The 72,089-nt window shown below is 35.6% G+C and overlaps 2 protein-coding genes and 1 pseudogene across 2 annotated transcripts; 2 read left to right on the top strand and 1 right to left on the bottom strand.

The window, feature by feature from the left end:
- Positions 1-11,990: 11,990 nt before the first annotated feature.
- LOC101401181 (uncharacterized) lies at positions 11,991-26,561 on the bottom strand (annotated as a pseudogene).
- A 4,959-nt stretch (positions 26,562-31,520) lies between these two features.
- LOC101401438 (olfactory receptor 2AJ1-like) lies at positions 31,521-32,647 on the top strand. Its single transcript, XM_004439349.2, has one exon. It carries the CDS (start codon positions 31,532-31,534, stop codon positions 32,645-32,647), a length of 1,116 nt encoding a protein of 371 aa, XP_004439406.2. The 5' UTR covers positions 31,521-31,531.
- A 37,518-nt stretch (positions 32,648-70,165) lies between these two features.
- Positions 70,166-71,086, top strand: LOC101394940 (olfactory receptor 7A17-like). Its single transcript, XM_087434912.1, is given in 1 exon segment — positions 70,166-71,086. A coding segment is annotated over 1 exon segment (921 nt).
- Positions 71,087-72,089: the final 1,003 nt, after the last annotated feature.

The following is a 72,089-nucleotide window of genomic DNA, read 5'->3' on the forward strand; positions in this document are numbered from 1 at the left end:
CTATTCAGCCACAAAAAAGATGAAATTGTGCCAATTGCAACAATACTGATGGACCTTGAGGGTATTGCTAAGCAAAATAAGTCAAAAAGAGAAAGACAAATGCCATATGAATTCACTCATATGCAGAAGATAAACAAACACAGATAAGAACAGATTGGTGGTTACTAGGGGTGAACGAGGTAGAGGTAGGGTGAAAGGGGTAAAGGGACACATATGTATGATGATGGATGGAAACTAGCCTTTTGGTGGTGAACATGGTGTGATCTATGCAATGGTGCAATCTATAATGATATATACCTAAAATTTACAATGTTATAAACCAATGTGACCCCAATAAAATAATTTTTAAAACAAATAAAAATGAAATAGATTATTCCCTTAAAAATATTGTTAAGGTGATAATACTTCTCAATTTTATCTACAGATACAACCAATACCATCAGAATCTCAGCTGGCTTCTTTGTAGAAATTGAGAAACAGATCATAAATTGATATGGAATTGTGAGTGGCCCAGAATATCCAAAACAATCTCGACAAAGTAGACCAAATTTTGAAGACATACTTTCCAATTTCAAAACTTAGTACAAAGCTACAGTAATTAAGACAGTGTGGTACTGGCATAAGTAAAGATATATAGCTCAATTGACTTGGATCGAGCGCCCAGAAATAAACACTTGCATCCGTGGAAATTGATTTTAGGCAAAGGTGCCAGACAATTGCATGGGGAAAAAATAATCTTCTCAAATAATAGCACAAGGATAATTAGGTGGCACATACAAAATAACAAAATTAGATTCTTACCTCACACCATATACAAAAATTAACTCAGAACAAATGAAATACGTAAATGTAAGAGTTATAACTGTAAAAAATATTCAAATAAAACATAGTAGTAAATATTTATAACCTTGGCTCTGCAATGGTTTCTTTGATATGACACTTTGCAGAAGCATCAAAAGAAATAATAGATAAATTAGACTTCATCAATAATAAAGACCTCTATGATTCATAGGACACCAGGGAAAATGAAAGAAAATATATACAAACCAGGTATCTGATAGGATATTTGTATCAAGAATATAATGAACTCATAATTAAATAATAAAGAAAATTTAAAAAGGTCCAAAGGAGTGATTTCAGCAAGATTTTGCAAGGAGGACCCCTGTTTATATCCCCCATAGCAATAATAATTTGGCAGCCATTTGCAGACAAGAGTGGCTTTGTGGGAGCTTTGAGACCCAAATATGAACTTGCAGAACCCCAGGGGACCCATGTCCAAGGTGAGCCATTTTGGGAAGACAGACCTGTGTCCAGGTGGCAGGCACACTGACTGTGGTCTGGACTATAGACCCAGAAACTCTCAGGCCCTTTCTGGACTCAGCTACAGCCCTCTTTGGCCCTGGTCATGCGACCAGCACCATCCACCAAGGGACCTAGGAGGAGTCATGCCTGCCTGTGCCTTGAGTAAAAAGCCATTTGACCTCAGTCCTTGATTTAAACCCGGTAGCTGCTCATAAACTAATTCCAATCCCTGCTAACTATGATCTGACTGCCCAGGGACTCACTGGGATATACAACTGTCCATGCACTTGGAAATAGGCCCATTTACCTCTGTCAGACTATAAAAGCTGAAACAGCCCTGTAACTCAGCTCCAACCTCTCTCAACCGTGGTCCAGGGGCAGTCCTGCATGCCCAGAATCCTGAGAGGAGACATTTCCATCTATGACCTTAGAGGCTTGCCTGCAGACATTGCTCCTAGCTTTGGACCCTGAAGCAGCCTTGTGAGCCAATCCCATCCCTGCTCAGCTTTGACATGGGACCAGGCCTACCTGGCCAAGTAATTGCCCAAAAACACAGTGGAAGTCCTCCAAGGATCTGGCAACACATGTCTGCATATTAATAAGAGGCCTGCCACCTGATGACCCAACTGCTGACCTAGAAATCAGCATCTTGTTTCAGCTTAGTCTCATCTTCCCAGAGAACTGACAGGATTCATACCCACCTGAGCCCTGGGTAACAGGTGCACCCACTGGGGACCCAGAAGCATTCACATAACCTGAATCCAAGACCACTCAACTGAGACATTAGAGGCAATCCCTTCAGCCTGGGGACTGGAGCAGAGATCTTTATTGGCTGAAATTAGTTTATAAAGACTGGAAGAGGGGTTTGCTCCTTAAAATGCACAGAAACAAAGAAAAGTTTGCACAAATTACAAAGAATCAGGACATTATAAAACAAAATGACAAAAACATTATAAAATAATTTTAACATTATTAAAAATACTATAAAAATCGTAAAAAAGCATATGTAAAACAAAAACATTATAAAATAACATGATAAAAACAAAAAAAAGAGATAAAAACTAAATAAAATAAGAACTAATGCATAAACAAAATGAGAAGTTTAATAAAGAAATAGAAAACATAAAAAGAGAACCAAGCAGAACTCCTGAGGCTGAAGAATACAATGATTGAACTGAAAAATTCCATAAAGATCTTCCACAGCAGAATCAATTGTGAAAAAAAAAGAATTTGTGAACTCAAAGACAGGTAATTTGGAATTAGTCAGAACAAAAAAAGTAATAAAAAAATAAAGAAAGCATATGAGGCCTATGCAACATCATCAAAGAAATGAATATACATGTTATGGGAGTACCAGAGGAGGAGAAAGAGAAGGGGCAGAAACTTTATTTATAGAAATAATGGCTGATAATTTGTCAAATTTAGGAGTGATATGGACATCCAGATCCATGAAGCTCAAAAGACCCTGAGTAAGATCAATCCAAAGAAGATAACCTCAAGACACAATGTAATCAAATTGTCAAAAGTCAAAGACAAAGAGAAAAAAGTGAAATCAACAAAAGAAAAGTGACTAGTAACATAGAAAGTAAACCCCATTAGGTTATCAGTGGGTTTCTCAACAGAAATCTTGCAGACCAGAAAGCAGTTAGATGATATATCCAAAAAGCTGAAAGAATAAAAAAAAACTTCCAGCAAGAATACCATAGCCAGCAAAGTTGTCCTTCAGAAATGAAGGAGACATAAACAGGGGGCCGGCCCACTGGCGCTGCAGTTAAGTTTGTGCATTCTGCTTTGGTGGCCTGTGGTTCTCTGGTTTGGATCCTGGACGTGGACCTACTCACTGCTTATCAAGCCATGCTGAGGCAGCTTCCCACATAAAAGAACTAGAAGGAGCTACAACTACGATGTACAAATATGTACTGGGGATTTGGGAAGAAAAAAGAAAAAGAGGAAGATTGGCAACAGATGTTAGCTCAGGGCCAATATTCCTCAAAAAAAAAAAGAATAGTGGAAAATAAAGGGAGAAAAGTAGGTTAGGGACAGAATTAAAAAAAAAAAAGATATTCCCAAACAAACGCTGAGTGAGTTCATCACTACTAGACTGCCTTAGAAATACTGCCAAAGGAATTTTTTCAGTTGAAATGAAAGGACATTAAGTAACAAAATAAAGATATATGAAAGTATAAAACTCACTGATAAGGGTAAATATATAATAAAGCTCAGAATAATCTAATACTGTAATGGTGGTATGCAATTCACCTTTATCTTTAGTATAAAAATTAAAAGAGAAAATTATTAAAAGTGATTAAAGCTGCAATAATTTATTAATTGACACAATAAAATATGTAAAGTGTAACCTTGATGACATAAAACATAGGGAGAGAAGTTAAGGGTATAATTTTGTATGAAATTGAAGTTAAGTGTTCAGCTTAATATAAAACTGTTATAAATATAAAATGTTTTATTCAAGCTGCATGGTAACCATAAAGAAGAAGAAAAAAAGAAGAAGAATAAACTCCAGTAAATACAAAAAAAAAAAATGAAGGGAAAATAATCAAAGCATACCACTACAAAAAAAATCAACAAATCACAAAAGAAGACAATAAGAAAGGAAGAAAGAAACAATAGAACTGCAAAGCAGTCAAAAAATAATTAACAAAATGGCAATAGTAAGTCTTTACTTATCAATAATTACTTTAAAGGTAAGTGAATTAAATTTTTCAATAAAAAAACACAGATGAAGAAATGGATTTAAAAAACTGACAATTTCTCCTTACAAAAAGGCTCACTTTAGATTTCAGGACACATATGGGTTGAAAATTAAGGATTGGCAAAAGATATGCTATGCAAGTGTAACCAAAAGATAGCAAGAGTGGCTTTGGTAATACAATAAAAAAATAGACTTCTTGTTAAAATTGATCACAAGAGACAAAGAAAAACACTATGTAATTACAATGAGTTTAGTTCATCAAGAGAAAACGACGACTATATACATATTATCAAGAGACATAGGAGTATCTAAGTATATGAAAAAAATATTACCAGAAGCGAAGGGACAAATAGACCATGATACAAAAATAATAGTGGACTTTAACACCCCCTTCTCAACAATGGATAGATCATACAGACAGGAAATCAATAAGGAAACAACAGATTTCAAAAACAGTATAAACAAAGTTAACACAGACATATACAAAACACACCATCCAACAGCAGCAGAGTGCACATTCTGCTCAAGTACACACATATCATTCTCAAGAATAGATCATATGTTAGCCCACAAAACAATCTTAATAATTTAAGAAGATTGAAATCATATCAGCATACTTTTCAACTACAATGGTATAAAACTATAATCAGTAAGAGGAAGAAAATTGGAATTTTCAGAAGTATGTGGAAATTAAACAAGAAATCCTTAAGAACCAATGTGTCAAGGAAGGCATCAAAATGGAAATCAAAAAGTATTTTTAGACAAATAAAAATAAAAACTCCACATACCAAACTTATGGATGCGCAAAGACAGTTCTAAGGGAAGTTTATAGCAATAAATGCCTACATTAATAAAAAAGAAAGATCTCTTTTTCTTTTTCAATATAAAGATCTATTTGTTCAAATAGAGAAGAAATTTCACACTTTAAGGAAGTAGAAAAAAATAACAAAATAAGCCCAACATTCACAAAGGAAGGAAATAAAAATTATAGTAGAAATAAATGAAATAGAGCCTAGGAAAGTAATAGAAAAGGTCAATAAAACCGAGGTTTTTTTGAAAATATAAACAAAATTGGCAAACCTTTAGCTAGACTAAGTAAGAAAAAAATATAGGTGACAAATAAATACAATTATAAATTAAAGAAGAGACATTGCAACTGATACCAGAGAATACAAAGGATTGTAAAAGACTACTACCAGTAATTACATGTTAACAAATTGAATTCTTCTAGGTTTAGAAGAAATGGTTAAATTCCTAGAAACATATGATCTACTAAGTCTGAATCACGATAAAATAGAAAATCTGAACAAAATAATAACAAGTAAGAGGATTTGACCCTGTAATCACAAATCTCTCAACAAGGAAGAACCTGGGACCAGATGGTTTCCTAGGTGAATACCAAACATTTAAAGAAAAAAATTTTCAGTCTTTTTCAAACTCTTCCAAAAATTTGAAGAGCAAGGAATACTTTCAAACTAATTTATGAGGGCAGCATTATCTCATACCAAGCCAGGTGAGGAGACTACAAGAAAAGAAACTTACAGGCCAATATCTCTGATGAACATAGATGGAAAAAATACTAGAAAACAGAATTTAACAGCAAATTAAATGGATCATACAGTAAAATCAAGTAGGATTTATTCCTAAGCTGCAAGAATATTTCAACATAAGCAAATCAGTAAATGTGATAAACCACATTAACATGATGAAGGATAAGGGAATCTGATCATCTCAGCAGATGCAGACAAAACGTTTTGACAAATTTCAACATCCTTTCTTGATAAAATCTCTCAACAAATTAAGTAAAGAAATATACCTCAACATAACAAAGGCCATATATGTCAGGCCAATAACCAGCAGAACACTCAAAGGCGAAAAGCTGAAAGTTTTTTCACTAAGATCAGGAACAAGACAATGATGCCTCCTTTCATCACTTCTACTCAACATAGTATTAGAAGTCCTAGCCAGAACAATTAGGTCAAGAAAAAAGCACATCTAAATTACAAAGGATATAATGACGTACCCCTGAAATTTATACAATGTTATAAACCAATGTTACTACAATAAAAATAAGTAAATAAATATAAAAAAGCAGTATATAAAAACAAAAACAAACAAAAATAAATAAATAAATCAGAAAGGAAGAAGTAAATTTGCTTTTGTTTGCAGATGGCATGCTTTTCTATCTAGAAAACCCTAAAGACTCCACACAAAAAATCTGCTATAACTGATAAATAAAATAGGCAAAGTTGCAGGCTACAATATCAATATAGAAAAACGAGTTGCATTTTTATACACTAACAGTGAGCTCTCTGAACAAGAAATTTGAAAAAGCAATCCCATTTAGAAAACCAACATAACAATAAAATACTTAGGAGTAAATTCACCTAGGATGTGAATGTTCTATACTTCAAAAAAGTGTAAGATATTGTTTGAAAAAGACACAAAGAAATGAAAAGATATGCCACGTTCATGTATCAGAAAAATTAATGTTGTTAAAATGTCCACAGTACTCAAAATGATCTACAAGTTCAGTACAATCCCCATCAAAATTCTAATGGCGTTTTTCTCAGAAATAGAAAAATAACAGTCCTAAAATTCTTATGGAACTACAAAGGAACCAAATAGCCAAAACAATCCTAAGAAAGAAGAACAAAACTGGAGAAATTATGATTCCTGATTTCAAGTTATATTATAAAGTTATAGTAATCAAAACAGAATGCTGCTATGATAAAAACAGACACATAGTCCAAAGGAAGAGAATAGAGAGCCCAGAAATAAACCCAAGCATAGAACCTCAACTCGTCTTTGATAAGGGTGCCAAAAATACACAATGGAGTATGGATATTCTCTTCAATAAATGGTATTAAGAAAACTCATTATCTGTAGGTAAAATAATGAATTTGGATACTTATCTTCACAATACATGAAAATTAACTCAAAATGAATTAAAGTCTTAAATGAAAGACCTGAGACCATAAAATTCCTAGAAGAAAACATGAAAATATCTCCTTGACATTGGTCTTGGCATTTATTTTATGGGGATGACACAAAAAGCAAAGGCAACACAAGCAAAAATCAACAAGTGAGACAACTTCAATATTAAAATCTTATGCAGATTAAAGGAAACAATCAACAAAATGGACAGGAAACTTATGGAATCTGAGAAAATATTTGTAAACCATACATCTTTGATAAGGGGTTAATATCCAAAATACATAAGGAACTCATACAACTCAATAGCAAGAAAACAAATAACCCAATTAAGAAATAGGCAAAGGAACTGAATAAGCATCTTTTCAAATAGACACACGAATATCCAACATGCATATGAACAGGTGCTCAATATCATTAATCATCAGGGAAATATAAATCAAAGCCACAATGGGCTTTTACCTCACCCCTGTTAAGATGGCTATTTTCAAAAGATAAGACCTAACAAGTATTGAGGAGGATGTGGAGAAAAGGATACTCTAGTATATTGTAGGTGGAAAAATAAATTGGTACAGTCATCATGAAAAATAGTATGGAGTTTCCTCAAAAAATTAAAAATAGAATTGCCTTATGGTCCAGCTATTCCACTTCTGGTTATACATCCAAAGGAAACAAAATCAGGATCTCAAAGAATTGTACGCACCCCACCATATTTATTGCAATTTTATTCACTTTAGCCAAAACATAGAAACAACATAAGGGTCCATCAGTGGATGATTGGATCAAGAAAATGAGGTGTATAAATGTACAATATTACTCAGCCCTAATAAATGATGAAATCCTGTCATTTGCAACAACAGGGATAAACCTGGAGGACATTCTAAGTGGAATAATCAAAACACAGAGAGACAAATACAGTATAATCTTAATTATATGTGGATTCAAAAAAATTTAAACACATAGAACCAGACTATATAAATTATAAAATTAAAATTATATAAAATTTATAATATATGAAATCATTGAAATGTAGAGAAAGTGTACCAAAAAAATGATGCAAAAGAATGTTAACAGAAATGCAAACTATGGTGAAAGAACTTTTCTTAAAATATTATTAATCATCTTAAAAGTAAGCAAATGTAAACATTATTAACAAATATATATGATTAGATTTTTATGAACATTTAAATCTAGGAAAATATTCTCTTGTTTACAAGAGAAGCACTTAATCTCAAAACACAAACATATAATGATTTAATTTTAAAAGAGAGATATACATATTAAAAATATTCTAATAAAATAACTGTTGTATCCTATTAGTATGAGAAAAGCAGGTATAAAATAATTAAAAATGAATCAATGAAGTGTTCAAGAAGATACGATAATCAAGAATTTACGTACATCCAATGTAACCTTAGAATTTTTACTTGAAAAAGTCAAATAATTAAGAAGTATAATTAGCAAATTCATAATGACAATGGAAAATTTGACAGGTAAAGCTGACAAAAATTAATAAAGATATTTTAGAAATGCACAGCAAAATAACAATGTTAGCAAAAACATATAAATATATAAAGTAAACACAGTAAATTTAAATATTTTAAATTTCAAATTTAAACTATTCAAAATTTGAAAATGTATTAAAGATCCCTAATAAAGAAATATCAACAATTTTCAAATAATTGTTAGCATGCAATTATTTCTGATGACAATTTATTTAAAATCCACAGTGAAAAAACTTTAAGAAAAAACTGACTGGTTGTAAACTTTAAAATATAATGCTTCATTGAGGAGAAAACATTGACTTTTGAAGCATTGAAGGCTAAATACAAATTAAACCTAAAGTACGTAGAAGAAATGGTATAATTCAGTTAAAAATAAAGTTAATAAAATAAAGTTAGATGGGTTTAAGACTGTTATAATATGGTTTCTGGAAAATGCTAACAGTAGCAACAACTCGCAAAACTGATCTAGAAATAAAGACAAGCATATACATGAGGTATATAGAGAAATGTCTAAATGCAACGGCTGTACAATTTCAGAAAGAATATTTATTTAAACATTTTAAGATAATGTGACAATTTTTGCCTAAGAAATTTAAACTAAGAAGTTAACTTATTTAAAATAAAAATTATAAATTTACTCTAAAAAAAAGGGAAAATGTGAACTAACCAGTCACTTAAAAATATTGTGATAAAATATACATAATATAAAATCTACAATTTAAACCATTTTTAAGTGTACAGTACTGTGACATTAAGTACTTTCACACTGTTGTGTAACCATTACCAATATCCATCTCTAAAACCTTTGATCATCCCAAATTATAATTCTATACCATTAAGTAATAACCCTTCATTTCTTTCCTGCCAGCCCCTGGAAATCACTGTTTTACTGTCAGTCTCTACGAATTTGAATATTCTAGGTACCTCATATAAGTCCCTTGTGAGGAGCTTATTTTAATTAACATAATGCCTCCAAGTTTCTTCAGTGGTGTAGCATGTATCAAATTTCATTACTTTTAAGGCTGAATAATGTTTCATTGCACATATACACTGCATTTTGTTTATCCATTCATCCATTGATGGACACTTGAGCTGTCTCCACATTTTGGCTACGGTGAATAATGTTGCTGTTAATGTGGAAGTGCAAATATCTGTTTTAGTCTCTGCTTTTAATTCTTTTGTTGAATATACCCAGACGTGGAATTTCTGGATCATATGGTAATTGTATGTTTAATTTTTCAAGGAATGTCACCAGCAATGCACAAAGTATCCAATTTCTGCACATTCTCATTAAGACGTTATTTTCTGTTTTGTTTTTTTTTAAATAATAGTCATTGTAATAGGTGTGAAGTGGTATTTCACTGAGGTTTGATTTGCATTTCCCTATTGCTTAGTGATATGGAAATCTTTTCACATGTTTGTTGGCCCTCATTTATCTTCTTTGGAAAAATGTCTATTAAAGTTCTTTGTCCATAATTTAATTGGGTTATTTTGGTTTTGTTTTTATTGTTGTTCTTGTTGAGTTATAGCATTTTTTAAATATATTCTGGATATTCATACCTTATCAGATATCTGTTTTGCAAACAGTTTCTCACATTCTGTGAGTTGTCTTTTTATTCATTTGATAGTGTCATTTGAATCACAAAAGTTTTTAACTTGGTGAAGTCCAATTTATCTCCTTTTCCTTTTGTTGCCTATACTTTTGGTGTCTTGTCTAGAAAAATCATTGCCAAATCTCGTTTCATGAAGATTTACCCCTATGTTTTCTTCTAAGAATTTTATGGTTTTAGCTCTTACGTTTAGGTCTTTGATTCATATTGAGTCAATTTTTGTATATAGTATAAGCCAAGGTTGCAATTCATTCTTTTGCCTGTGGACATGTAGTTTTCTTCGCACGATTAGTTGAAAAGACAGTCTTTTCCCCATTGAATTGTTGGCAATCATCAAAAATTATTTAACCATCCATGTGAGGGTAATTTCTGGGTTCTCCATTCTATTCCGTTGCTTTATAGGTCTGATTTATGTTGTACCACATTGTTTTGATTACTGTAGCTTTGTTGTAAGTTTTGAAATCAGGAAGTGTAAGACTTCCAACTCTGTTCTTTTCCAAGATTGCTTTGCCAATTTGGAGATAATTGAGATTCCACATGAGGTTTGGAATTCAATTTTCTATTTCTGCAAAAAACATCATTGGGATTTTGATACAGTTTGCATTGATATATATAAGATATATATATCACTTTGGATAGTACCAGTAGCTGAATAATATTGTCTTCCAATCTAGGAAAATGAAATGTCTTCCCACTGTTTGTGTCTTTAATTTCTTTCAACATTTCTTTTTTACTTTTCAGTGTAAAAGTCTTTCACCAACTTCCTTAAGTTTATTTCTAAGTAATTTTTCTTTTTCGTGCTATTCTAAATGGAGTTGTTTTCTTAATTCATTTCCCAAATTTTTCTGTCTGTGTGTGTGTGTGTGTGTGTGTGTGTGTGTGTGAGAGAGAGAGGAAGATCAGCCCTGAGCTAACATCCATGCTAATCCTCCTCTGTTTGCTGAGGAAGACCGGCCATAACCTAACATCTATTGCCAATCCTCCTCCTTTTTTTTCCCTTTTTCTCCTCAAAGCCCCAGTAGATAGTTGTATGTCATAGGTGCACATCCTTCTAGTTGCTGTATATGGGACACTGCCTCAGCATGGTCGGACAAGTGGTGCATTGGTGCGCGCCCGGGATCCGAACCCAGGCCGCCAGTAGCCAAGCGCGCGCACTTAACTGCTAAGCCATGGGGCTGGCCCCCCAATTTTTTGTTTTTAATGTATGAAAGGCAACAGCTTGTTGTGTGTTGATTTTGTAACCTGCAATTATTGCATTTCCCTAGTGGTTAGTGATGTAGAGCATCTCTTTATATGCTTTTTCACCCTCATTTATCTTCTTTGGAAAAATTTATTATTTCCAAAAGATCGTGGTGTTTTTCTGAGGATTCTTTAGGGATTTCTAAACATAAGATTATGTCATCAGTAGAAAGAGATAATTTTTCTTCTTCCTTTTTTTTAAAATCATGCATCAATTTGTTAGAAAACTGTTCCTTTTTTGCACATTAACACTAAACCTTCTTTTGTTATCAAATATCCATGTAACATTATGTACAAAATACCTTTCATACCAATAGACTTGTATCCTGTACTAAAATACTAATACCCCTAACTTTGTGGGGGGTGCTTAGAGATGCTGGGGATTACAATTATTACACAAATTTAATAAGATGGAAAAAAATAAACATTTATCAGAGTTGGCAAATCAAGTTGGAGACAAACTATGTATTCACCACTTAATTCATTTAATTCCAAGCCCTAATCAGAATCATCTTGGTACCATTTAAAACTCTACAAAAGTTAGAATATGGCAATTCAGAAATAACCTTATCATGAAGAAATACTATCAAAGTTACTACAGTGTTAAAATTATAACAAGCATCACAACAATTACAATTTATTATAAAAGGGAGTTCATAACAATCCTTAAACACATTAAAAGAAAACCTCTTACAGAATCTTACTTATGACTGGTACGATGTTCACTACAGTGGAAGCAGCCTAGATGACAGTGTTTGGGGCACTTGATACCCAGTGATGATTTTGACAATCCCCTCACCGAATTGGAGCAATTGGCTGGGCTGGAGGGGTACCTATAGGGGTACCTCCACAGTGACAGAGCTGCAGAATGTTTGTGGAGTTGTTCTGAAACTGTAGGACAGCCACATAGCAGTTCTTATTCTCTTTGTGTTCATTGTGTTGCCTTTTATGGCTGCAGAATGAATCCTCCAGCACGAAGAAGTTATTGCATATATCACTGTGAAAAGTTGCTTGGCCATCTGCTGGCTACTCTGTCTTCCTGTGTCTTTCCTCTCCAAGGTCACAGGCCTTGACTATGTCCACACGGAAGCTTGCTCAAGTTTCTGGGCTGCTTGGTGTCAAAGCTGAAGTAATTACACTGTAAGGGAGTAGCTCTGCAGTGGATGGGCTTGGGAATGCCCATGGTGGCCTTGCTGGGGCAGGAGTAGCTCCACTTGGAGCACTTTTTGTATTTCTCCTACTGGCACACTCTACTGTGCTTCTGGAGAGTGGCTTTGCTGGCACTCAAGAAGTCACAATGCACACTTGAAGTTGTTTCTGCTGTTCTTGATGCAGCTGTGCATTGTGAGGTTTCCTTTCATTGTGCAGTGGACATTGCAGAAATCATACTCAAAAGGCTTCTCCTCCAGTGCAAGTAAAAAAGCCTTTTTAAGTATGAGTTTAATTTGGACTTGGCTTTGGAGAGCCAACACTGAGAGTATGCATCCGCAGTGTGAGATCAGAGGTGGATAGTGTGCTGGCTGGAGTTGGGGCTGGCATAGGGGCATTCATTATATTGTAGTTGAAGGGTCACTCATTGGAATGCACCTGCAGGTGCTTTCTAAGGCTGCTGATGTTGGCAGTGAAGTAGTCATCCATCTTACGCTTGCAGGGCTTCACACCTGTTTGTCATGTGGTTCCTCAGCTTATCCTTCCAGCTAACACATTTACCACAGACTTTACATTTGTGGGATTTGTCTCCCATGTGAATTTTTAAATAATGCTGCATGTCCACACGCAGTCTTCAACTGGCAAACTGCATAGCAACACGTAAGACTTTTATGAGTGGGCAGGACTGCAGGATTTTTGGCCTGCGACTTGGCAGGGATAAAAAGGACAGTGGCTGTCTGGTTTCCATTATTTTCCACAGGCAAACAACTTTGACAGTCCAGTTCAAAAATCAACTCTGGAGCTGTAACTGTGGTTGTCTGTGATGGTTCTGGTGTGGTAAGAATCTGGGTAGAAAGTACAGCTTTCTCTGATACAAACTATACCATGCTGGGCTACCCTGGTGGTGCTAGTTAGCTGGCAGCCACTTTGCTTGTTAGCTAGGATTATCCAGGTTGCTACGCTGTTGCTTGCAGATGCCATAGATGTGAATGTCAGGATTCAGCTCAACTTGCACTGGCGTGTCACGAGGAATTTACCCTGAGCAGGGAAGCTCTCTTCCTTACTAATGTTCACGGCTACAGACTGAGAGGTCCCCAGATAGGGTGCCAGGGTAGGTGGTGCAGAACTTACAGTACATAATGTAAGGACTTTTCCTTTTATTTTTCCAGACATGCTTAGTCTTTCTCTTCCTCCTTTCCAATTTAGATGCATTTATTTCATTTTTTTGCCCTAATTGCCCTGGCTAGGCCTTCCAGTGCTATGTTGAATAGAAATAGTGAAATCAGGCTTCTTTGTCTTGTTCCTGATCTTAGTGGAAAACTTTTTGATTATTCAACATTGATTATCATGTTAGTTCTATTATTGTTATTATTGTCATTATCATTATTATTTTGATGTAGTTTCCTTCTATTCCTAGTTTGTCAAATGCCATTATCTTGGAAGAATATCGAATTTTGTTACAAGCTTTATATGCATCAATTGAGATGATCATTCTTTTATTCTTTTAATATGGTTAATAGTAATGATTGATTTTACTATTTTTGAATGTACTTGCATTACTTCAACAAATTCCACTTGGACATGCTGTATAATGTATCCTTTTAACAAGAGACTGAACTTGGTTTTCTAGTATTTTGTTGAGGATTTTTCATCGATGTTGATAAGATTTATTGTTTTTTAGTTTTTTTTTAAATTTTTTGTTTATTGCAGTAACATTGGTTTATAACATTGTATAAATTTCAGGTGTACATCATTATACTTCTATTTCTCCATAGATTACATCATGTTCACCACCAAAATACTAATTACAACCCATCACCACACACATGTGCCGAATTAAACCTTTCGCCCTCCTCCCTCCCCCCTTCCCCTCTGGTAACCACCAATCCAATCTCTGTCTCTATGTGTTTGTTTATAGTTGTTATTATCTACTACTTAATGGAGGAAATCATATGGTATTTGACCTTCTCCCTCTGACTTATTTCATTTTGCATAATACCCTCAATGTCCATCCATGTTGTCACAAATGCCTGGATTTCATCGTTTCTTATGGCTGAGTAGTATTCCATTGTGTATATATACCACATCTTCTTTATCCATTCGTCCCTTGATGGGCACTTAGGTTGCTTCCAAGTCTTGGCTATTGTGAAAACGCTGCAATGAACACAGGGGTGAATGTATCTTTACGCATTGGTGTTTTCAAGTTCTTTGGCTAAATAACCACCAGTGGAATAGCTGGATCATATGGTAGTTCTATCCTTGATTTTTTGAGAAATCTCCATACTGTTTTCCATAGTGGCTGCACCAGTTTGCACTCCCACCAGCAATGTATGAGAGTTCCCTTCTCTCCACATCCTCTCCAACACATGTTGTTTCCTGTCTTGTTAATGATAGCCATTCTGACGGGCATGAGGTGATATCTCATTATAGTTTGATTTGCATTTCCCTGATAGTTAATGATTTTGAACATCTTTTCATGTGCCTGTTGGCCATCTGTATAGCATCTTTGGAGAAGCATCTGTTCAGTTCTTTTGCCCATTTTTTAATTGGGTTGGTAGTTTTTTAGTTGTTGAGATGCATGAGTTCTTTATATATTTTGGAGATTAAACCCTTATCAGATGTATGGTTTGCAAATATCTTCTCCCAATTGTTAGGTTGTCTTTTCATTTTGTTGATGGTTTCCTTTGCTGTGCAGAAGCTTTTTAGTTTGATGTAGTCCCATTTGTTTATTTTTTCTACTGTTTATCTTGCCCGGTCAGACACGGTGCTTCAAAAGATGTTGCTAAGACAGATGTCGAAGAGCGTACTGCCTATGTTTTCTTCTAGATGTTTCATAGTTTCAAGTCTTACATTCAAGTCTTTTATCCATTTGGAGTTAATTTTTGTGTATGGTGTAAGGTAAGGGTCTACTTTCATTTTTTTGCATGTATCTGTCCAGTGTTCCCAACACCATTTGTTGAAGAGACTTTCTTTTCCCCATTGTATGTTCCTGGCTCCTTTGTCAAAGATTAGCTGTCCATAGATGTGTGGGTTTATTTCTGGGCTTTTGATTCTATTCCATTGATCTGTGTGTCTGTTTTTGTGCCAGTACCATGCTGTTTTGCTTACTATAGCTTTGTAGTATATTTTGAAGTCAGAGAGTGTGATACCTCCAGCTTTGTTCTTTTTTCTCAGGATTCCTTTAGCTATTCGGGGTCTTTTGTTGTTCCATATAAATTTTAGGATTCTTTGTTCTATTTCTGTGAAAAGTGTTGTTGGAACTTTGATAGGGATTGCATTGAATCTGTAGGTGGCTTTAGGAACTATGGACGTCAGAACTATGTTAATTCTTCCAATCCAAGAGCACAGAATATCTTTCCATTTCTTTGTGTCTTCTTCAATTTCTTTCAGCAATGTTTTATAGTTTTCGGTATACAGATCTTTCACCTCTTTGGTTAAGTTTGTTCCTAGGTATTTTATTCTTTTTGTTGTAATTGTAAATGGGGTTGTATTCTTAATTTCTCTTTCTGCTACTTCGTTGTTAGTGTACAGAAATGCAACTGATTTTTGTACGTTGGTTTTGTATCCTGCAACTTTACCATATTCATTTATTACTTCTAAAAGTTTTCTGGTGGATTCTTTAGGGTTTTCTATATGTAATATCATGTCATCTGCAAATAGTGACAGTTTAACTTCTTCCTTTCAAATTCGAATCCCTTTTATTTCTTTCTCTTGCCTGATGGCTCTGGCTAGGACTTCAAGTACTATGTTAAATAGGAGTGGTGACAGTGGGCATCCTTGTCTGGTCCCTGTTCTTAGAGGGAGAGCTTTCAGTTTTTCACCATTGAGGATGATATTAGCTGTGGGTTTGTCATGTATGGCCTTTATTATGTTGAGGTACTTTCCTTCTATACCCATTTTATTCAGAGTTTTTATCATAAATGGAGGCTATATCTTGTCAAATGCTTTCTCTGCATCTATTGAGATGATCATGTGATTTTTATTTTTCATTTTATTAACGTGGTGTATCACGTTGATTGATTTGTGAATGTTAAACGATCCCTGCATACCTGGAATAAATCCCACTTGATCATGGTGTATAATCTTTTTAATGCATTGTTGTATGCGATTTGCTAGTATTTTGTTGAGGATTTTTGCATCGATGTTCATCAGTGATGTTGGCCTGTAATTTTCTTTTTTTGTGTTGTCCTTGTCTGGTTTTGGTATCAGGGTAATGTTGGCTTCATAGAATGAGTTAGGGAGCCTCCCCCCCTCCTCAATTTTTTGGAAGAGTTTGAGAAGGATAGGTACTAAGTCTTCTTTGAATATTTGGTAGAATTCACCAGGGAAGCTGTCTGGTCCTGGACTTTTATTTTTGGGGAGGTTTGTGATTACTGTTTCGATCTCCTTACTGGTGATTGGTCTATCAAATTCTCTACTTCTTCTTGATCCAGTTTTGGAAGGTTGTATGATTCTAAGAATTTATCCATTTCTTCCAGATTGTCGAATTGGTTGGCATATAGCTTTTCATAGTATTCTCTTATAATCTTTTGTATTTCTGAGGTGTCTGTTGTAATTTCTCCTCTTTCATTTCTGATTTTACTTATTTGTGCCTTCTCCCTTTTTTTCTTGGTGAGTCTAGCTAAAGGTTTGTCAATTTTGTTTACCTTTTCAAAGAACCAGCTCTTGGTTTTATTAATTTTTTCTATGGTTTTTTTGGTCTCTATTTCATTTATTTCTGCTCTGATTTTTATTATTTCCATTCTTCTACTGATTTGGGGCTTTGTTTGTTCTTCTTTTTCAGTTCCTTCAGGTGCATTGTTAGATTGTTTATTTCAGATCTTTCTTGTTTGTTGAGATAGGCCTGTATTGCTATAAACTTCCCTCTTAGAACTGCTTTTGCTGTATCCCATAAATTCTGGCATGTTGTATTTTCATTTTCATTTGTCTCCAGGTATTTTTTGATTTCTTCTTTGGTTTCTTCATTAACCCAGTCGTTGTTCAGTAGCATTTTGTTTAATCTCCACGTATTTGTGGCTTTTCTGATTTTCTTCCTATAGTTGATTTCTAGTTTCATAGAGTTGTGGTCAGAAAAGATGCTTGGTATTATTTCAATCTTCTTAAATTTATGGAGACTTGTTTTGTGGCCTAATATGTGATCAATCCTCTAGAATCTTGCATGTGCATATGAAAAGAATGTGTATCCTTCGGTTTTTGGGCATATCCTTTTCGGAATGCTCTGTATATATCTACTAGGACCATCTATTCTCGTGTGTCGTTTAAGGCCAATGTTTCCTTATTGATCTTCTGTTTGGATCATCTATCCATTGGTGTAAGTGGAGTGTTAAAGTCCCCTACTATTATAGTATTACCGTCTATTTCTGTTTTTATATCTGTTAACAATTGCTTTACATATTTAGGTGCACCTACATTGGGTGCGTAGATATTTAGAAGTGTTATATCCTCTTGTTGGATTGTTCCCTTGATCATTATGTAATGCTCTTCTTTGTCTCTTTTTACAGTTTTTGTTTTAAAGTCTATTTTGTCTGATATATGTATTGTTACCCCAGCTTTCTTTTCATTGCCATTTGCGTGGAATATCTTTTTCCATCCCTTCACTTTCAGTTTGTGAGTGTCTTTCGGTCTGAAGTGTGTCTCTTGTCTGCAGTATATATATGGGTCTTGTTTTTTTATCCAATCAGCCACCCTATGCCTTTTAATCGGCGATTTAGTCCATTGACGTTTAAAGTAGCTATTGATACATATGTACTTACTACCATTTTTAAACATTTTTTTTTCTCAGTGTTTTAGTAGTCTTTCTCTGTTCCTTCTTCTTCTCTTGCTCTCTTCCTTTGTGGAAGATGGCTTTCTTTAGTATTATGTTTGTGTTCCTTTCTCTTAGTTTTTTGTGTATTTTTTTATAGGTTTCTGGTTTGTGATTACCATGGGGTCCATACACAGAACTGATGGTCTCTTTAGTTTAACCTTTGTCTGAAAGATCTACTGTTTAACTCCCCTCCTTCCACATTTTATGTTTTTGATATCATATCTAACCTCTTTTTTGTGCATTTGTATCCATTACCCTCTTATCATGGAAATAGATAATTTTTCCTATTTGTGGTCTTCTCTTTTCCTTAAATAAGTCCCTTTAGCATTTCTTGTAGTACTGGTTTCTTGGTGACAAACTCCTTTAACTTTTGCTTGTCTGGGAAACTTTTTATCTCTCCTTGCATTTTGAATGATAACCTTGCTGGGTAGAGTACTCTTGGCTGTAAGTTTTTTCCTTTTAGCACTTTAAATATATCGTACCACTCTCTTCTAGCCTATAAGGTTTCTGCTGAGAAGTCACCTGATAGCCCTATGGGATTTCCTTTGTATGTAATTTGTCTTTCTCTTGTGGCTTTTAGAATTCTCTCTTTATCTTTAATTCTGGACGTTTTAATTATGATGTGTCTTGGTGTGGGCCTCTTTGGGTTTATCTTGTTTGTTGCTCTCTGTGATTCCTGTATCTGGATGTCTGTTTCCTTCCTTAGGTTAGGGAAGTTTTCATCTATTATTTCTTCAAATAGATTCTCTGCCCCTTTGTCTCACTCTTCTCCTTCTGGGACACCTATAACATGGATGTTAGTGTGCTTGATGTTGTCCCAGATGTCCCTTAGACTGTCCTCACTCTTTTTTAATTCTTTTTTCTTTTACTTATTGAGATTGGGTCATTTCTTCTAGTCTTTCATCCAGCTCACAGATCTGTTCTTCTTTATCCTCTACTCTACTTTTGAGATCTCTAGTGAATTTTTAATTTTCAGTATTGTATTCTTCATTTCTGATTTGTTCTTTTTTTATATCTTCCATTTCTTTGTTTACATTCTCACTGAGTTCATCCATTCTTCTCCCAAGATCAGTGAGCATCCTTAACTCTTTGTTTGAACTCTCTGTCGGGTATGTTCCTCATTTCTGTTTCACATAGTTCCTTTTCTGGGGTTGTGTCCTGTTCCCTTACTTGGAATGTATTCCTTTGCCTCCTCATTTTGCCTCTTTCCATGCTTGTGTCTATGTATTAGGTAGGTCAGCTACGTCTCCTGCTCTTGGATAGGTCACCTTATATAAGTGATGCCTTATGAGGTCCGTAGTGTGCTTCCCTCAGTTCTGAATGTTCCAGGAGTGACCCCTATGTGAGTACATGTGTCCTTCTGTTGTGACCTGTTTGTTCTCCCTGTAGATACCCAGAGAGGCCGAGTTATGCTCCTGGACAGCTGTTGTAATGTTCAGCTGCCTGTAGTTGTTGTGGGCCCTTCAGTCTCTTTATCAGATTTGGGGAACCCCAGCACAGCTGGCTACAAGTTCTAAAGCACATTTGTGTTGCAATATTTCTTTTAAGTGAGTAGGCCCCCAGAGTGGCAGGTTGTTAGGCTCAGGGGCTTACAATTGCTATAAGCCTCTGGCCTCTATGTCCCTAGTCAGCTCTCTGTGGATTGCAGCTGGGTGGTGCTGGCCTCTTGCATGGGAGCTCCCAATTGTTTCAGTCTTTGGAAGGTGGGGCAAACCCCCTATGTGGGTCTTTGTGAAGCGCAAGTCTTCTGAAGTTGACAAGCCCCACCACCCAGAGGTCCACACACACAGTCAACACAGTCCTGCTCCATGTGCGAGCCCCCACCTCCTGAAGCTGACCCAGTCTCTCCACAGCGGGACCCCCACACACTCCACCCCCCAAACACTCTCCACCTACTCCTTGTGCACACCCTGCCCCATTGAAGTGGGTCCAGTCACCAGGCTGCAGAGAATCCAGTCACCAATCTATGCAGGCCCACAAGTTGCTTAAGGGCTTGTTTTTGGGTAGGGCCAGTCCCTAGGGTGGGCTGCCTGCCCTGGCTGAGCTGGATTAAATCAGTGCTCTAGTGGGGGGGGCAGACCCTCGGCTAGCAGGCTCCAGGGAGAACTCCAATGGCATCTGTCAGAGTCTGTGTCAGCACACCCACACCAGGCCACAACAATGGCCGCCGCCAATGTCCCATCCCTGGAGAGGTCTCACCTCTCCCTGAGATGCACTTAGAGCCTATAAGGTGAGTCTCTTTTCACCAAAGCACTGTGCACCTTTCTTTTTGGTGATTTTAAGTTGCTTTCTGCAACGAGTGAATTTGTGTGTGGGCCCTTTAAGAGCCAGTTTTAATTTCTTTGTGAACCAGCTTTTCTGGGGGTGCTCCCCAATGTTTTAGTAGCAGGCAAAGTCAGTTATTATGCCACTTGTCTCAATTGTGCTGGGTACAAAAAAATGCCTACTGCATGTGTGCTCCCAGCTCAGGGCCCCACTCATCCACGGAGGGCTGCAGACCTTTGGGCTTCTCCCAGGTGGCCGTGAAGCACTGTGGCTTGTGAAGGTGGCATTTTTTCTCTCCAGAAGGGAATTTCTGCCTCTTCCACCTCCATTAGGATTGTCATTTGATGCAGCAGTTTCTCTTATCCAGTTTTCAGTTCTCTCTCAGTGGTAATTTTTCCACAAGTAGTTGTAAGTTGGCTGTCTCCATGGGAGGATGTGAGTTCAGAGTCTGCCTATGCCGCCATCATGACTTCTCTCTCCCCCTTAATGTATTTTTAAATCTTAATACATTTCCAAGGACATTTGTCTGTATTTTGCTTTTCCTTTTAAATGCTTCTCTTATTTTAATGAATCACAGCTTTCTGAAAGGATGCAGAGAAGTATGTTGAAGTTCTGAGAATCTCTAAAATCTTTGAAAATTAAGCATCTTCAGCATCCAAAGAGTCAGACTTATACAGCTCTGGCAAATTAATGAGAGTATTTTTTAGCAAAACATGGCAATGGGCCACACCCCTTAATAAGTCACTCTAGACACTGATATGAGGAAGTTTGACACTGCCAGAGTAGAAAATTCTTCTTACACCCAAAGAGGTGCCTATCATGATGCTGCTCAGAGGGGATGCTGATCTAGCCTTTTCAGGATCATCGCTTTTATTTCATTAGTGTGAATAGGTCACAGGCAACACAGTCGTGCTAATAGTGTGAATTCATTATTTCATTAGTATGAATAGGTCACACTAATGTCTTTATATTTAGCAACTTGTTTATGAATTTTGAATTCCACAAAATCTACAGTTATACTACTTTCTCAATATAGTTTTACAGATAAAATACACTCTATTATCTATCCTACAATCTGAAGAACTAAAATGTATGCCAGCTGACACAATCATCAAGTTAAAACTCTTTTAATAACCTGTCAATTCAGTCAAATAAATCATTTGGCTGTTACTATTTTATGTTTTACAAAAGAGATTGATTAAACATCCCAGTACCCTGGGAGAAAAGATTCTGTTTTAACGTTCAGAGAGGGCAACAAGGATTAGAAAAATATGGAAAAGTAGAAAGGAATATTATAGGTGGTTTTCTAAATATTCTGTGACTATAAGAAAAAGGAAGGGGTATATTTGTGTCTTCTAGTAGCATGCAAAAAGAGATGAGTTTGTTATTTAAAGTAAAAATATCACAATTTTAGCCCCATTTTAGGTGAAAGACTGGAAACAGATGAAAAGACCATTAGAAAATCTCTAGCATTCTGAAGCCATAATGAGGAAAGAAAAAGACAATATTTATTTTTCAGAGTATTAAATTTTCCTTTTCCTGTACTAGTCAATGTTGAGCTTTCATTCTTCCGTTTAATGCCATTGTAGATATTTTATTTGCAAAATGAATTAATTCCTCATTTTAAATTTCCTTCACACTTTGTATCCTTAGTCAATTTCGTTAGAAACTATCCCTTGGAATCTTTTTTGCGTATGTTTACAAACATTAAAATTAGTGTCAAATAGTCTCACTTGTATAATATGAAAATATAGATAGGAAGTTTAATTAAACAAATAGCTATTCATTAATAAATCTTAGAAAAATATAATTACCTACCACTCATTTAATTTAATTGACACATTTAGTTGATCTTTCCATTTAATAATCTAAACACTATTAGCATGTTAACTAGTCAATTAAATTCATGATGACTAATTGTTTTTATACATTTATTTTACCTAAAAGTAAAATGCATAGATGTATCACTTATCTCCATTAAAAAGTTAAGAGCTACTGATTTCATATTTGATAAAATATTTAACTACAAGTAGAAATATCATAATAAGAAATGTATTTTGTAAACTGGAAATTCATGTAAAAGTTGTAAATTTTCTCTAAAATCATGTAAACATCTCTCACATAATGTAAGTAAAAATTTGGCTCAAAATGCTATATTTTTATGATATATATGTTTAAGTTATCAAAATAAAAAACAATTAATGTCCATTATCAAAAATCCCAGTAAGTTGAAGTGCAACTGGAATGGAAGCAACACAAATGTCCAGAGACGGAACGAATTAATAAGTAAAATGTAGTACGTGTATACAGAGGAATATTATTCAGCCTTAAAATGGAAAAAAATTCTGACACACATTACAGCATGAATGAACACTGAGGACATTATGTTAAGTGAAATGTCGGTGACACACACAAAAATCTGTAAGATTCCATTTATCTGAGTTTCTTAGAGTAGTCAAATCATAGACATAGAAAGTAGAATGGTGGTTTCGAGAGTCTGAGGGGAAGGAAGAATGGAGACTTATGGTCTAATGGACACAGAGCTTCAGTTTGAGAAGATAAAACTCCTTTCATCAGAGGTGAAAAGGAGTTGTGGGGATTAATATTTGTGATGATTACACAACAATGTGGAAATACTTAATGCCACTGTGCTGACAGTACACTTAAAAATGGATAAGATGAGGGCCTGCCCGGTGGCATAGTTATTGAGTGCACACTCCGCTTTAGTGGCCTGGGGTTCGCAGGTTCAAATCCCAGGCACGGACCTATGCACCGCTTATCAAGCCATGCTGTGGCAGGCACACCACATATAAAGTAGAGGAAGATGGGCACGGGCATTAGCCCAGAGCCAATCTTCCTCAGCAAAAAGAGGAGGATTGGCAGCAGATGGTAGCTCAGGGCTAATTTTCCTCACCCCCCCAAAAAAATGGATAAGATGGTAGCAAAAATTAATTTAAGAAACTCGCCCAACACTTACAGTTACTAAATTACCTATTGATCTTTAAACAGATTTAAAACTCTATCAATCTTCAACAATAAGGGAGATGGAAATGATGGAAAATAAGCTCTCATGTCAAAGAAATTAGTCAGAAGCACTGTGAGGTCCTTCAGAAGAGCGATACTGAGGGCCATAATATGAGATTTCATACAGTTACTAAGGGTATAGACTACATGTTAGAGATATGAGGGTAGGAAGATCACAACGTTTTGGGAAATGCAAAGTACATTTGACAGGGAGGAAGTATAATTCCACGAGGTCTGATTTTAAAGCAACCAACTAAAAACCTCCAGTAGAATGCTGCCAGTACAATATTGATGTTCAAGCAATGGAGTTCAGGATTGCGTGAACCTTTTTCACTGCTTTTCTCCATCTTGACTGGCATTCAAACATGGGATGGATATGAAAAGTGGTGGCAAATGGAATGACCATGGAGGAGGTGGACTCCTTTTCCTATGTAACTTCATTGAATTATACCATATACTTAAGACTGAATTAGCATCCCTATTTCTGCAGCCGTGATTGTATTTATTCAACAACCTAGAACAGTTTCAGCTCCAGCAGATCAGAGATGAAAATGCCTTTAAATGTTTAGATTGTCTTAGAACTGAAGAAGAAATTAATTTATTTCTGTGGTCGGGTAAAGAATTAAGGAGTTTTATTTTCTCTTCTTTACCCAGTAAAGTTTGTATTTCTGTGACTTTGAGGGGAAACAGTCTCATAACACAAAGTGCCTTTTTACAGTTAATGAAAGTTTGCATTTAGTATTGTAGTGTTGCATTAGGGGAAATATTCTAAGAAAGTCATTATTGTTTTCAGCGTACAACTCAATAAAGTTAAACTAAAAGCACTAACAATTCCAAATTAAGTTATTTTTCCATTTGCAGACTCAGTCCTTCCATTTCCTTGACCTGAGAATGTAAGTCCTCTTGTTTGAAAAGTAAAAATGCCTTCCAGACTAAGAAATGATAAAAGTAATTATCTGATTTTGGTAGGTTTAAATAAATTTTGATATATTATATTTGTGTAATCCTCATTATCAAAGACATAGTTTTATAGAGTTAAACACTGATTTAATTCAACTTCTAAGAATATTGACTGTGCATTATATAAGGCAAGTGTGAATATAAATGACAAATTATGTGAATAATTTCCTCCTGTCCACTTATGTTACTGTCATGTAGTACAAAGACACACCATGTTCTTGCAATTTATCAAGTATTTTTATTTGCTATGCCAATTAATGAATAATAAAGCTGAGAGGTACTTATTTTGAAAACCTTGAAAATGAGGAAAAAGTTGAATGAAGTTGAAATTACTTTTATGCCCAAGTTAAAACTTTTTTGCAAAAGGCAGATAAAGTATTTGAAATAGGTTTCATTTTCACACATGTATGTATCAAGAAATATGTAATTCAGATAAAGTATTGTAAATATTGAAAATTTTCTCATTTTTTCCTCCATTTGAAGTGTCACTTCTGTTTAAAATCATGGAAAACTGGAACACCATCTCGTATTTCATTCTCCTAGAACTCTTTAATCTCAGAGGAGCCCACCTATTCCTCTTTGTGATGGTTCTAAAATTGCTTTGAACTCTTTAGTGGGCAATGCCCTCATGATTCTCCTGGTTCACCCGGAACCCCAGATCCACACGTACTTCTTACTGAGCCAACTCTCTCTCGTAGACCTGATCCTGGTTTCCACTATTGTGCCAAAATGGCTGCTGATGCTTGACTGGCAAGTAGTCCATCTCCCCCACTGGCTGTGGGTTGCAGATCTTCTTTTTCACTCTGGGATGAGGCAAGTTCTTCCTTTCACAAGTACCAGTTGCTCCAAATCATCAGCAGTTGTGAATCTTTTCAATCTTTCTCATTTTATTTATTGTATTTGGTATAGTAACTCATTTTGGTTTTAATGTGCATTTCCCTGATGTTAACGATGCTGAAGACTTTTGCATTAGTTTATTGTCTATCTGTATGTCTTCCTACGTGAATGATTCTTTTAGACTTTCACACAGATCTGAACACAATTGTCTGATTTTAAAAAGCTTGCACTCAGGGAAAGATCAATTTTAAAGATAGGACTAGACACCCTGCAATTCCCTCATTTTAAATATCCATGTGAAACAGCTATCCTTTCCCTCGCTAAAGAACAATGTATTCCCAAATGGAGTCCCTATGTTGGGTAAAATAGATAACAGTTTGTGAGAAAAATGGTGTTTAGTTTAGAATGTGAGTTCTGACAGCAGAACTTTACGACTTGAAGCCTTGGTTAAGCCTGATAACCTTAGGAATATTGCCTAATCTCTCTGGGTCCCATACAGTTCTTTGACTATTAAATAAATGAGTAACTGTAAGATGCTAATAAATGCAAGACATTTAAAATTTTGCCTGATACTTAAAATTGCTCAATGAGGCTTAGCTGTCAAAAAAAAAAAAAAAAAAAAAAACCAAGTAAATTATCTGAATGTCTTTTGCTCCATTAACTTACATATCCATATTTTTTGGTGATCATTTAATCAACTCATGAATCCATCAAAAATGAAAACAAGCAGAATCACTAAGATGAAGTGATTCTATCTTTTTTATCTGCCTCTCTGTAATATGCAGTCAGTGGAATAATTACGTTCATCCATTGACTGCAAACACCCGGGAGACTCAGCATTGCAGCAAGTGAGGTCCACCCAGTGACCTTCCCTGGAGCTTCTATCTAGTGTAAGAGACGTGTCATAAACAGAACCCTTAAAGACAGTGTACTCTCAGGCCCTGAAGAGTGGAAATAAAGTATGCTACTTAAGAGGGAATGATGGAAAAGGAGTCAGAGAAGGAAGATTTTTTTTTTCTTCAACAAAAGCTTAATCTCACTTTGTTCAGCCAATGTTGATACAGACTATCTCCCTTCCCTTTGTGACACTAGGACTCTTATACTGAACCCTGAAGAATGTCTGATCTGTCTCAGTGCCCCCACCTACCTCCACACAAGAGACTGCTGTATGTTCCCTTCACTTCTTTCTCTGGATTTTCTCTGGAGACATGGCTCCCCATGTTATCCTATTAAAGAGTGGGTCTTTTCTCTCCGAGAAGCCACACTCTGCCTGACTTCAAGGTGGTAGGTGTCCTCTTTATTTCTCCTTGCTCCACCAAAACCATTTGTCCCCCTTCTCCCTGTACATCTTCAGGTAATTTGAAGTGAATAACTGGATTGAGGCATCACCCCATACCTATCAGTCACTCTGGAGAAAGTGACATTGAAGTAGATGCCTTAATGGTATGAGCAATGGCCAGACACAATTGAAGAGAAGGTTACTTGTAGCTTCTGAGGTGCCAGAAAGCCAAATGTCTTAAATATAAAAGGACTAAGCAAGAATGTCCTGTCCTGTGTGTGTAAAGGGAAGAGGACCTTGGGTGGATGTCGGGTCCACATCAGAAAGAGATGCATAAGTTATGTTCAGAATGCAGAGAGCAAACCTAAACACAGACAGCGAAGCCACAGATCAAAGGTGTAGTCCTGACAGAGCTGTCTAGTTATGAGCAAGAAAGAGAAGCAAAGAAAAGAGATATAAAAAAGAAGGAATTCTCCACAGAGGGAGGATTTTAATTGAAATCTTAGATATCGGGAGACTTTGAAGCCCTTAGAAAGAATAGAGAGGAATGTTTATGTGGAAGAAAGAATATAGGTTAAAGCAAACATGAAAGGAAGACAAGTAAACACAAATGCTTCAGTTTCACTGAAAATGGAAACTAAACACAGAGAGATTCATGGGTATTTTAATGTTATTGTAATGGAATGCATATGGAATGTAACCCATGAGAGATTTTGCATACTCAAAATGATGTTCCAGGATGTGTGATCTAGAACAGGACAAAAAGTGCATTTATGTGGGGAGAAATTCGAGGCAGAGAATTACTTGAATTATAATTACAATATTATAATACTTTAAGTTTTGATCTCATAAGATCAAATCCTAAGCATTTTGAATAAAACACACTGGAATTGTATTAGGTCCATGACCCTAAAATTCACAATTCAATAGGAATATTAAGGATAGAAAACAACTATCACATGAAATTTTCTTTTTCCCGTTCCATATCAATTTTTTGAACAATTTTGGTGAGTTATTTCTCATTAATAATTCCACATTGTCATGATCAATAATAACACATTACCCTGTGGCTCACAGCTTTCCACTCCAGAATCCCTGGAGTTTGTTCCCTGTACAATTCTTTCAGGAAGACTCCAGAACCACACATCATCATATGCAGATGTGAACTAGCAGGATAAGGAATAAGAAGGTTGTGCATCTCCAGTCCCAACACTCTTCTGTTTCCTTTGTTCAAAATTTAGTCAATTGGCCACACTCCTCTGGCTACAAGGAGAGCTGAGAAGTGTGTGATTGTATGTGAGCGGTGCTGAGCTAACACAGATCTGTTCAATAGAAAGAGAAGGGTAGAATGGATGCTTTAGAGCTGCCATGGCCACACAAGGTATGCAGCCCAAGAGAGAGAATACCCAATGAGAGGCACTAACATAGAATAGGTAGGAGATGATTTGTGGATGGAAAAGGGCAGAAATAAAGACATTTCTGATTCCTGGCTGGGGCAATTGTATATGATGGTGCCATTTACTATTTTGTGGGTCTTACTTGGGTAGTTCAGTGTTGGGAATAATGAATTTGATGTCATTCTGAGGCGCAAATTACAGGATTCTCTTAAGTTGAAGCGGTAGTAGTAAAGTCTAGACATAAGATCACCCTGCAATAATTTTTTGGATATGATGTAGTGCCATGAAAAGTCAGAAGGGCAAAACATGGTTAATGAAAACATCAAAAAGCTAGCATAAAATGGAATTGTGAGCAGCTCAGCTGATTGCTTTCAGAATAAGGAGCATTGCTTTGCACTCTCACACACATCTGTGTACATATGTATACGTATGGGTGATAAGCCCACTCACACATTCTCATTCAACATGCTGAGTTGCTTACTCCCCCAAAGAGCCTCACGAACCTATATTATTTTACCAAGAAGTGAGTACAATTATATTTCTGATTCACCACATTAAATGCACTTTATTCAGTTATATTCTGTCATATCTTGAATCTTTTTTAATCTCGCTTTCTTTCTCTCTCCCATTACCTCTCTCTATCTCTCTCTCTAGTACAGAAGAGCTTAAATGCATATTTAAAGCATGAGGAAATAATAATAATAGTACAGTAATAATTGATATACTAATAGAGTAAAAATAGAAACAATAATAATAATCAAAAAACAATAATAGTCATTGTTTCTGAGTGCTTACTATGTGCCAGGCTCTGTTCTATGTTTGTGTGTGTGTGTGCATGAATGTACGTGTATGTATATGGGTTTATGTGTATGTATGTTTAATGTGTCTTATTTAATATTCAAAAAACCCCTATGAATCAGATCCTGTTACCATCCTGATTTTATAGAAATTTATGTCAGATTAAAATTTCTTGTCTGATTATTGTTTTGTATACAGATAGGACAAAAAATGAAATATATTCAGGATACTATATTTGCATTAAATTTTCTTGTTTATGTCTTTTCAAATCATTAGGAAAGTTTTAATGTGTATTGCTACCTTCTTAATATAATTGAGTCAATAGCACACTCATTTCTAGGCTAGTTAAAGCCTATGATGCATCAGTTGTACCCATATTCCATATCAACACCTTTCAATAAGTAATGATATTATTTCGTCTATATTTAGGGCAATTCAGTGTTTGACCTCTGCCTCTCCCATGAAATTCCATTGGATTTGAGTGACTTATCAATAAAAACCAATTATTTTAATCAGTTGGTAACCAGACCAGTAAGTCTGATATTTAAAATTTTTATGACAGAACTTACAATTATTATATCAAGTGGGCCATTTATATTCCAGGTATTTTATAAAACTTCAAAAGATAAAAATGGTGCTGTCATTTATGTAAAATATAAGCACACACATCAGACTTAGTATTCTCCAGGGTTTTCATACAAATACTTTTCAAACTAAATATTTTTCAGGAAGAATTGACTTGAGGTTTTTTCTCTTCTATTTGTTTTATAGTCAAAACTTAATGTAAAGACATAACATAGGAGCATATCAATAGTTGTTTAATCTATTAAATTATAGTCTTACCAATATTAGCAAATAGTTGGCCTCTAGTTAAATCTAAATTTAAAAAAATATTCTGTAGTCTTTATTTGTGTAATAAGAGATCTGGAACAGATGTGATTTTTCATTCTAGTTAAGTCAAAATTAATGGATATATTACATTTTGAAAATTTTGATAAATGCAAAATGATAAAAATAAATTTAGTGTAGTGCAATCATTGAGTACATGATACAGTAGGACTATTTTTTTAGGGGAGAAAAGATTGGAACATGACTATAGCTAGAAAACAATTTCAAAATGGGGGTGAAATCAATGGACCATTTGAATAACAACCCACTAAAGAGAATTTGATTCACTAGTTAGAATAAACCTATTAAGTCCTAAGTAGTTTCATAAACAAAACCAAACAATTTGGCTACTGGTACAAACTAGTTGGATTCCTGGTGAAATTAATTTAGGGTCTCATATAACTTATTTGTGAATGAAGCCTTTTTTGATATAGGTGTAAATCTAGCACACACATTTTGACCAGAAGTAGATACTGCTTGAATGGAGTGAGATATGCCTAGAAAACATAATTATGGACTGTTATTTTCTTTATATTAAATTTTCTTGGTATGAAATGGCCTACATGTTTTATTACAATGTTACTCTGTTTCATTCTCCATAACCACAGTCTAAGTTTTCTTAAAATAAAGTGACTATTTTCAGCTAAAAAAAAGTTTATGTAGAAAATAATTAAAGATCAAAGGTTAATTTTTGCACCGAAGTGACTGAACTCATTGATTCCTTCTGTCAAGTGATAAATACTTTGCATATATATAAAGACACAAAATCTTAAAATACACAGTAAAAATTTCCTTGAAAAAATCTTAGATTCAAAAAATTTTTGGCTTTTATTGATATTGACCGATAGATCATACATTCTGAATTTGCACAAATTCTTATATACAGTTAAGTAACCACTATCCATGTAAAAACAATATTGTTAATGCCTATGATTCCCCAATAAAGAATTAATAAAATTTAATTCAATTTCTATAAGTTAATAAAACTGACAGAAATAAAATATATTCTTATAATGACTTTTGATTTTGACTGAATTAAATTTTTATTTTTTTAGATTTAAAATATAAATGATGTTTCAAATTACCAACATAGATTAAGCTAATTTTTGTTACAGCATTTCATTATTATTATTTTTGGAAAGACTTAGAAACAATACATTTCATTTTCTTTGAGCTTTATCTAAATAAAAATTGCACAAGAAAAATGAGTTTTACAACCCATTTATTTATTCATGTATTTCACAAATATCATTGCCAGGTTCTATTCTAGGCAATCGGCTTATTGCAGTGAACAAAATAAAGATCTACCATAGTCAAGATTAAATTCTGGTGGTGAGATGACAATTAAAAAATTTACAGTTTGTAAGTTTATTATTTAATATGTTGAAAGGTGAAAAGTGATTTGCAAAAAGTAAAATGAGCACAGCAAGGAGGATCAGGAAAGTGGTATTGCTAGTGGGAACATTGTGATTATAAACACGGTATTTAGGTGTAGATCTCTTGGAGAAGGTGACATTTGGAAACAGACTTGACTTGAGTAAAGAATATGGAATTAAGAGTTTGTGACTCTACAAAGAGCTGGTATACACTCAATATTAGGAATATCATCACCTGATTCAAACAAATAAATGCTCATCTTGTAAAACATGCCCACTTCAAAAGCTTGTTGAGAGTCCTTTGACTTTGATGGCAAACTATGCATCACTAACTCTCTTTTATTATGCAGATATATGGAAATGAGTTTGAGACTTATAGTACTTTTTCTTCCTTTTCTAATTGGCTCTTATTTATTTATATTTTTTATTTTTTAGGTAACATAAGAAAATTCATGATGGGACATGAGAATCAGACTTACAGCAGTGACTTCATTCTGTTGGGACTGTTCTCTTCTTCCCAAACAAGTCTGCTTTTCTTTTCTTTTATATTAATTATTTTTATTATGACCATAACAGAAAATACTGTCATGATTCTCCTCATCCACAGGGACCCACGACTTCATACTCCAATGTATTTCCTGCTCAGCCATCTCTCTTTTATGGATATCTTGCATATTTCCAATATTGTTCCCAAAATGGTCACTAACTTTCTATCAGGCAACAGAACTATTTCTTTTGCTGGTTGTGGCTTCCAGGTATTTCTATCCCTCACACTCTTGGGTGGTGAGTGCCTTCTCCTGGCAGTAATGTCCTATGATCGCTATATAGCCATCAGTCACCCATTGCACTATCCCATTCTTATGAATGACTATGTCAGCATTCTCATGGCTACAGGGTCCTGGCTTATTGGGACTGTCAACTCCATAGTTTACACGGCTTACACATTCCATCTTCCTTTCTGTGGCTCAAGAGCTATTGATCACTTTTTCTGTGAAATCCCTGCAATGTTGAAATTGTCCTGTATGGACACAACACACTACGAACTAGGAGTTTACGTAAGTGGCATCATTTTCCTGCTCATCCCTTTCTCCCTAATTTTTGCTTCTTATGTCCAAGTTCTCCTTACTGTCCTCCAAATGAAATCATCTGAAGCACAGAAAAAGTCATTTTTCACCTGCTTTTGCCACATGGTTGTGGTCATAATGTACTATGGGCCATTTATTTTCACATACATGAGACCTAAGTCATACCACACTCCAGGCCAGGATAAGTTCCTGGCCATATTCTATACTGTCCTCACTCCCACACTCAACTCAATTATTTACAGCTTTAGAAATAAAGATGTTTTGGTGGCAATGAAAAATATGCTCCAAAATATCTTTCCACATAAAAATATTGGAAAAAAATACTTGGAGTGTGTGTCGTACATATTTCTGTATTCAATACCTAAAAGAATTGCATTATTGGTTTCTCCTGAGAAGAAAATCGTAGTCTCTATCTCTCTAAGTATGGAAAGAAGTGGATATTTGCAAATTCTTAATAAAGTTGTCACGTGGTTGTTTTTGTAAATACATACCTCATATAATGTATTGTTCCCTCTGGATCCTAATTATAATCACCCAAGGCCCTTATAAAAAGTAAATGATGACCCATGTCTTCTAGCTTCTTCCCACTAAAATTTTAAAAAATTGTAAGTATCATTTTTTTAATACAATTACACACATGTTATATTACAAATGTGTTTCCATAAAATTATCTGTATTTTTGTGAAATGTAGTAAAATTATACTTAAGGACAACAAAGAGCCAGGCAGGTATCTAGGATGTCAATGTAATTAGCCATGATAATATGATTATAATTATTTTTTATAATGGAGAGACTACTGTATTTATCAGTATGTCTACCATGAAGACTATTGAATGTAGATCAAAAAGTCACTTGCTGAGTTGTGTTAAGTAAGTAGTGGTGTAATGTTAGAGAGGAGGTCATCTATGGGAGTCAGCATAAGAAAGACGGTTTTCAAGAAAAATGGTTCTAGTTAACTTTTCACTTTGTTGCATTCTTGTTTGTATTGTTTTGTTTTATTTTTTAGTGAAATGGAAATGTGAGATCAGAGCTGAATTTCTCTTTGATAGAATGATTGTTGTACCTTAGTAACCTTCTTTCTCTATATTTAGTGAACTGTAGTTACTCATTTTTTCTTTAAGTAAAGATTGAATATTTACAATGTTGGGTTGAATGTTCCTATGTTTTTAACTTGCCTGGGGTATTCTCACATATTTGCATAACTCTAAAATTGAGTCACCTCCAAGGTCTCCACCTAGTTTTCACATCTTCCATAGTGTTGCCTCCTTATATCTGCTTACTCTACATCCTTTTCCTTTTCTCTGTAGCCAGCCATGGCAAAATTAGATGCCCTTCTCCTTGAACACAATGCACTCATGAGTATCTCTAACCATATCATAATGATCTCATTGTCTACCTTTCTTATGGTGGACTTCTTGAGAAAGGCACTACATTTACATCTTTGTATTTCATATTTTATAATATTTCCATCAGTGACTAAATATGAGGCAAGTATGAATCATCAATATGCTTTAATTTTCCATTTAAAATTTGATGTTTGGATTCCAAAATGCGTATCCTATCTAACATTGACATTCAACTATTTTTTCAATGCTGAAATTTTCTCTCTAAGGAAGTGGTTATAAGGTAGGTTACAGGAAATTTAGAAAAAAATATTCCAAACTAAAGAATAACACATATTATCATTGGGAAAAATGAAAATAAAACATATTTACTCATTTGATACAAACATACTGATACATTTTATATCCCAGTAAGTACAAGCTAGAATAAACACTTTTATGTTTTCCCTGATCTCTAACCTACATCACCTTCACCCCATTTTTTAGGAACTCTAAGCAAGGGGGACATGACATCATCAAAATTGTGACATAGTTATTCCTGACTTTAGGACACTTCACAAGACCAACTAGCAACTATCCACAGACAAGACAATATTGTGAAGAATCCGGAATATGATGGTGGAAGCACCACTCTGAAACACAGAGACTGGAAAAGACTGCATTAGAAGGGTGAGATGAAAGTCTACACTCTGATCACTTTGGCCCTCCCCCAGGCTGATATGGCACCACACTGAGAGGACCTCCTGGGCATATGGTTTTCTCAGTGGGAAAAAGAGAGCCCAAAGTAGACATGTATCTCCCCCAGTATTGTGGGTCTCTTATCAGCAGGGCCACTCAATCTTACCTCATGAAGATTGTGGAGGCAATCTGCAGGGCTTGACCACTGTAGATCAGCTTGTGATGGAGGTGGGAAGTGAGACTTACAGCAATTAGCACTTTGATCTTGGCAAACTGAGTTCTTACTCACAGTGGTGCATAAGTATAAATCCTAACCAGTGGCTTTGCACTTTTGCAGAGATAGATGGTGGCTCTGTCTGATCGGGCAACTCTATGGGCATTTCAACCTGATTTGGGTCCCCAAAAGTGAGCCTTGCTGACCTTGAAGCCTGTTCTGCCACCCTGTCCATTTAGGGAAACATTCATAGCCCTACCTACTGCTGAATGTATCTCGTTGACCCTACACGACAAAGAAGCCTGGCGGGAGTACCTGGAAATCTGTGTAGCCCAGTAGCACTCAAGCTGAGAGCCTAGCCTATGGCACTGCCTGAATAAAGAGCTAGAATTGTGGCTCTGTCTATCCAGGGAACTTGGTGTGCAGTTCTGCCTGATTTCAGACCACAAACAAGTCTTTCTGGCTTTGGAGCCTATTCTACCACTCTACCCAGGATCAGAAGTTAATTCACAGCCTTGTCTTATGTATGGTGCAGCCCTCAGCCCCCCTCCAACTAAGAAACCTGGCCAGAGCACCCAGGAAGCTGCATGGCCCAATAGCACTTGAGTAGAGAGCTTGGCTATTAACTATGCTCATCTGCTGAGCCAATCTGGTGACCCTGTCTGGCCAGGGTGCTGGGTGGACAATTCTGCCTGAATAGGAACCTCAAAAAATGAGTCTTGCTTGCCTTGGAGCCTGGTTAGTACCCCTCAGCCAAGCAAGGAAGCTAATTTAGAGTATTGCTTACTGCTGAATATATACCCAGTCATGCCCAACAGGAAGCCTGACTAGGGAATCCAGGAAACCATGGTGCTCTTCCTACAGCCACATTCAGACAGGAAACCAAGCCAGTGGTCCTATCCAATTGTTCCTTGCCAGCAGCATCCTCTCAACTCAAACTGAGGCGGTGGCCTCAACTCAAAATAGACCCTGATAGCAAGCTCCACCATACCAAAAATGCTACCAGATGGCCCATCTAGAACTTCAGACTGAGCTGACTTGTGAAGGACTATCTTTGCCAAAACTAACTAGGAAAGTGTAGAAGAGGAAATTTCTACTCCAGTGCACAGATATCAATGTTAGGAATCAAAGATCACAAAGTAACAGTAAATGTGACACCACCAAAGTAAACTAATAAAGCTCCAATAACTGGCCCTAAAAAATTTAGAAATCTGTAAAGTGTCTGACAAAGAATTCAAAATAATGCTCTTAAAGAAGTTCAGTGAACTACAAGGACACACAGACAGCTAAACAATATTAAGAAAACAATGCATGAACAAATGAGAAGTCCAACAAAGGAATAGAAACCATAAAAAAACAGAAATTCTAGAGCTGAAGAATACAATGACTAAACTGAAGAATTCAATAGAGAGCTTCAATATCAGACTCAACCATGCAGAATAAAATGTCAATGACCTAGAAGACAGGGCATTTAAAATTATTCCGTCAGAAGAGCAAAAAGAAAAACAATGAAAAGTAGTGAAAAAAGCCTACTGGACATACAGGATACTACAAAGAAAAACAATATGCACATTATGGGAATCCCAGAAGGAGAAGAGAAAGAGAAAGGGACAGGAAGTATATTTAAAGCAATAAGGGCTGACAAGTTCCCAAACCTGGGGAAAGAAATGTAAATCCAGATTCAGAAGGCCCAATGAGCCAAAATAGGTTGAACCCAAAATGGGCTACACCTAGACACATTTTAATTAAAGTGTCAAATTCAAAGATGAAGAGAATATTTTGAAAGCAGCAAGGAAGTGTCATGTCTTATATAACAGAACCCACATAAGACTATTGGTGGATTTCTCGACACAACCTTTTCAGACCAGGAGAGAATGGGATGATATATTCAAAATATTGAAAGAAAAAAACTCAATCAAGAATATTATACTCTGCATAACTATCCTGCAGTAATGAAGACAAGAAAAAGATCTTCCTGACAAACAAAAGCTCAGGAAATTTATTGTCACTAATTGTCACTATTGCCTTACAAGAAATTCTATAGGGAATTCTTCTAGCAGAAATAAAAGTATTTCAATTAACATTGCAAAAGCATATGAAAGTAGATGTTAAACTCACTATTAAGGATAAATATATGGCAAAGTCAGATTTTCTAATATTGTAATGGTGGCATGTTATACACTAACAACTCTATTTCAAAGCTAAAAATCAAACTTATTAAAACATAACAATGATTACAATCATTTATTATTGGATGCACAACATAAAGATATATGTACATTTTAACATCAATAATCTAAAATGTTAGGAGACAAAAGAAAGTGTAAAGTCTTTGAATACTGTTATCAAAGTTGAGTTGTTATCAGCTTAAAATAGAGTGTTACAAATATATTTTATGTAAGCCTCATAGTAACCACAGAGGAAAACACTTGTAGTAGTTACACAAAAGATTCTGATAAAGAAACAAAGCACACTACTACAAAAAGTTATCAAATTACACAAGAAGACAGTAAAATAGGAAGCAAGAAACAGTGGATCTAAGAACAGCCAAACAACAATAAAATGGCAATATTATGTACTGACCTATTAATAATTACAGTAAACATAAATGGATTAAATTTTTCAATCAAAAGACATTAAACGGTTGAACAACAACAAAATCAAGATCCAATGTGCGATGCCTTCAAGAGACTCTCTTTAGCTTTAAAGATGCATTTGGATTGAGAATGAATGACAACATAAAAGGTATGTCATACAACTGGCATCCAAAAAAAAAAGCAGAGGTGTCATTGCTTATATCAGACAAAATAGATTTTAAGCTAAAAATGGTAAAAAAAAAAAAAAGAGAGAGAGACAAATGAGGTCATTATATAATAATAAAGGGATCAATCCCTCAAGAAAATATAACAATCATATATATTTATCCTTCCAACATTGGAGCACCTAAATATATAAAGCAAATACAAAAAAAAGGGGGGGAAATAATCAGCAATACAATTATAGTTGGGGAATTTTATACCCCACTCTCAACAATAGATAGATTACCTAGACAGAGAATCAATAAGGAAACAGCAAATTTGAGCAACACTTTAGACCAAATGGACCTAATGGTCATATACAGAACATTCTATCCAACAAAAACAGAAAACAAATTCTTCTAAAGTACACATGGAACATTTTATAGGATAAGTCACATACTACACCACTAAACAAACCTAAACAAATTCAAGATAGAATTTATATCAAGTATCTTTTGAGACCACTATGGTATGAAACTAGAAATCAATACAGGAGGAAAGATGGAAAATCCATGAATACATGGAAATTAAACAACACACTGCTGATCAAATAAGATATTAAAAGGGAAGCAAAAAAGTATCTTGAGACAAATAAAAATGGAAACACAACATACTATAACTTATGAAATGCATTCTAAGCAATTTTGGGAGGGAAGTTATGCCTATAAACACACACATCAAGAAAATAGAAAGATCTCAAATAACCTAACTGTTCACCTAAATGAACTAAAAGAAGAAGAAAAAACTAAGCCCAAAATTAGCAGAAGGAAATAAATAATAAAGATTAGAGCAGAAATAAATGCAATAACGAAGAGTAAAAGAAAAGATTACCAAACTGAGAGTTGATTCTTTGAAAAGATAAAAAAATTGACAAACCTCTAGATAGGCTAACCAAGAAAACAGAGGACCAAAATCAATAAAATTATAAATGAAAGAGCAGACATTACAATTGATACCTCAAAACTACAAAGTATCATAAGATACCACTATGAACTATATGTCAACAAATTGGACACCCTAGTAGAAATGGATACATTCTTAAAAACATACAACTTACTAGGGCTTTTCGTTGTTGAGAGATTTTTGATTTTTGATTCAATCTCCTTACTTGTTATTCGTCTGTTCAGATGTTTTATGTTTTTTATTTCTTCATTTGCCTGAATTCTCTGGTCAGGTTTCCTTGTCAAGCATGACTAAGTACTATACCCAGCAGTAGGAAGATTTATGAATTAGTTTTACTGCCGGGGCAGGGTGGGTGGCAAAATGAGCTCCACAGATGGCATGGATCTTTTTTTGGGAACTTAATCTGGCAAAACTGTGCACTAAGTTTCCTGACCAGAGAGGGCCACAAGTTTTGCTCTACAGATAAGCAGAGTGGCTGGTTGGGTTCTCTGCTCATGTGCCACTGTAAGCAGGGCTGTAGAATGGGCTACCTAGCTCCCTGGATGTTCTGGTTAGGTTTTCTAGTCAGGCAGGCTGAAGACTGTATCCCTCAGTGAGTTGGGCTACCAGTTAGCTTATTTGCCAGGGTGGGACCACAGAACATGCCCCAAGCCTAGCAAGGCTTGTTGTTTTGGACCAAATCAGGCAGAACTTCACATCAAGCTTCCTGGCCAGACAGGGCCACTGGCTGCCTCTGGAGACGGGAAGAGCCACTTTTTAGGCTCTCTGCTCAAGTGCTGCTGGACTATGCAGCTGGTAAGTCTTCCTGATTGGTAAGTGCTGGGGGTTACCCTCAGCAATAGGCAGGGGTATGAGTTAGCTTTTCTACTTTTGCAGAGCAGCAAAAGAGGCACCAAAGTTAGCAAGGCTCGTTGTTCTGGGTCTCAAATCAGGCAGAACTGTGCAAGGAGTTCACTGACTAGACAGGGCAAATATTCTGGCTCTTATTCTGGGCAGAGCTGCTGGCCACACTCTCCATTTGTGTGCTGCTGGGCTATGCAGCTTCTCAGGTGCTCCAGTAAAATTTCCTGGTTGGCAGGGCTAGGGGGATACACTCAGCAGTAGGTGGGACAATGAAGCAGCTTCCCCGCATGAAAGTGGATATAGAACAGTCTCCAGTGTCATCCAGGCTCATTGTTTGGGGTCCCCTATCAGGGAGAACTGCATTCTGAGTCCCCTGGCTAAATGTGGCCTCCATCCTTGCTCTGCCATTTTACAAATCTACTGGCCAGTGTCTCCACTCAAGTGCTGCTGAGATTTGTGGCTTTCCAGGTGATAAAGTCAGGCTTTCTGATTGGCAGGGCTGGGGGTGGTACTCAGCAGGAGGCTGGGCTATGGATTAGTTTTTCTGTCAATGTGGGGTAGCAGAACAGGTTCCAAGGTTGGCAATGCTCATTGCTTGGTGTTGAAAATCAGGCAGAACTGCCCACAGTTTTCCTGGTCACAGAGAACCACTGTCTTGTCTTTGCAGATGGGCAAAGCCACTGGTTGAAATTTTTACATTTTTTTTTCTACAGTGAGTAGAAACCCAGTCAGCCACAATCTGAGTGCTGGTTGCTGTAAGCCCTGCTCCCCCTCATCATCACCATCTAATCTCCAACAGTCAAGCCCCACATAATACCCCCACAATCCCTGTGAGGAGGTACTCAGGTGGGCCTCCTAGGAAGTGACCCACAATGCTGGCAGAGCTGGATGTCCACCTTGGGCTCTTGTTTTTCCCGCTGAGAAAAGTTTAAGCTGAGGGGGCCCTCTTGGTGTGCCTCTGTGCCACCCTAAGGGAGGGGAGATGCAGTCAGAAAGGAGCAACTTCTCTTATCCTTCTATTGTGGTCCTTTTTGGTCTCTGTGGTCTAAGGGGATGCTTCTGCCTCACACCCATATTCTAGGATGCTCACAATGGTGTCTTGTCTATGAATAATTGATAGTTGGTCTTCATGAAGAGGGGAATGAAGTCAAGAATGACCTATGTCACCATCTTGATGTCTGTCCTCCAGTACAGTCGTTTTAATGGAAATTACATGTGTGAGCAGAATTGCTGGTTTGCAGGGTATGAAATGTTTATGGTTATAAAATAATTCCAATTGTTTTTTGTAATTATTGTGAGAATTTACATGCACAAAAAATATATGATAGCCTGGTGACCAGTATTTTCTCCAAAATTTATGTGAATAGGTCTAAATTAATATTTAATTTTGACATTGTGTTCCTTATGTGTGTGAACTATTAATGTTTTATATAAAATGTTCTTGACATAAGTTTGCAAATCAAAATTACACTCAGTACCAATCAGGAAAATAAAATAAATTCATATTATAATGAATGAACAGTACATCAAATAAAATTTTAAAATCTTAAAGGATTTAAATATTTTTCCACACTGATTTCTACCAGATTGATAACTGTAAACCTTACTCCCTGAAGCATATAACCCTTTTATCCATTTGTTAAAACTTCAATTTTTAGTTTCCATCTATTTATTTTTAATTTTGGCCTAATGATTTCAAATTTCATTGGTATCTTATTAAAGTAATTAAAAATTTCATAATGTTCTCTAGTATTTTACCAGTTTTCATCTGAGTTTTTAACAGTTTTTAATGTACATTAAATAAATACAATGTCTACACAAATAGTCAACATATTTTTTATGGAACCAGTTATTTGAAAAATATTCATTTATGGAGAAAAGGAAGATTTAAGTACAATGAGTTTACAGATCATCAGATCATAAGATAAATGGTCACAAATTGAACACACCTGTATGAAAGTAATAACATATTACCAGCACTTGAGAATGCATCTTAGCCCTCTCTCATTCTCTACCCATTCTTCCCCCCAGTAGGAACCACTATTTTTAGTTTAAACAGGATGACTATATGTGCATTTTGTTGAAATTGGATACATGGAATCATACTGTATGAACTTTTCTGTATCTGTGTTTTTTCACTTAGCATTACGTTTGTGAGATTTTCTGTGGAGTTATTTATAGCAGTAATTATTTTTGTTGTGATATGGTATTCCCCTTTGTGAAAACATATGATTTATTTAAGCATACTAATGACAATGGTTATTGATTAATATTGATTTTGGGCTATTTTGATAGTGTGAACATTCTGGGATTTTTCCTTCAGTGCACATATGAATGAGTTTCTAATTAGTAGGTATCTAAGAGTAAAATTGCAATTATATGATTTGTGTATGTGGTAAAAAAAAAAAAAAAGTAATCCAAGACAACATAAGACAGAGATAAAAAAAAGTTACAATAAAATAAGAAAATATTAAGAATTATGTGAATTAATATGAAATTTAAAACAAATGACTACATCAAAGTGATTGAATTCCTAAATAAAAGCAAGACCCTGTCAGAAAAATTATATGCCATTGACAAAAAATGATTTAAGTCATAACTAATGGAGGAATGTACTTTGCCCATCAATTAGACTAAAAAAAGGAAAAAAGGTAAATTCTCCTCAAATTATTACATGAAGTTAATACAATCTTCCAATATAGTTCCATCACTGTGTTTCTGTGTATGCATGTGTGTGTGTATATGGGTGTACAAACTGATAAGTTGACTACAGAATATATAAAATATTGCAAAAACCAAGAATAGCTTAAATAAAATTTTAAAATTTTCTTCCAATTTTAATAAAATAAAAATATTTACTCTATGGGATATCAAAACATTATAAAATTACAATAATTGATGGATTTTTATATTGGTGCTAGGCTAGACCAAAGGAACAAAATAGGGAATCCAGAAATAGACCCACATATATATTGATAATTAATTTATGACAAAGTTGCTCCTGTAAGGCAGTGAGGAAATGTTACTCGTTTTAATGAAAGCTACAGGAACAATTATACATCAACATACAAAAAGAAAGACTTTTCTTTCACAGCATATCCAAATTTACAAAAGAAACCAATAGTCATAGATCTAAATGTTTAAGGTAAAACAATAAAGCATCATGAAGATGACTTAGGCAAGCATCTTCATGATCTGAGAGTAGGGAAAGTATTCTTAATTATGACAAAGCAAACTAAATACAAAGAAGATTGATACATTAGACTACAATAAAATAAAGGGCCTATATTGATCAATGATTCACTTAAAATATACAAAGCACTCAAAATGTAAAAAGCCACACCCAAACTGAAAAAAGCCTCATATCTAGAATATGAAAGGATTCCTATTTACCAATGAGAATTGTCTAAAAACTCAATAAAATTGAGTGATAACCTTGAAAATATCTTTATGATACAGCCAATAGTGATGCATAAATGTCCTCAATTGCATTAATTATCAGTAGAGTTCAAATTATATCCATCATCAGTTACCAGTTCAAACTCAGCAGAGCTAATGTTAAAAAGATGAAAAATTTTAAAAAATGTAATTCCATGGAATATTCTACATAAAATAAAAATTTTAAAACTGATACCTGCACAAAAAAATATAGATGAATCTCACAAATATAATTTTTGAAAAAGAAATCAAATACAAAATAATACATGCTGAATGATTCCACTCACATGTATTTTGATCTATAGTAGGGAAAACTAAATGATAATGTTAGAAGTCAGCAGAGGGAGTTAAAGTCATAAAGAGGGCAGAGCGGGAGACTCCTGCTTCTGTACTCCCACAAAGATCAACAATTAGGCAGCTATTCATGAACAAGAACAGCTCTGGGAGAGCTCTGCTGTCCGCTTCAGAAACTTCAGCAACACTGTGGAACAAAAAACTTGAGAATAACCACACAAAAGGAGAGGGAAGACAGTTTCATTTGCCTTCATTATTTGTTCACCCAAGTCAGTATTGCTCAGTGCCCATAGGAAACTCCTCAGTAGAAACAGTTCCCCTCACAGGGAAAGGGAGAACAGGGTGAGCAATCAGGTTCCCCAGCTTTTTAGGGGCACTGCAAAGAGGTCCCACTTTGGTTTCCTGCCACCCAGGAACAAGCAAGGCTGAGACATATAGACGTGGTTAGAAACAAGGAAGAAGGGCAAACAGTACCAGTAACCACCACCCAGTGAGAATGATCACAGTTCCCAGTGACTTGCTCTACAGAAAAACCCGGCAAGTTTCACCACTGAAGGAACCAACAGCCAACGTAGCTGCCATGGGCCCTCTGCAAATTATACCTCTTTCACCCCACATGTATTTGCATTCACTGAGACCAGTCATCTGAGTCCTTCCCAGCTCCCTCTCCCACCTCCCTGCCCCTGCTGGAACCCAGGAACCTCACCTGCAGCCAGCCCAGGCTTCTATGGCTACATGAGTACAATATACTACCATAGACTCTGGTAGCTGACCACTGCTGCCTAGCACAATCTTGGACTAGCCCCCATAGCTGTTCATTTGCACACTATCTGCCTGAGAGCTGTCACAGGTCTCTACTGCCATGAGCATGTCTGGGAGGAGAATGTGCAGCCACTGGAGAGCACGCCAACAGTCAGGGCTCCTGCAGCTGCTTGTGGTCCCTGATCAGGCCTAATATTCTGTAACTGACCTGCACCACTGTGCTTACTTTCAGCTAGCCCTGTGAGCTATGCACCTGCACACCCGTGACCTAACCTACTCCACTGGCCTCCATTGAGGTGTGCGTATGGCAAGACCCAGCAACAACGTTAAGAATACTGACAGCCAGGACACCAACAGCTACCAGTATTCCTGCAGTTGGTCCCTCTCATTGCTGACCACCTTGGTCAATACTACTATATGTGGGTTTGCAAATGGCCCCTGCCACCACACAGGCACATGCAGCTGTTCCCCAAAACAGAGTATGTACATCCCACTGGCTCTGGCCACTACTACTGCTTATACTGATGCCTAGCCCCTAGACTTGCAGGTACTGCTGAGGACCCATAAATCCCTTAAGCCTCTGCAGAGGCCCCACAACCCTCACTAATAACCAAAAACTTATATATACTGTGGACCACAATGGCCTAAGCACATGAGCCCTTATGCCCCCCAGAACAGGTGCTGCAGCATGCTCATGCACTTGGCACCCTTAACTTTTGGACTTGGGGTCACAGCATGCTTCAGCATGCCCCCACCTGAAAGATGAAAGTCTTCCCTAACCAAAGTCTATCCACAAAGCCTGGAAAGGTGACTGCTTCCTCAAAATCATGGACACCTATGCAAGGCTATATGGATTAGAAAGAATCAGGGAAACAGGACACCACCAAAGAATTACAATAAACTTCCAAAAAAAAGGATTAAAAATAATTGTTGGGTATTAAGTGGTTTCATACAAATTTTAGGATTGTCTTTTCTACTGTGAAAAATGCTGCTGGAATTTTGACAGGGATTTCATTGAACCCTTAGATGGCTTTGTGTGATATGGCATTTTAACAGTATAAGTTTCTGTGATTCATGAACATGGGATGTCTTTCAATTTGTTTATGTCTTCTTCAATTTCTTCTATGAAGGTAGTATCATTTTAAATATACATAACTTTCACTTCCTTGGTTAAATATACTCATAAGATTTTTCACAATATTTTTTTGAGAATGGGAAAGTTTTCTTCATTTCATTTTTAGATATTTTGTTTAGTGTATAGAAACACAAGTGATTTTCATGTGTTGATTTTCTATCCTGCAAGTTTACTGAATGTGTTGATTAGTTACAACAGTTTTTGGCTGTCTTTAGGATTTACTATGTATAAGATTGTATCACCTACAAATAGATAATTGTATATCTTCCTTTGCAATGTGGATGCCTTTATACCTTAGTCTTGCATATTGCTCTTAGCTAGGACTTTCAGTATTATGTGGAATAAGAGTGGTGAGAGTGGACATTCTTATCTTGTACCTGATCATAGAGAAAACTTCACAGTTTTTTTTTTTGCCATTGAGTGCGATGTTAGCTGTGAGCTTGTTGTATATGGCCTTTATTGTGTATAGGTACTTTTCTTTTATACCCAAATTATTGAGAGTTTTTCATGAAAGGATGTGGTATATTGTTAAATGACTTCCTTCCATCTATTTAGATAATTACATAATTTTTTTCTTTCATTCTATTAATGTAGTGTATTGCATTTATTGATTTTCCTGTATTGACTCTTCCTTGTGTCCCAGAGATAAATCCCAGTTGATCATGGTATATGATCCTTTTAATGTGTTGTGAATTCAGTTTGCAAATACTTTGTTGAGGCTTTTTATATTTATATTCATCAAAAATATGGTCTGTAGTTGTCTTTTCTTGTGTCCTTATCTGGCTTTGGTATCAAGGTAAACCTGGCCTTTTTAAATGAGCTTGGGTGTGTTCTCCCCCCTTCAAGTTTTTGGAAGAGTTTGAGAATGATTGATATTGATGTTAATTCTTTAAAAATTTGGTAAAATTCACCAATGAAGCCATCTATCCTGAACTTTTCTGTGTTGGGAGGTTTTTGTTTACTGATTCAATCACGTTGCTAGTTATTGACCTGTTCACATTTTCTATTTCTTCCTAATTCATTCTTAGCAGGTCTTATATTTCTAGGAAGTCATCCATTTCCTTAAGTATATCTGATTTTTTGGTATAATAATTGTTCATAGTAGTCTCATATAATCCTAAGTATTTTTGTATTTTCAGTTGTAATGATTAATTTCTGATTTTATTTATGTAAGACTTTTTCTTAGTCTAGCTAAAAGTTTGTCAATTTTATCTTTTAAAAAAACCACCTTTAGTGCCATTGGCTTTTTTCTTTATTTCTTGGTCTCTATTTCATTCATTTATGCTATGATCTATGTTATTTTCTTCCTTCTGCTAACATTAGCCTTAATTATTTTTCTAGTTCCTTGAGGTGGAAAGTTAGGTTGTTTATTTCAGGTCTTTCTATTTTCTTAGTATATCGATTTATCACTGTACTTTCCTCTCAGATTTGCTTTTGCAGCATCTCAGGTTTTGGGACATCATGTTTAAATTTTTATTTCTTTCAAGATATTTTTATTTCTCTTTGATATTCTTTTCCCCATTGATTTTTCAGGAGTGTGTTGTTTTGTTTCCACATGCCTGTAAATTTTCCAGCATTTCTCTGGTGGTTGATTTCTATTTTCATACATTGTGGTTGGAAAAGATACTTGATATCATTACAATATTGTTAAATTTGCTGAGACTTGTTTTGTGCCCTATCATATGACCTATCTGGAGAATGTTTCTGGCACACTTGAGAAGAATGTATATCCCACTTCTGTTGAATGGAATGTTCTATAAGTGTCTATTAGGTCCATTTGGTCTAACATATATTTCAAATCCGAAGTTTCCCTGTTTATTTTCTATCCGTGTATTCTATACTCTACTGAAAGTAGAGGTAATGAAGTCTCCTACTACTACAATGTTGTCTATTTTCCCCTTCAGATTTGTTTCTATTTGCTTAATATATTGAGGTTATCCAATGTTGGATGCACATTTATTTACAATTGTTATATCTTGTTGATGAACTGACATCTTTTTTTATTATATAATAACCAATGTTTCTTGTTACCACTTGGGTTTAATGACTACTTTGTCTAATATAAATATAGATGCCATTGTTTCTTTTCATGTCCACTTGTATAGAATTTCATTTTCCATTCTTTCACCTTGAGCTTACGTGTGTCCTTACATCTGAAGTGAGCCTCTTATAGGTAGCATATAGTTAGGCCTTGTTTTTTTACTCATCCAGGCACTCTGCATCTTTTGATTGGTAATTTCAATCCATATATTTAGAGTAATTATTGATATGTAAGGGCTTCCTAATGTTTATAATAATCGTTCTCTGGTTGTATTTTACCTCCATTGTTTCTCATTCCCTGTCTCTGACTACCTTTGTAAACTGATGATTTTCCATGGTGGCATGCTCTTTTTCGGTTTTCTTTATCTTTTGTGAATCTACTCAAGGTTTTTTCTCTGTGGTTACCTGAGGCTTACATAAAACATTTCAGGGGTAAAACAGTTCATGTTAAGCTAATAGTAACTGACATTAAACTGCATGCAAAAGCTCCAGTCTTTTACTCTCTCCTTTTATACATTTTATTTCACAATTTACCTTTTTTTATTGTGTATTTATTAACAAATTATAGTTATTATAGTCATTTTAATGCTCTTTTTCTTTGACCTTTAGACTGTACTTAAGTGGTGAACACACCATACTTTTACAGAATTAAAGTTTGCTAAATCCCACTGTATATTTACCTTTACCAGTGTGTTTTCATGTCCCTAATTAGTGTTTTTTAACATCAATTTTAAGACTTCTTTTAACAATTCTTTCAAGGCAGGTCTACTGTGATGAACTCTCTCAGCTTTTGTTTGTCTGGAAAAGTCTTTATTTTCCCTTCATGTGTGAAGTATAACTTTGCTACATAGCATATTCTTGGCTGGAATTCTTTTTTTTTTCACACTTTGAATATGTCATTCCACTTTTTCTTGGCCTGTAGTGAATATGCTGAGAAATCTGCTAATAGCCTAATGGGAGTTCCTTTGTAGTAATCCAAATGTCCATCAACATTAGAATGGATAAATAAATTGTGATATATTAATATAAAATGGAATATTAAATATTACACTAATAATCAAAGAAATGCAAAGTAATAACACTATGCAATACTACTATATTTACCAGAATTGCAAAACTTAAAAAATAATAAAAGAAAAAAACACAATAATAAATGAGGAAGATAAAATTGGTCACTATGACTTCTTACAGAATTCTCATAGAGTGCAAATTTTACTATCTTTGGAAGCAGTTTGGCATTATCTATTAAATTGGAAAATAAATTTTCCTGTAACCCAGAAATTCCACCTCTGAGTGTAAAATCAATCAGAGCTCTTGCACAAACTGACTAGTGGATGAAACAACACTCTGCATTGTGGCATTCAATATAATAGACTCCAAATGGGTAAATACATTGTGATAAGGTCATACAATGAAATATTATAACAAAAGAAGCCAGACACAGCAGAATAAGCAAACAAGATTAACCTATACTGTTGATCCAAAAATAAATCTCTTTGGTAAAAGGATTATTTTGAGCTGATTACTATGAAAAAGAGCAGACACAAGAGAAGCTCTAATATCAATGCAGAAGTTATCCTTTTTCAAGGAAAATTTACATTTTTAAAGAAAATCTCCATTTGTAAGGGTGTCTCCCTCTCTGTACCAGGAAGGAAAGGATGACTAAATCACAAGAAACACTTGTCAATAGAATAGGCATAGACTGATATCTGCATTACCATACTTTCCTGGTCACTTCTCCAGAACTTGCTTCCCTCGCACTCTTCTTTCTTTTGTCTTTAGCTGAAGTAGTTATTTAAGCCTAAATTCTAAGCCACCTCTGAGAATTACTCATATTTCCCTGGATGTCCCCCATGTATACATGAGGTATACATGTGATTAAACCTCTGTTTGTTTTTCTCTTTTTACTCTGTCTTAAGTGGCTTACTTACAATTATATTCTCATTCTTTCTAATGTATTTGTGATTTGCGTCTGCTCAGTTCCAAGCCATTAGCCTCATGTCCAGTTCTTTTTGTTAGAGTTCCCAGTTGAGAACTTAAAAAGGCAGAGGGAAAATTGCTTTTGAGTTAAAGGGAGAATTAGTTCAAATCCTAAATATTTTTATGCGATAATGCGTTTATTAGTCATACATTATTCATAACTACTCAACTGATTAAAACATAGACATAAAGAAAAGATATATCTCAATTAAACTAAATCAGAATATTTGGAGTCATGTCTCCAGCATATATAGTTTTCAAAATTCCCTACAGTAATTTGACATGAACATTTGCAAGTTCAGAATTATGTATTTCTTTCAATTTTTGTCTATTAAAATTCAATATTATTTGAAAAAATAAATTGAATGCATAATTTAGAAATTTAAGAAAGTGAATGTATACAAAGAATAATATAAACAAGGCATTGCACCAAATTTTTCTCATGCTCATGAGTATTTTTTATGGAATTAAAATAAATATGTAACTATCTTTCTAGAAACACTTAAACTCAGTAATTCAGAGGCAGCAGATTAAGAATACTTATGAAAAATAGTGCAACTATGTGTATGATACAACAGTTCATTGGGGGCTGATAAGATGTGTACTTGATAATATATAATTTGATTGACTTGCTATACATCCTATAAATATACTAGTGCTATAAGTTGATAATTATTATTACTAGTTGGTATATATAAAATTCTTATTATACAATAAGAATTATAAATATATACAGTATATAATGAAAGGGAGCAGAATATACCACCCCAAAATGTGCTTCTTTGGAATATTGATTATTTTGGGGTAATTATTTTTGAGAGACTGCAGACATTGGGCAAGTTCTGAAAACTGAGTAGAAGTTATACTTTTGTAAGGGACATTTACATTTATAAAGAAAATTTCCATCTGTAAGATCATCTCCCTACGAGGGCTAAATCTCTAGAAACTTATCAATGGAAAAGTTTATGACTTCAGTCTGCATAAGAACAATATCTTTGTTTACACTGCTTTGCCCGATATCCTCCATAACTGGCTCCCCACCCCCCAACATCTTATTTTGTTTTTAGCTGGAGATGATATTTAAGATGATGACTTGGGCCAAAGTTACTCAGTTTCCCTGGGTATATCCCATGTATACAGGAGGTATATATGATATTAAACTTTTATTTGTTTTTCTGCTATTAATATGTCTTTTATTACAGAGTGTCACAACCAAGATCCTTAGACGGGTAGAGGGAAAATTATTTTTCCTCTCCTACAATAATATATGATATAAATATAATATATATGATAATTTATATTATATTATTTATATATAAGTATTATTAATTTATAATGTAGGGGAAGAAAAATTTTCCCTTCTTCCCTTCTAGGTTATTTGGCTGTTCTAATAATTAAATTGACACAAGACAGATTAACCTGAGAAAAACAAGTGTAATTATGTACATATAGGTGCTCCATAAAGACAATGAGATTCAAAGGCAGTCAGCAACTGAGGCTTAAATTACATCCTGAGCTAAAGATGGGATAGGGGCCTGGGGCTTCAAAAGGGGAGAGGGCAATTTACAGGAAGACAGGAAGAGCAGATGTTTAGTAATCAGATGTTTGCCCTGCCATGTAGGTAAGTCATTCAGAGAAAAAAATTATCTCTGGAAATAGCTCTCTTTCTGGGACAAGCACCCTATCTAACTCTTTTTAGGTGGTTAAGGGAGAGGTAAAAGATTTTTCTGAGTTGTCTGAGTTACCTTTAGCTCAAAATAATTCATGTACCAAAGAGGCAATTTTTGGGTGGCTTGCTCTGCTCCCTTTTAATAATTACTTGATTGTAATGAGATATGTATATCCATTAGAATATACTTCTTTGTCCCATGCTAGATCAAATCTCTTCCTCTATTATTCTATTGAGTTGCAATTCTAAAATTAATCTGTAGAAATTATTTATATATTCTTTATATAATTTCCTTTTCTTAAACACATGTTGCAAATACCCTCTCACACTGTCTGGCTATGGTTTACTTAACAGCATCATTTTTTTTAACTTTATTTCTTTAACTTTATTTCTTTATTCATCCATTTAATCTAGATTATCTAATTTGTAGGCGTACAATTGTTCAAAGTATTTTGTTTATTTTTGTATGCTCCACAGTAATGTTCACACTTTCATTTCTTATTTTAGTAATTTGAATCTTCTGTCTTTATTTAATTTCAGTCTAGCTTAAGTTTTGCCAATTTTGTTATTGTTTCCAAGAAGCTTTTTGTTTTATTGATTTTCTGTATTGTTTTACTAACCTATAAGCTGGTTATCACTAATTTCTATTATTTCCACAGCTGCTTTGGTTTTAGCTTGCTCTTTTTTTTTTTTTTTTTTAGTTCTTTCAGTTGTAATACTAAGCTATGGATTTATGTTTCTTTTTTAATGTAGGCATTTACAGCTAAAAGCTTACCCTCTGAGCACTACTTTTGCCAAATACCTAAGTTCTGCCATGTCTTATTCTCATTTTCATTCTTCTCAAAGTATTTTGTAATATCCTTTGTTATTTCTTCTTTGACTCATTCATTGTTTAAGAATGTGTTTTTTAGCTTGCACACTTTTGTTATTTTTTTGGTTTTTCTTCTGATATTGATTTCTTGTTTCATTTCTTTTTGGTTAGAAAAGATACTTTGTAGTATTTTAAACTCTTAATAATTATTGAGAATTGTTTTGTGGCCTAACATAAGGTCTATCCTACGGAATTATTATTATGTCCTTGTGAAAAATGTATATTCTACTTTTGTTGGGTGGAATGTTCATGGATGTCTGACAGGCCTAAATGCTTTACAGTGCTTCTCAAGTCCTCTATTTCCTTACTAATCATCTGTCTAGTTGTTTTACTCATTATTGAAAGAGGGTATTGAAGTCTTCAAATGTTATTGTAGAAATATCTATTTCTCCCTTCAATTTTCTCAATGTTTACTTCATATATTGGGAATTATTTTAAAAAGAATGTATATATTTATAATTGTTATATCTTCTTAGATTTATTTTTATCAATATATAATGTTACTCTTGTCTCTTGTAACAATTTTTGACTTAAAGCCTACTTTGTCTGTTATTGACATAGCCACCTCAGCCAACTTTTGCTTACTATTTAATGAGAAATATTTTTCTCTCCTTTCCCTTTCACTATTTGTGTGTTGGTAGCCAAAGTGAGTCTTTTGCAGTAGGCATATATATGGATGTTGTATTTTTATTTATCCTGCCAATCTTTGCCTTTTAATTGTAGAATTTAATCCATTTACATTTTAAATACTTTTTGATAAGGAAGGACTTATTTTTTCCATTTTTTTTGTTTATTTACTGTACATTGTATCTTTTCTGTTGCTCAATTCCTTCTTGAAGTCCTTCCTTTGTGTTTAATAGTTTTTTTGTATACTGTTTTGATTCCCTTGTCACTTCCTTTTCTGTATACTTTTAGAATTTCTCAGTTGTTACCTTGGATGTTACAATTAGCATGTTAAACTTGTAACTATCTTGTTTCAATTAACACAAAGTTAGCTTTTATAGTATAAAAAAATTCCTTCCATTCATCTTCTTCCATTTCCCATTATGTCATCCTAAATTAGACCTTAATATATTCTGTTTCCATTAACCTAGGCTATGCTTATTGTTTTATGGATTTATCCTTCAAATTATATAGGAAGAACAATTTACAAACCCCAAATACAATAATTCTGGCTTTTGTTTAACTTTGTGATTATCTTTATCAGTGTTCTATATATCTTCATATGGCCATGAGTAACTGTCTAGCATCCTTTCATTTCATCCTTAGTCCTTCTAGCCTTCAGGCTTTGTCCCTTTAGCATTTCTTGTTGAGAAAGTCTACCAGTGATAAACTCTCTAAGCTTTTGTTTGTCTGAGAATGTCTTAATATCATCTCTATTTTTGAAGGTTTTGTTGGATGTAGAATTCTTGAATGACAGTTTTATTCCCTCAGCACTTTAAATATGTAACCCTAGTAAATTTTGGCCTCCATGGTGTCTGATAAAAAATCAACTGTTTGCGTGACATCAACAGCATCGCAGAGTGAGCTGTTACCTTTCTCTCCTCCACTGAATTACAACTAAATGGACGTTCATTGACCAATGGAGGATACCTACAGATCACAACAAGACAACTGGAAAACCCATGCAGTTATACATCTGAACATGGATGGACTGGATCCACAAGTGGCAGTGGAGATAGGTGAGTGCTCCCCTACCCCTCCTCAGCAGCAGCAAACCAGGTTGCAGGTCCTCATACAGCAACCAGTGCTACTCTAAGAGGAGGCAGAGATAGCAGGGATAGCCCAACCTACAAGAATGCTATCCTGGACTACAGGAACACCAACTGTGCAGCAGCAGCCCTGCCAGTGGGAATGCACCCTGTTGTGACTGCAAGAGGAGGCAGTGGAAGCCCTGCATACTTGCAAATACTATCCTAGCCTGCAGGAACACCCACCATACCTGCATAACTTCCAGCAGACAGTGAGATCAGAAACACAGCACCTGCTTACCCATAGTGATGACAGCTGGAATCTGTGATCTGGTACAACCAAAAATGTGCCAGCAAAGGATTAGTTCATCAAACATCACGGGAAACTACAGTAACACTTCAGAGCAGAAGAAACAAGACAAGTCTCCAGAAACCAACCCTGAAGTCACAGAAATTTATAATCTAAATGACAGAGAATTCAAAATAGCTGTCACAAAGAAACTAAATGAGTTAAAAGCCAGTTCAATGAGCACAGGAATAAAATTAATGAGCAGAAGGAATACTTCACAAAGGAGATTGAAACTATTAAAAAAAACCCCCACAAATTCTGGATATGAAGAACACACATAATAAGATAAAAAATAATCTAGAATCTGTAAAAAGTAGAGCTGACATTATGCAGGACAGGATTAGGATAGAAATCTAGAAAGGCTTCAGGTGGAGGAGGAAAGAGAACTAAGATTTTGAAAAATGAAGGAATTCTTTGAGAAATATCTGACTCAATTAGGAAAAACAACCTAAGGATTGTAGGCATTCCAGAGAGACAAGAGAGGGAGAAAGGAGCAGAGAGCTTCTTCAAAGAAATAATAGCTGAGAACTTCCAAAACCTGGGGAAAGAACCAGAATTACAAGTACATGAAGCCAATAAAACTGCTAATTATATCAATGCAAAAAGACATTCCCCAAGGCACATAATAGGAAAATTGGTAAAAGTCAATGACAATGAAAAAGTATTAAGGGCAGCAAGGCAGAAGAAAATGATCTACAAAGGAATTGTTATCAGCTTTCAGCTGATATCTCAGTAGAAACCCTACAAGCAAGGAGAGTAGAATGATATATTTAAAATACTGAGAGACAAAAACTTTCAGCCAAGAATACACTATCTAGCAAAACTATCCTTCAGGTACAAGGGAGAAATAAAAGCTTTATGGGGTAAACAAAAGCTGAGAGATTTCATCACCATCAGACCTCCATTACAAGAAATGATAAAGGAAGCCCTTATACCTAAAGCAAAAAGTCAAAGGTCTACAAAGCTTTGAACACGAGATAGACTGACAAAATCAGAAAGCTCCAGCTCTCTATCAGGACAGGCTAGCAAACACTGAATTATAACATGAAAGATATAGGGAAGAAAAGCATCAAAAATAACTATAGACACTTAAATTTAGTCACAAACTCACAACACAAAACAGGATATTTTGTGACAATAATAACTCAGAAGGGGGAAGAGGAAAGGGATGGAACCTGAATAAGCTAAAGGAGACAAAATGCTATTAGCAAATGGACTATCTCATCTATGAGATCTTTTATACAAACTTCACAGTAACCACTAAACAAACTAACACAGCAGAGCCACAAATAATAAATAAAGATAAAACTAAGAAACCATCACAGAAAACCACCAAACTGAAATTGCAGCCAGAAATACAAAGGAAAAGAAACAATGAAAATTAGAACAACCAGATAACAAGAAATAAAATATCAATATTAAGCCCTCATATATTAATAATCAGTCTAAATGTAAACAGATTGAATTCTCCCATCAGAAGACACAGAGTAACGGCCTGCCCTTTGGTGTAGTGGTTAAGTTTTTACATTCCACTTCAGTGGCATGGGGTTTGCCGATTCGGATCCTGGGCACAGCCCTACTCACTGCTCATCAAGCTGTGCTGAGGCGAGGTCCCACACAGAAGAGCTACAACTCTACAACTATGGTGCAGGACTATGTACTGGTGCTTTTGGGAGGAAAAAGAAAAAGAGGAAGATTGACAACAGATGTCAGTGCAGGGCTAATCTTCCTCAAAAATAAAGATGAAGTATATATATATATTTTAAAAGAAGACACAGAGTCACTGGATGGATTAAAAAACAAGACCCAACATATTATGTTAAGTGAAATAAGCCAGAAAGAGAAAGACAAACACTGTATTATCTCACTCATATGTGGAATATAAACTAACACATAGAGAAAACCATATTGTGGTTACCAGGGGAAATGGGGGTAGGGGGTGGGCACAAGGGGTGAAGGGAGACATATATATGGTGATGGACAAACAAAAATGTACAACCCAAAATTTCACAATGTTATAAACTATTAAAACATCAATTAAAAAAAAAAAAAAACAAGACCCAACAATATGCTGCTTCCAGGAAACACATCTCAATTCTAAAGGCAAACATAGGCTCAGACTGAAGGGAGGGAAGATGACACTCCAAGCAAACAGCAAACAAAAGAAAACAGATGTCGCCATACTTGTATCAAACAAAGCTGACTTCAAGATAAAAAAGACGAGAGACAAAAGAGAGCAGTATACAATGGTAAAAGGGACTTCCCACCAAGAGAACATAAAACTTATGAATATATATGCACCTAACACAGGAACACCATAGTCTATAAAACAACAATTAACAGATCTAAAGGGAGAAATTGATGGCAACACAATAATAGTAGGGGAGCTCAAAATCTCACTTACATCAATGGATAGGTCATCCAGACAGAATGTCAAAAAGGAAATAGTGGGTTTAAATGAAACACTAGTTCAGATGGACTTAATTGATATATATAGACAGAGCATTCCATCCCAAAACAGCAGAACACACATTCTTCTTAAGTGCACATGAAACATTCTCAAAGATAGACCATATGTCAGGAAACAAGGCAAGCATCAATAAATTTAAGAAGACTGAAATCATATCAAGCATCTTTTCTGACAACAATGCTATGAAACAAGAAGTAAACTACAAGAAAAAGGCTGGGAAAGTCACAAATATGTGAAGACTAGACAACATGCTACTGAACAACAAATGTATTAATGAAGAAATTAAAAGGGAAATTAAAAAATACCTGGAGAAAAATGAAAACACAACATACCAATTCATATGGGATGCAGCAAAAGCGATTATAAGAGGGAAATTCATAGGAATACAGGACCACGTCAACAAAGAAAAAAAATCTCAAATAAGTAATCTTAAACTACATCTAACAGAACTAGAAAAAGAACAACAAACAAAGCCCAAAATCCCCAGAAGGAGGGAAAAAATAAAAATTAGGGGAGAAATGAATGAAATAGAGACTAAAAAAACAGTAGAAAGGATAAATGAAACTAAGAGCTGGTTCTTTGAGAAGATAAACAAAACTAAAATCCCTTAGCCTGACTCACTAATAATAAAGAGAGAAGACTCAAATAAATAAAATTAAAATTAAAGAGGAGAAATTACAATGGATATCACACAAATAAGATTATAAGAGAATACTATGAAAAACTATATGCCGACAAATTAGATAACCTGGAAGAAATGGATAAATTCTTAGACTCGTATAAACTCCCAAAACTGAATCAAGAAGAAATAGGGAATCTGAATAGAACAATCACAAGTAAAGAGATTGAAACAGTAATCAAAAACCTCCCCCCCAAAAAATGTCCAGGGCCAGTTGGCTTCTCTGGAGAATTCTACCAAACATTCAAACAAGATTTAATACCTATCCTTCTCAAACTATTCCAAGAAATTGAAGAAGACAGAAGTCTTCCTAACTCATTCTATGAGGCCAACATTAGTCTAATACCAAAACCAGGGAAGGACAACACAAAGAAGGAAAATCACAGGCCAATATCGCGGATGATCACAGATGCGAAAATCCTCAAAAAAATATTGGCAAACTGAATACAGCAATACATTAAAGGGAGGCAGGGATGGTTTAACATCTGCAAATCAATCAATGTGATACACCACACTAACAAAATGAGAAATAAAAATCATATTATCATCTCAATAGATGCAGGCAAAGCATTTGACAAGATCCACCATCAATCTATGATAAAAATTGTCAATAAAGTGGGTATAGAAGGAAAGTACCTAACATAATAAAGGCCATATATGACAAACCCACAGCCAATATCGTACTTAATGGTGAAAACTGAATGCCATCCTTCTGAGATCAGGAAAAAGACAAGAGTGCCCACTCTCACCACTCCTTTTCAAGATAGTACTGGAGGTTTTGGCCAGAGCTATAAGGCAAGAAAAAGAAATAAAAGGAATCCAACTTGCAAAGAAAGAAGTGAAACACTCACTGTTTTTGGTCACCATGATTATAAATATAGAAAATTAAAGAATCTATCAGAAAACTATTCGAAATAATCAACAACCGCAGCAAAGTTTTGGGGTACAAAATCAGCTTACAAAAATCAGCATGTTTCTATACACTAATAATGAACTAACAGAAAGAAAAGTCAAGATTACAATCCCATTTACTACCGCAACAAAAAGAACAAAAAACCTAGGAATAAATTTAACCAAGCAGTGAAAGACCTACACACTGAAAATGATAAGGCATTTTTGAAATAAATGAAAAAAGACGTTAAGAAATGGAAAGATATTCCATGCTCATGGATTGGAAGTTAAAATGTCCATATTACCTAAAGCAATCTACAGATTCAATGCAATCTCATTCAGAGTCCCAATGACATTCTTCATGGAAACAGAACAAAGAATCCTAAAATTTATATGGAACAACAAAAGACCCCAAGTAGCCAAAGAAATCCTGAGAAAAAAGAAGAAAGCTGGAGGCATCACAATACCTGACTTCAAAATATATTACAAAGCTATAGCAATCAAAACAGCATGATACTGGCACAAAAACCGACACACCGAACAATGGAACAGAACTGAAAGCCTGGAAAAAAAACCCCATACATCTATGGACAGCTAATCTTCAACAAAAGAGCCAAGGACATACAATGCAGAAAGAAAAATCTCCTCAATAAATGGTGTTGGGAAAACTGGACAGTCACATGCAAAAGAATGAAAGTAGACAATTAGCTTACACCATACACAAAAATTAACTCAAAATTGATTAAATACTTGAATGTAAGCACTGAAACTATAAATCTCCTAGAAGAAAATATAGGCAGTACACTCTTTGGCATCAGTCTTAGCAGCATCTTTTCAAATGCCATGTCCACTCAGGCAAAGGAAACAAAAGAAGAAGTAAACAAATTAGAATACTTCAGACTAAAAATCTTCTGCAAGAGAAAGGAAACCATGAACAAAATGAAAAGACAACCCACTAACTGGGAGAAAATATTTGCAAATAATATTTCTGACAAGGGGTGAATTTCCAAAATATACAAAGAACTCATATAGCTCAACAACAACAACAAAAACAACCTGATCCAAAAATGGGCAGAAGATATGAACAGACATTTTTCTTCAGATGGCCAACAGACACAGGAAAAGATGTTCAACATCACTAATTATTAGGGAAATTCAAATCAAAACTGCAATGATATATCACCTTACACCTGTCAGAATAGCTATAATTAACAAGACAAAAAATAACAAATGTTGAAAAGCATGTGGAGAAAAGGAAACCCTCATACACTGATGGTGGGAATGCAATTTGGCATAGTCACTATGGAAAGCAGTACCTAGATTCCTCGAAAAATAAAAAATAGAAATACTATATTGTCTAGCTATCCCACAACTGGCTATTTATCCAAAGACCTTGAAGTCAACAATTCAAAGAGACTTATGCACCCCTATGAGCATGATGCAGTCTATACAGAAACTGACAAATAATAATGTACACCTGAAATTACACAATGTTATAGACCATGATGACCTCAATAAAATAACTGGAAAAAAATCGAATGTTAACTAATCTGTAGTTCTTCAGGGTAAAATTACTTTAAGTGTTCATTTCTTTTTTTTTTTTCCTGTGAACTGGCCATACTTCCTTGTTTCTCTGAATGACTCCTATTTATTTTTTGAAAACTGGACATATTCAATATTTTGATGTGATATCAATGGGAATCAGATTCTCCACTCTCCCCAGGATTTTTCTTGTTGTTTGCTGTAGGTTATGGTTGTTTGTTTAGTTATTATTTTAAACCATTTTTTAAGACTCTATTCTTTTTCATGTGTAGTTTCTGATGTCTCTATCCCTTTAGCTTGATCATCATCTAGGAGTTTGGAAGAGAATTCATTTAATAACTATAACAACAATGAAAGAAAGAAATACAGAAAGAGAGAGAGAAGGAAGGAAGGAAGGCAGGAAGGAGGGAGGGAAGGAAGGAAGGAAGGAAGGAAGGGAGGGAGGGAGGAAAGGAGGGAGGGAGGGAGGGAGGAAGGAAAGAAAGAAAGAGAGAGAGAAAGAAAGAGAGAGAGAGAAAGAGAGAGAGAGAGAAAGAAAGAAAGAAAGGAAGAAAAGGAAGGAAGGAAGGGAGGGAGGGAGGAAGGAAGAGAAAGAAAGAAGGAAAGAAAGAAAGGAAAGAAAGAAAGGAAAGGAAAGAAAGGAAGAAAGGAAAGAAAGGAAGAAAGAAAGAAAGAGAAAAATTCTCTAGAGCTTTGCAGATTGGCTTTGTGTTGGGGCACAGCTTTAACATTGAGCTAGCCCATGTACAACTCTGGCTTGACTTTAGTTTCTTCTTCTGCTGAGTGTAAAGATCAGTTAGAGGTGAAAGTGTATGGTCTTCTTGGGTCTTTTCTGAGCATGTGACCTGCTCTGTGACTGTGCAAGGCTTTCTTCATCCTGTGATATTCACAGTAGCTTTCAAAGACCTTATGTCGCAAAGCATTTTGCCCCCAGCTTTTTCACTTAGACTATAGTTGTGGCTATTGTTTGCCTCAACTGTTAGCTTTTATGTAAAGTGGCAGTGGCTTGTTCATTTGCCTTTCAACATTTTCAAGGAACATCCTACTTGCAGCTACTTTTCTTCCATGAAAGAATTCTAAGTTAGTCAAAAGAAAGGTAAATCCTTTACATCAGTCTTTCAGGGAAGCCATAGCCAGGCCAAACCCACAAGCACGTTTCTTTGAGAACAAGGTTTGCTGTACTTCCTCTTGAAACAAGAAACTGCACAGGTAATGTGGCCTATTGCTTTTAAAACAAGCATTGGGTGGGAAGTGTGGTAGGGTAAGTTTGTGTAAAAATGTCTTATGTCTCCTCTTAGTGTAAGTCATCTTTCTCCTGGTAAAGCCTTTTCTCGGTTGCTAACAACTTTGACTATCTTCCATAATTCTTATTGGGTTGATTCTTGATTTTACCCAGCTCATAGTTGGTGTTTTGAGATTTGACAGCACTCTAGACTTTCCTACTCCACCGTCTTAGCTACTCAGTAAGTTTTTATTTATTTCCTTATTTTCACAAATTTTATTTTACAAATTATATTTGCCAGAACATAGCTGAAAAAAATATCAAATTCTAAGTTGTCAAAAAAGATACAAGGCAATTATTTTCCTTTTATGGGATGTTGAATTTTGCAAGACCTTTTAAAAAAACAGCAGTATAATTATATACAGACCACATATCTGATAAGGAGTTATTATCTAAAATATAAAAGTAACTCCTACAACTCAACGACTTTATTTTATTTTATTTTTTGTGAGGAAGATCAGCCCTGAGCTAACATCCGTGCTAATCCTCCTCTTTTTGCTGAGGAAGACTGGCCCTGAGCTAACATCTATTGCCAATCCTCCTCCTATTTTTTTCCCCCAAAGCCCCAGTAGATAGCTGTATGTCATAGTTGCACATCCTTCTAGTTGCTGTATATGGGACGTGGCCTCAGCATGGCCAGAGAAGCAGTGCTTCGGTGCGCGCCCGGGATCCAAACCCCGGCTGCCAGTAGCGGAGCACGCACTTAACCGCTAAACCACGGGCCGGCCCAACTCAATGACTTTAAAAATATTTTATTTCATTTACACTCACATGCCCCAATTCACTTCTCTGCTTTCTCTATTCGCCTCCACTGTTTTATTTCCACTTCACCTATTCTCTATGGATTTCATATCAGCAACAGTATGTTCCTCACATTAGTCTAGAATGACCTTTTCACAGGATAGTCCTGATTATGGACATCATTTGTCATAACTCCTGCACTGACTCTCCACTAATTTTAGAATTAATCATCAATCCTGTAGTCAAAATTTAAGGTCCTCTGTTATCTGGCTGCTGCGTGTATAGCTGGGCTTATGTTTCATTTTTCATCCACTACCCCTCATTGTTCATCATATACTAATAACTATTCACCTATCCAAAGCACACTTTAAAGTTTCATTCTAGTGCCCAATTACTCTTCTGTTGCATCTTTCTGGCATATGCTTCTTCCTTTCTGCTCCTGGAATAACTCCAATCCTCCTTTAAGTTTCAGTACAATTATAAGCTTGTCTGTGAAGTCTTTGTTAACCTACCCAAGAAGAGTCAACTATTTTGGGGGTCCATTTCAGTAGGATTACAGTGCCACAACACAATATTGCATTTATTTATTTACATGACATTTCCCAAGTTTAGACTGTGAGCTCCTTAAGAGAAAGAACAAAGTCTTGCTATTTTCTTCCTACAGTACTTGCATAATAAATATTTGTAGAAGACTAAAAAACCAGATGGTTGAGTGAGGTAAACAAATACTTCCTACATCGTGGGAAAACGAGAAGCAATGAAACAAGGAGAAGTACTCTTGAGGGAGAAAGTCTCCATGATTGAGGCCAACACTGGAGAAGACAGATGGGAGAAAAGATATATTTTGGTATATCCAGAATCTCCCTCCAGAATCAGGGATAGAGTAGTTATTATGAGATTCCCTGCATTATAGCAACTGTAGTTAAAGTGTGGTGACCTCCTTCTTGGAGAAGAGAGTCCAAAGAGATAAGAACTCCAAAGATGTCCTTTAAGACTAAATCTGGCACAAATTTGCATTTTGTTTTTCTCTCCTTGCTCCAGGGAACTAAATTTCTCAGGGAGTACAGACAAAAGAAAACTTCATCAATGAGGCTTATGGGAATTCAACTCCTAAAGCCACAGAAACTATTAAATGCTTCTACTAAACCTTCTCAGGTCTACTTTACTAAGCTCAGATTATGAGAAAACAAAATTTTGTCTTCCAGAGGCCTCATGAGTGGCTCCTTTTATTTTCCCTTTCTGAGGGCAACCTCATTAATCATACAAGGAAGAAACTTCATGAGTGTACTCAGACTCTTTTGTGATAATTTCTGGGTGAACCACAGCATCTTCAAAGGTACTGGAAATGTGGTAATAGTGCATAGGACTCTTCTTCTTGGTAGTAATGATACATGATACAAAAGTAAAGAAAATTTTGGTGATACAAAATGCTGGCGAGTTAAAGTCCCAAATTCTGGAGGTTGATTCTGGATTCACTAAAATATCTTCTTGCTCACATCAGTGTCCTCCGGTATTACGTGTCAATTATTTGGCATCCGTCTTCAAATAGCATGCCCTCTAGTTTCTTTGTTTCTCCTTTGTCTCCCATTGTTAGGGGTATCTCTTTTTAATGTCACTTAGCCATTTGTTCTTTTAGTCATTTACAAACATTTATTTAGCAATCACTGTATGGTAGGCACTAAATTATATTCTGAGAATAAAGGAATGAATAAGACTTTGTTACTTCTCTCAAGATGGTCATGTTCTAAATATGGGAAGAAACATGTAAATAAGGAAATACAATATCCTGACATGGCAGTCCTGATGAAGTGGATACTAAAATAGTAGACTTCCTGGGGAGATTAGTGAAGGTTTTACAGACAAGTTTGTAAATGTACAGATCCTTAAAGTAGGCATGGAATCATTGCAGGTGGGGAAAGTGTGAGAGCACTCCAGGAAGGCAAGCAGAGCAGTAAATGTGGGAATTAAGTAAACTGTAAGTTGGGCTTAGAAAATGAAAAATAGTTCTCAATACCTGACCAACAATGTGAGGTGGGAAATAAAAAATAAAACATGGACCTGGCCAGGAAGATGCTGCCAAATAACAGAGAGCCTTCCATTCTGGCTACAGAATTGACACATGATTCTGAAATCAGTGTAGAGTTTATATCAGGTGAAGTCCATGATCACACTCTCCCTGTGAAATGGTCACCTAGATCAATGGGAGGAATACATTATTATTGCTGTAACAGCCAAAAAGAGATAATGAGGGGTGGAAATATGAAGTGGAAGTGGAGATGGGGGAGGAAAGGAATCTATGAGTATTTGAAACAGTTATCCAATATTTCATGGTTAATACTGGACATAGGTGGGCATTTTATACTGCTAATTTTGTTTAATACTTTTAGTAACACTACGTAATTGATGTCATTATTCAGATTTTATAGATGAAGAATATGAGATTTAGAACAGGCATGTAATGGAATCTGGAGTCAGGCTCAAATCTCATTGTTTGCAAGGCTTTTCCATTTCCCTAATAATTTTATTTTTAATAAACTTTAATTTTTGAACAGTTTTATATTTACAGGAAAAACGTAAAGATATGATAGTACACAGAAACCTGCACCAGTTTCCCCTATGATTAACATCTGTCATACAGGATATACCACACTTAGTCATCATTTTTCTTTTAGGCTCCTCTTGCCTATGAAATTTCCTCAGACTTTCATTGTTTTTTGAAGAACTTGATAGTTTTGAGGATTAATGGTCAGGTATTTTGAAACATTTTCTTCAATTGAACTTTGCCTGATGGATATCTTATGATTAGACTGAGGTTATGTATTTTGGGGGGTAGAAGACCACGGAGATTGCCATTCTTTTCATTTTATATCAAGGATACTGTCAATTTGCAAAAACAGAAACCAGTTTAAGAGGCAAAGCATTTATTTGGGATCAAAGAATTTCAATTTTGGGAGCACAGATTCAGGTAGAAATCCAAATAGTGTCCTTATTATAGGAGAGGGGTTTGGAGTTTTTATGAAAAAAGGGAGGATGAGGTCAGTTGTATTAAAGAAGAGCTCATTGGTGCTAGATGAGGTAAGACTAGGTTTGTACATCATAGATTGGCTTGAGATTCAGTCATCAGGCAAAGATCTAGAACTGTATTTCGTTGATTGCTTAGTGATTCAGTCATCAGCAAACTCCAATTTCATCAGTGTTTACAAACAGAATATTCTTGTCCTTACTGACTTGGAATGTTGGCAGTTTGGGCCAGTTTGGAAGATAAAGAAAATACGACATGCATGGCAATTCCTCTAAAATGGCTACTCTGGCTCTATTTTAATATAGTTCCACTCCATGTCGTCTTTCACAATGCATGCTATCATCATGACTTATCACTCTTCATTTTGATGTTGATCATATGATTGTGATACTGTTTGTCAGATTTCTCCACTGTAAAGTTATTCTTTTCCTCTCCTTTTTGTACTGTACTCTTTGTAACAGAGTTACTGTATGTTTTCCATGCTTCACTAGTAGTGAGTTATTCTCCACTTCATTGAGTGTGGAATATCTATATAAATTATTGGACATCTTCTGCATGGGAGATTTGTCTCTTCTTGCTTATTATTTATTCAATCATTCATTTATTTCACGGGTGCGAGTTTTCTGAATTGGTTCTGGAGTTTCTGGAACTTGCTCTCTAATATGATCAGATTTAAAGATTCATGACTATTTCAAGTAGTAAAGATGGCACTGATAATTCATGGCAAAAGCTGGCAATAGAAATATGTAAAATATGATCATTGGATACTCCTATTTAACCAATTACAAGGAGGGAGCATCTGGGTGACTGTGTATATCATAATTTCAAACATTTTTGGCAAAATAATGAATATAATGAGATCGACTAATTGCTCCTAATTTTTCTGGACAAAGTGGGGAAAGAAAAAGATTAGCTCAGAGATTTGAATTTTAAGTTGAAGTGCCTACATAAAATATTTGAAATCTTCTGTGTATGCCCTGAAGGAGACCTTTATCTCCTATATCTGCAAGGCTGAGATTGCTGAAAATTTCTCATCCTGTGACTAGCTGAATTACAATACAAGTTGAATGCTCAGCCATAAGCGTGTCTACAGTTAAAGTGAGGCCACTGATTCGGAAGGAATGGGATCCTGAATGTTGGAATGGGGACATATGGAAAGGCCCTAATGAAGCTGGGTCATTGAACCCCTTATTCTGATTTGTGTTCTTTCCCAGTCGAAGCTGCCTTCCCACCCCCCAGTGGACTTGGCCTCCTCACCTCCAGTGATAGGGTCATCCAAACTCCCAGAGGGTAGTGGCCTCCACATCCACAGTGGTATTACCTTTCTACCTCAGTCTAAGGGGATTAACCCTGCCTTCCCTGAGGAAACTAATGGCCTCTGCTGAGGCAGTTGCCACTGCAAGACAATGCTGAGCCTCCTCAGGACCCACCCTCACCACTCCTCTTTGCTTCAAAATCTCATGTACTCATATGTATCAGCAGGCCTCTAAAGGTAAGTTACCAAGTGTGACCTACAAGAAGATACCCTATATTTGAAAAGAACCACTTGATGTTTCTAAACTATACAGATAGAAATCCAGAAAATAGGTATAGGAATATATATATTAAGACTGTGGGATAATGGTAGAAGGAACGTAAAGTTGGATTTTGTTGAACTGAGTTCACCAAGCAGAGATTCTGCATATAATTTTGCAGCTTGGAAACTGAGGAAGGACTCTAACAGTTTGGTTAGTTGGTTGAAATATGGACCAAGGGTGGCCCACAGTGAGTGAGTTAGAAATGCCACACCTACCTTACTTTAATGTAGAAGAAGGGATTCAAAGGCTTAAGGAGATTGTAATTTTAGAGTGGATTTGTCACTTAAGACCTACTCACCCACACTAGGAGGGTCCAGAAAATATACTTTTCACCACATCTGTAAGAAATAAATTCACGAGGTGAGCCCCAGCTTCCTTGAGGAGCTCTGTGATAACTCTTCTCTGTAGGGCAGATCTTACAATGGAAGCTTCAGCCACTGAATTAAGAAACCTAAATGCTATGGAAGTAATTGGGTCTGGGATGGTAGAGACCAAGTGGTGACATTTAGGAAAGGTGGGTGTTGTTATCATAATAGATAGCAGAGTCAGAGCCACCATTGGAATAGTCTGACTCCTTCTGTCATATGGTGTTGGCATGTTGGTCATGGTGTTCATAGAATTGAAATAGAAAGCCTACTAAATTCTTACTTGATGTATATAAGCAGAAAATTTCTAGGTCAAGCAAACAAAAGTTTAACATGAATAAAATCAGTCACAGCCCCTCAATCAATTTCTGAAACCAGTTTACAAACTCAGAATTCCTTGAATGAAAGAGAGGCTGGGTCTTCTTGATGAAGGACCCTGGTATGCTGCCAAAAATTTCATCTGTTTATCTTTCTCCTAGTCTTCTGCAATAGCACCTTCAGCCTTTTACCAGGGAAAGTGGACATTGAGGAAAAGGAAATAATCAGATTTTTCAGGGATTACTGGATACTGGCTTTGAACTGAGACTAATTCCAGAAAATCCAAAATGTCACTGTGGCCCTCCAGTAAGAGTAGGGACTTTGGAGGTCAGCTGACCAATGAAGTTTTGGCTCAGGCTCATCTCACAGTGGGCCTAGTAGATCCTTGAATCCATCCTATGGTTGTTGCTTCAGTTCTGGAATATATAATTGGAGTAGATATACTCAGCAGCTGGAAGAATCTTCAAATTGGTTCCCTGACCTCTGTAGTGAGGGCTATTATGGTGGAAAAGGGCAAGTGGAAGCCACCAGAGCTGACTCTACCTAGGAAAATAGTAAGCCAAGAGGACTACCAAATTCTTGGAGAGATTGAAGAGATTAGCACCACCATCAAGGACTTAAAGATGCAGGAGTAGTGATTACCATCATATGCCAATTCAATCCATCTGTTTGTAGGAGGCATATAGATCTTGGAGAATGAGTGGATTATCATAGGCTTACCAGATGGTGACTCCAATTGTAGCTGCTGTAACAGATGTGGTTTTATTACTTGGGCAAATTAACACATCCCCTGGTAACTGGTATGCAGCTATTGATCTGGCAAATGCCTTTTTCTCCATATTTGTCAATAAGGTCCACCAGAAGCAGTTTTCTTTCAGATCAGCAATCTATATTCACAATCCTACCTCAGGGGTATATCAACTCTCCAGTTCTATGTCATAATTTAGTTCACAGGTATCTTAATCACCTTTCCCTTCACAAGATGTCACACAGGTCCATTACATTGGTGATATTATGCTAATTGGACCAAGTGAGCAAGAAATAACAGCTACCCTAGACTTATTGGTAAGATATTTGTGTACCAGAGGGTGGGAAATATATCTGACAAAAATTCAAGTGTCTTTTACCTCAGAGAAATTCTTAGGGGACCAGTGGTGTGAGGCATGTTCAATTTGATGTACTAAGATTTTACTGAGGATTTTTTAATATATTTTCATGAGAGATATTGGTCTGTAGTTTTCCTTCCTTTTCATGTCTTTGTTTGCTTTGGTATTTGGGTAATGCTGGTATCAGCCAATGAGTTAAGAAATGTTACCTCTGCTTCTATTTTCTGGCAGATTGTGGAGCATTGGTATTTTTTCCTTAAATGTTTGGTATAATTCACTGGTTTTTTATTAACAATGTTTTAAAATGACTGTTTCACATTTCAATGACCTAGATATTTCTCATTATCATTAGATTTTGAAAAAAAATCATTGGAAACTTTTTGTTCAAATTCTTTGTTAATTTTCTTTTTGTGTATATTCACTTTTTCTTGATGTATGTTTGTGAATTAATCTTGACAGTGTGAGCCTATAAATCCTTTTAATTCATAAACATTGGATATATTTATCTAGTTGGATATTATCACTATTATTGCTTTTTGGGCATTGTAGGGGTGATAAGTAGAGACTGTAATGTTTCCATGGATTCCTCATTGCTCCTGCTCTCAATCCTGTGTGATCTTTTGTCTCTTTTCTATGACTACCCCCATAGGAATACCTGAACTATAAAACTCAATTTTCAAGAGAGAATGAAGCTGGTTGGCTCATATTACAGAGTGTCCAAAAAGGCCAATCACTTATGCCTTATTTGCAAGAGGGAAAAATACTACTATCATTGCACTGGATGTGTGTGTGCTTAAAGTGGGTAAGAGAAGTTATCAGTAAAGGGACATAGGTTGAGCATATACTCCCAACTGAAATTATATTCCAAAAACAAGATGTAGAATTTATGAAAAATGGAAATTGAGGGATAAAGAATATAGTTCATGGAGGAATGATTTAGGTATTCCTGATATCCATTTTATTTAGTGTATAGAACCATATAAATATAACTTATGATTTGCTATGATATGATGTGATGTAATACAATATGCATATACATATAAAGAGCAGCAACTCAAATATAGGATTCCATGTGTTAGTAGCTTTCAAGAGGAGCAAAATAATCTAACCTCTTTTTCTTCCTCTGATCTTACCCACAAACTTGATCCAGGTTTTCTTTTTCCATTCAAGCCACACCATCTTTCTTGCTATTCCTGATAGTTCCAGGAATGCTCCTGTCTCTAGTTCATTAAACTGGCTATTTCTACCCCCTATATCCTCTCATAAAGATATAAGCTTGGCTTACATCCCCATTTCCTTTAGATTATCTGCTTAAACAGCCTTAATCAGAAGTGATCTACAAAAGAAGACTTTCTTCTTCAAAGTATATTATACTTACATGCATTATTTTACTAATGATAATAATCACATGAAATATAATTTAATAGTCTACTGTCACCACAATGTAAACACATACACAGCAATAGTACTTGTTAAAGACAAGGATTTTTTTAAATTGAGGTTGCTTTGGTTTATAACCAAAATTAATTAAATTAAATTTCAGGTGTACATCATTACATCTTAAGGTTTTGGTGTTCACCACCAAAAATCTAGTTGCCATCCATCACTATACACATGTGTCCCTTTACATCTTTCACTCTCCCCTCCTCCCTTCCCCTCTAGTAACCACCACTCGGTTCTCTGTATCTACGTATGTTTATTTATCTTCCACATATGAGTGAAGTCTTAAGGTAATTGTCTATCTCTGTCTGACTTATTTCACTTGGCATAATACCCTCAAGTTCCATCTATGTTGTCACAAATGGCAATATTTCATTGTTTTTATGGCTGAGTAGTATTCCGTTGTGTGTGTATATTTATATACATATATATATGTATATGTATACCACATATTCTTTATCCATTCACCCGTTGATGAGCACTTATGTTGCTTCCAAGTCTCGGCTACCGTGAATAATGCTGCGAAGAGCATAAGAGTGCATGTATATTTTTGAATGAGTGTTTTTGTGTTCTTTGGATAAATACCCAGAAGTGGAATAGCTGGACAATATGATATTTCTATTTTTAATTCTTTGAGGAATCTCCATACTGTTTTTCATAGTGGTTGCACCAATTTACGTTCTCACCAGCAGGGTACAAGTGTTCCCTTTTTTCCACAACATCTCCAATACTTGTTATTTCTTGTCTTTTAAATAACAGCCATTGTGACATTTGTGAGGTGATAGCTCATTGTAGTTTTGATTTGCATTCTCAATGTAAGACCTGAAACCATAAAACTCCTAGAAGAAAACATAGGCAGTACGCTCTTTGACATTGGTCTTAGCAGTAACTTTTTGAATATCATGGTCTCCTCAGGCAAAGGAAACAGAAGCAAAATTAAACAAATAGGATTACATCAAACTAAGAAGCTTCTGCAGGGCAATGAAAACCATCAACAAAATGAAAAGACAGCCTACCAATTTGGAGAAGATATTTACAAATCATATATTCAATAAGGTGTTAATATCCAAAATATATAAAGAACTCATGCAACTCAGAAAAAAAACAAAAAACCTGATCAAAAAATAGACAGAGGATATGAACAGATATTTTTCCAAAGAAGATATACAGATGGCCAACAGACACATGAAAATATATATTTTTTAATTAGCTTCACTGCTGTATTGAAGGTCTTTAACAATATTTGCAACAAAATAATTGTTCAAAAATATTTGATGAATGAACAAAATAAAGTTTCAGAGAATTTGTAGGGGAAATTGCCTTGGGCAAATGTTGAGGACAAAAAACTATAATGGCTATCAGTGACAGCATCAAGGATAAGATGGAACATTTGGGATTCCCTGATTTTTTTCAATTTAAAGAGAAATGGGCTATACATAATATATGAGAATTCATTCAATGTGTGCAAAAGATAAACAACATTTTTGTTAATTTTTCAACATTCCTTAAGCCTAAATTTGCTTTGCTTTTGTCTCTTTTTGAGCAGATTCATTGGCTGCATGGAACCAGAAAACCAAATACATGTTTCAAAATTTATCCTCCTGGGACTCTCAGAAAAGGTATTGCTTCAGCCTCTCCTCTTTGGGCTGTTTTTGTCCACGTACCTGGTCACATTCATTGGGAACCTTCTCATTATCCTGGCCATTATCACTGACTCCCACCTTCACACACCCATGTACTTCTTCCTCTCCCATCTCTCTTTTGCAGACATCTGTTTCACTTCTACCACAATCCCCAAAATGCTGCTTAACATCCAGACACAGAGTAAAGTCATTACCTTTGCTGGATGCATCACCCAAATATATTTCTTTATGCTTTTTGGAGATTTGGATAACCTCCTCCTGACCGTGATGGCCTAAGACCGGTTTGTGGCCATCTGTCACCCCCTCCACTACATGGTCATCATGAACTCCTGGCTTTGTGGCCTCCTGCTTATAGCATCCTGGATCATAACTGCTCTGCTGTCATTGTCACAGAGCTTAATGGTTTTGAGACTGTCTTTTTGTACAGAGTTGGAAATCCCTCACTTTTTCTGTGAACTTAATCAGCTGGTGCAACTTGCTTGTTCTGACACCTTTCTCAATGATGTAGTGATGTATTTTGCAACTGGAATTATAGGTGTTATTCCACTCTGTGGTATTCTCCTCTCTTACTCTAAGATTGTAGCCTCTATTGTGAGAATTTCATCAGCTGGGGGCAAGTATAAAGCATTTTCTACCTGTGGGTCTCATATCTCAGTTGTCTCCTTGTTCTATGGTACAGGCCTTGGAGTGTATCTTAGTTCTGCTGCCACACAAAACTCCAGGGCAAGTGCAATAGCTTCAGTGATGTACAGTGTGGTCATACCCATGCTGAATCCTTTTATCTACAGTCTTAAAAACAAGGACTTAAAGCAAGCCCTTAAAAAACTTTTCAGTTGACAAACATTCTCTACATGAGGAGATTATTTGTGTGAAGATATAGACCTGTTTATGAATAACAATGCTAAAAACTCTAGAAGATCTAAATCATGATAACTTTTATAAGTTCACCAAGAATAATCTGCAATTTATGTTTTTTAAAGAGTTCAGTCTCTTTTTCTACATTATAAGCAATTGTTTCTTTTACGTTTTCTTTTAAAATTTTGATCTCTCATTATATTGTCTGGGTTCAGTATAGGTAATAAAATCTGCTGCATAAATGTTCTGCAGCAACATACATAATACAAGAAATTTGGTGCTTATAATATTATAGGAAGAACTGGAGGAATAAATGTGTAATAATTCTGCCAGATAAAAACAGCTGCCTCCCATATTATCTGCTCTTGAAATATGTCATTTCATTTATCAGAGGTTAAATACCAATTGCCAGAGGTTGTGTTAATCCACTTTAGAAATAGATCGTGTTTGCAATAGCAGAATGGAGTCACCATCTGATGAAATTTACAATAATCTACATTCAGTCAAATTGGCACTACAATCCTGGTGAAGTGAATCTAAAAAAGTAGTTGACTCTTCCTAGGTAGGTCAGTGAAGGCTTCACAGACGACCTTACAGTTGTGTGAAGCCTTGAATGAGGTGTGCAGTTCTTCCAGTCGGGAAGAGTTGAGATGGATAAATGAGATCTGGGGAATAAATGTGGGAATTGGATTGTAAGGTGTGCTTAGAAAATTAATATCTTAGAAAATTAATATCTGACCAATAATGAGGGGCAGGGGATGAAAATTGAAATATGAGCCAGGCTTATTAGGCAACAGCCCAATAACAGAGACTTTATATTTTGGCTACAGAATTGACACAATTTTAAAATTAGTGGGTTTGTGGCATGGGATGTGCACAATCAGGCTTACCTTGTAGAAAGGTGACCTGGGTCAATGTGAGTAACAGACTATTGCTGGCAAAGCCAGAGAAAGATGAAATAGCACAATAGAAATGTAATGGGAGG

This window comes from Ceratotherium simum, chromosome 1 (assembly GCF_057802395.1).
Source record: "Ceratotherium simum simum isolate JZ-2026a chromosome 1, ASM5780239v1, whole genome shotgun sequence".
NCBI lineage: Eukaryota > Metazoa > Chordata > Mammalia > Perissodactyla > Rhinocerotidae > Ceratotherium > Ceratotherium simum.

What these genes read in the sequence shown, in the direction of transcription:
- LOC101401438 (XM_004439349.2), top strand. Translation starts at nt 31,532, where the DNA reads ATGATGGGACATGAGAATCAGACTTACAGCAGTGACTTCATTCTGTTG.